Consider the following 70,946-nt stretch of genomic DNA (forward strand, 5'->3'; position numbering starts at 1 on the left):
GCACAGGGAACGATATTGAATATCCTGTGATAAACCATAATGGAAAAGAATATTAAAAAAGAATGTAGGGCTTCCCTGGTGGTGCAGTGGTTAAGAATCCGCCTGTCAATGCAGGGGAAACAGGTTCGGGCCCTGGTCCAGGAAGATCCCACGTGCTGTGGAGCAAATAAGCCCATGCGCCACAACTACTGAGCCTGTGCTCTAGAGCCTGCAAGCCACAACTACTGAAGCCCACATACCACAACTACTGAAGCCCGTGTGCCTAGAGCCCATGCTCCACAACAGGAGAAGCTACTGCAATTAGAAGCCTGCGCACCGCAACAAAGACTAGCCCCCGCTCGCCGCAGCTAGAGAAAGCCTGCCTCAGAAATGGAAATAAAAACAAAAAGAAACAAATGGGGCCTAATGAAACTTAAAAGCTTTTGCACAGCAAAGGAAACCATAAACAAGACAGAAAGACAACACTCAGAATGGGAGAAAATATTTGCAAATGAAGCAACTGACAAAGGATTAATCTCCAAAATATACAAGCAGCTCATGCAGCTCAATGTCAAAAAAACAAACAACCCAATCCAAAAATGGGCAGAAGACCTAAATAGATGTTTCTCCAAAGAAGATATACAGATTGCCAACAAACACATGAAAGGACGCTCAACTTCACTAATCAGTAGAGAAATGCAAATCAAAACTACAAGGAGGTATCACCTCACGCCAGTCAGAACGTCCATCATCAAAAAATCTACAAACAATAAATACTGGAGAAGGTGTGGAGAAAAGGAAACCCTCTTGCACTGTTGGTGGGAATGTAAATTGATACAGCCACTATGGAGAACAGTATGGAGGTTCCTCAAAAAACTAAAAATAGAACTACCATATGACCCAGCAATCCCACTACTGGGCATATACCCTGAGAAAACCATAATTCAAAAAGAGTCATGTACCAAAATGTTCATTGCAGCTCTGTTTACAATAGCCAGGACATGGAAACAACCTAGGCGTCCATCGACAGATGAATGGATAAAGAAGATGTGGCACATATATACAATAGAATATTACTCAGCCATAAAAAGAAATGAAGTTGAGTTATTTGTAGTGAGGTGGATGGACCTAGAGACTATCACACAGAGTGAAGTAAGTCAGAAAGAGAAAAACAAATACCGTATGCTAACACATATATATGGAATATTAAAAAAAATGGTTCTGAAGAACCTAGGGGCAGGACAGGAATAAAGAAGCAGATCTAGAGAATGGACTTGAGGACACGGGGAGGGGGAAGGGTAAGCTGGGATGAAGTGAGAGAGTGGCATGGACATATATATACTACCAAATGTAAGCTAGATAGCTAGTGGGAAGCAGTCGCATAGCACAGGGAGATGAGCTCGGTGCTTTGTGACCACCTAGAGGGGTGGGAGGCAGGGTGGGAGGGAGGGAGAGGCAAGAGGGAGGAGATATGGGGATATATGTATATGTATAGCTGATGCACTTTGTTATAAAGCAGAAAGTAACACACCATTGTAAAGCAATGATACTCCAATAAAGACCTTTAAAAAAAAAAGACCCAACTCAGCCAAAAATAAAAATAAATGAATAAAAATTTTTTAAAAAAGAATGCCTGTATGTGTATAACGGAGTCACTTTGCTGTAGAGCAGAGATTGGCACAACATTGTAAATCAACTACACTTCAACAAAAAAAATTTTTTGATAAAATAAAATAAATTTGGGGTCATCAATATACAGATAATATCTAAAGCCACGAAGCTGGAGGAAGTCATCAGGAAGGGACTGTAGATACAAAATAGAAGAGGTTTCAAAAGTGAGTCATGGGAGCCTCCAAAATTATAAGGTCAAGAAGAGGAGAAGAGAGCAGCAGAGGAGACTGAGAAGGAGTGTGATAGGAGAAAAACCAGGAGAGTGTGGACTTCTGCTGAGTCAAGTGAAGAAAGCGCTTCAAAAAAGGAATGATCAAAAGTGTCAAGTACTGGGACTTCCCTGGTGGTCCAGTGGTTAAGACTTTGCGCTTCCACTGCAGGGGGCACGGGTTCGATCCGGGGCTGGGAAACTAAGATCCCACGTGCCACGTGGCCAAAAAAAAAAAAAGCGTCAAGTACTGCTAAGAAGGTAAGTAAGAAGAGGATGAGAAGTGTCCATGGTACTTACCAGCCTGGAAGTCATTGGAGATGTTGACTACAGACGTTTTGTTATGATATTGACATGATGATTTCAGTGGGGGATAAGAGAGAGAATTTAAGGACAGTATATATAGGAAATGAAACGAAATGAACTGCAAAGTCAATTAATTTTGCTTTTTAAAAAATCCACAAATTTGGCCAGAATAAGCTCATTACTAACTTAAAAGAGTTTTGCTGAGAGGTACCAGGTGGCTAGAGGTACGGAGGAAATGAGTAACCAACATGGATCCTTCAGTTAGAGGGTTCGCTAATTAAAGAAGGAGGTGGTAAATGCATGGTAATTTCCAAGAGCTAAGGGGAAAAGCAAATGTGATTGTTTTAATCTGTTAAATCTGTTAAGTCTGTGAGGTTAAAAACAGAGAAGAGACTGAAGGGGGTTCTTGAAGAGTCGATGGCAATAAAAAAAGCAAAGGTGAAGGAACTGACTTTAGAAGTGAGTAATTTCTTCCTGAGACATATTAGGGACAGATGAGAAGGGAACTGCACACCAGGCTTTCTCAATCTCAGCACGATTGACGTTTTGACCTGGATAATTCTTTGTTATGGGACAGCCTCTCTGTGCATTATTGGACACTTAGCAACCCTGATCTCTACCAACTAGATGCCAGCAGCACTCTTCACCTGTCATGACAGCCCCAAATTGTCTCCAGACATTGCCAATGTCCCCTCAGGGCGAAATCACCTTGGTTGAGAACCACTGATAGATAAATTGAAGGGCAGAGATTGCACTGTGGGCGTTCTGAGTACTATGAGAAATTGGAATGGTAACTGCATACAAGGTATTAGAATGAGCTGAGTGATTAAGAGAATTTCTGGGAAGAATTCTTAATAACAACAGATACTATGGTGGCTTTGTTTTGTGTCAACTCGGCTCACTGGAACTGTGTCTGCCAGAATGCCCTTCCCTATATAGTTCTAGACTCATGTGGGCCACAAGAGACATTTTACATGAGATTTGAAGGTGGAAGGAAACAGCCACTACATTCGTTTCATAGTCAGAAGGCTACTGTAAGGCACCAGGCACGACTGCAGCTCACACACATTGTCACTAATCTGCTGGCTCACCTTGGAATGAAGCAACAACCAGGCCACGGCTCCTCCAGCCCCTCCCACTCCTGTACTAGGTGCCTCTTTAGCTCTGTGCTGAAGGGTGCCAGCTGCCCCAGCAAGTCATCCATCTCATCGAAGTGGGAGGCCTGGAAGCAGTGAGACACCCCTGTGGGTTCCATTTCATCTCTGAGGGCTCCAGGCCATCCCTCTAGTTTCCAGTTTGTGCTTACTCTCCCCTACTTCTTGTCCATCTTTCTTCCCAATTGCCAGTCCTGCTGACTTGAAGCGTCCCACACAGAAGCAATAGCTGTATATAAACTCTTCAATGCAATCTCTCAATTGTCTAAGGTCAAATCTCTACAACAAATCCCACATTCCATACCATTTATTTACTGCTGCCTGTATGTCAAGTATAACAACACCATAAACTACGTTGTAGTATCCTTATTTTATAGGTGAGGAAACAGGAGTCAGAAAGACTAACTCTATCAAGGTCCCACATTTAGTAAGCAGTAGACATGGAGTCTGAACAGCATCTACCTTCCTTTAAAATCCTCTCTCTTTCCATTCTCCCAGTCTACAGTGCTGGCAGTTAGCGATTTTAAGAAATAAGGAGGCGTAGAACTTTTTAAAATTAATGACCTTGGCCTATTGGTAAATGATTGTACACTGTATTCTAATAATGGTGGGAAATAAATAAAAGCCCTTTTCGAGATAGCACTTAATGACGTTTTAGAGGTAGGAGGCACAAAAGTTAAAGATAAAATCTACTTGCTCTTCCCGGATATGAAATAAGAAGAGTTTCAGTTTTCCATTTTCTATTACTGTATAATGCCTCTGAGACACTAACATTTGGCGGCAGCAGATGTCCTGAAAGTTTAGAAGGAACCTGAATCACTCTATCAACACTCAGTTTAATCAAAACTAGCAGAGGGTGATCAGGGAGTTTATGACTATTACTTGTGCCACGGCCAATGTCCTGGCTTCTCCTTTCCTGTCTCTCACCTCCAAGGCAGAGCGTCTAGGCCTTCCCATACCAGCTGACACTGACAGTAACAACAGCAGCCATGTTCGCAGTACACATGGACTGTGGCAACAGACCAAGATAGAATAAGTCTTGCTTTTTACTTGCTGGTATTTTTAAAAGCAGCATCATAACCACAAAGGCATTGATGAAAATGTATTAGGTTCGCTGGGTGAACAATCTTATGTGTACATATCTCCGTGTCTACTATAGCATATAAAGTCCTGAGGTACCGGGATCAAATCTATGAATTACTTTCCAAAAAGGCTAGAATGATAGAATATCAACATTGGAAGGGATTTTTTTTCTTCAAGTCACCTAATCCATTCCCCTTCCAAGTGGATGAATCCATTCTAAAACTAACCAAGTAGTCATCCATGCTCTTCTTTCACTCTCCAAATACCATGCCACTAACCAGTTCAAAAGGGAGCCCATGTTATCCTCTGATAGTTAAAAGCTAGACTATGCCTGCCTGTGATTATGACCCAAGGGTGTTGGAAGAGTCATTTTGCATCATCCAGAGAATGTCTCCTCCACCTATCATGTGCCATATTTATTAGTTAATGCATGTTCTATTGTTATAATAATGGCAATAATAATGAGATTGATATTAAAGCAGCTACTTTCTAAATCATTTTGTTCCATTAGTAAAATCTTTGTTAGATCGATTATTGGAAGCACAAATGATTATTGCTTTTGCCACAATTTTTTTTCATTTTATACCATAGTAGCACTATGATTATATTAGCTCAAAAGGTAATAATTATTTTAGTAGTCATTTTGAAAAGCCTCTTTTTCGTGATTTCCACAGAAAATTATTCACTTGAACAAAGTTTTATTTTTAAAGTTATATTAAATGTAGGCTATGTGGGAGTTTATCTTATAAAAATAAGCTTTGTATTGAAGCTCACTTTAAGATCACAGTTTTATTATCTGAGAAAAGGATAAAATTTTGAAATAGAATATCTTCATCAAAACTTGGGAACAATTTCTACAGAAATTGTCAATTAACTCTTGCATATTGTCTGCAGGTTTCTATCAGCACAAGATGGATCTTGATACATGTTATACCCGTTTTAAGAGCTGGAGAAATCAAGTCACAGGTAGTTCTTACTGTTTATGAGATCTCACAGCCATCTGCCAAAAATAGAAGGAAGGGCTTGCGGTGACCATTCTTCTGCTTTGTAACTAGAGCGTAGTCTCTCCAGGAACACCTTATATTTCACCTCATCAGAGTCTATCTCCACTAAGAGAAAACAGATAGCGCAGATATTGACAATATGAATGACCTCAAGAAAAAAAATTACAGACACTGCCGACATGTGTTAAAGAGTTTATCAGGATTAAAAACTGATTCATCAGGGAGTTCCCCGGTGGTCCATGGTTAGAACTCCACACTCTCATTGCCGAGGGCCCTAGTCAGGCAACTAAGATCCCACAAGATGCGCAGTGCAGCCAAAAAAATACTGATTCAACAGTTTAATTTCTCAGTAACTGGATTAGTATCTGTCCTCTAAATAAATCTGCTTCTAGGGTGACTGTGCTCTGATCAGTTATAGGTAAAATATGTTCAATAAAAAAATTGAGGTGGGATTGTTTCTTTCAGATAAAAGAGTGGAAAAGTCCTAGAGGCAAAAGGCTAGATATAATAGGAAGCTAAGTTTGATAATTCAACTTTATATGGCAGTACTCTATGGGAAAAAATACAATTTAGTAGGATTCAATAAATAGTTTTCTTAAATTAAATTATTTGTTAGAATTAAGCTGTGTTCTGGGTTTTTAAATCAAAGTGAATATGCTGTAGTAATTGGGGATATGAGAAAAAATACATTAACACTACTTGGAACATAGTTAACGTGTCTGAATTTGTGCCAATACCTGTTTGTAAGAGAGAACAATTTCTAGTAGATGAAAGTTGCCAATTATGTTTTAATAGGTTCATATACAATGATAGTAGAATTGTAATACTGATTTTCTTCTGAATACTCCAATTTGCACTGTTTTCCTCCAACAATTTCTGCTTCAATGACTGTATATTGATCTCCACTATGTATTATTTTTCCTTAAATTAAATACTCTGTTTCTAAGTTGCAGGGGAGGGGGAGTACACACACGGAGACTAATCCAAATTCTGGTGAAACCACCTGATCTTTCATCAGTTTGCCACTTCATTTTCAAACTAATTCCCATGACTTTTTTGCCTCGAATGTTCAAGAATTGGCTATCCAATGTATTTGTATTTATTCACCTTGCTTTCCTTCATATTTGATCTTTGTTTCTTGCTTTGAGTCATTTCACGACTAATGAATTCCTCTACCTTCTATGTGAGACAAAGAAAGACAAAATAACATAAGCTACTGTAGTAGTGTCAAAGGAGAAAAAAATAGAAAGGTACTAAACTGTTGCTCCAAAGGTCAGTGCCAGCTAACCCCAGGTCCGTCGACTTCCTTCAGCACTGCCCCGGGTATGAAGAACCCTTGACACGCAGCTCTACCCCTGCCCGACTCAGAGATGGAGCCACTTCTGCCAAGCCTGGCTGTGTATATGTGGAAATAAACGCAGGCGCACCATGCCTGTGAGGTTGCAGGTACTCTTGCTTCCCCAGGACAGGAAAGCCTTGGACACAGCCTGATTACTGAGCATTCCCTTCATTCCCTCCAAATCAACTTCTTCTAAGAAATACAGCTCTGCCTTCTTTTCCTGACTGATAATCTGTCCCAAGAGGGTCTAGATTCTTCCTCCCTTCCTGCTCTCAAATGGATAGATTTCCAACAACATACCCAGCCAGCTCCCACTACCACTCTTGCCTGCTCCCGTCTCCCAGGGCCTAGAATTTACACGTGTACCATCAGGCACTGTTTCAGAGAAGACATACCGGTGGGAAATCTGCACCATCCACTCACTACAACTATTTCCACCACCTAGAAATCCCGAGAAGGCACCCTGTGGAACGCCATCGCTGGCTGGTGTTACCAAACCAGGTTTGCTTGCCCTGCTCGCAGCAAGCTGAGTGCTGAGATGCCGAGCTTTGCAGCAGAGAAAAGGTTTTCTCACAAGGCAGCCAAGCGAGTAGATGGGAGAACAAATCTCAAATCTGCCCCCGCCAAGGTGAGGGGCTCAGGATATTTATGGGATATAGCTGAGGTGTGAAGAATGTGGGGAAAGGTGATTGGAGATAAGAAAAAGATGAGGTACTCCTGTGCAGGCACAACTAAGCTACATGTTTCTTCATGGGACACGTGTTCAGAAAATAGCAGAGTTAGCACGCTCTGAGGGTGGAGTTTTGGGCCCTCTGATGTCAAAAGGTCACCAATCAGACACTCACGAATGCCCAGTTGGAGGGTTGGTGGTCCCAACTAGTCTTAACCATCTCGAGCTCAAACTGGACACAGCTGACTCCAAGTTCCCAAAAAACAACTGGGGCAAGCATCTTATTATTTAAGCTACATGAGGCTTGGAGGACATGCAAGCTTTTTGTGGCAACGATTAAAGCCAGCTTGATCAGTGACGGCAGCTTACACGTTTAGTGGATCTAACTGATGACTATCCTCAGTTTCACTAGAATACTCTTCTCTTCAGTCGTTCCCTCAAGGACAATATTCTGGAGACGTAGCCACTTCATTGAAGGCAACACAGCCTTGGGTTTGTCCTACTAATTACCCCCTGCCCATTCCTGGTGCTCTCTGCACCCCTCAGCAGCCAACTTTCACAGTCCCGTAACAGCTTATACATTTTAGGTTGATTTAATTTCACCTTTTTTGTTCTGTTTCTTATTATTCCAGATAATCAAAATGTGTCAGCAATTATAGTAGTCGCTGAGAACTGATGTTAGGTTTCTCTACAGTAAGTTTCTTTTTAGCAAGGTTGATAAAATATGCAATAAAACTGTGTACAAAATATTGATCCAGCCTCTCTATGGGTCTACGAATGCTTTGATGAATATGAAGAAGGCCTGGAGGGATTGCAACTATCAGAAAGAATTAACCATGCATTGATGTCTTACTTGGTCCTGTGATAAGGAAACTGGGGATCCAAAAAGAATGCATAAGGTCACTCTGTCTTAATCGTTGCTGCATCCCAAGTACCTGTCACAGTACCTTGCCATAGTGGGTTTCCATAAACATTAGTTGAATAAAAAGTGAATGGATAAATACAGGATCTCATGCCTGAATTGAAATTATCAAAAATAACTGAATAAACATCAGTTATGGGAGAATAATGAAAAAATAGTGAGGTGCTACCTAAACAAGTACTATAAAAGTGAAAAGAGAGAATACGGTATAGTGAAGAAGTTAGAAAAGAGTACATTGAGAATTTAGACCTAATTCAGCCTTAAATTTGGGACAAGGTTTAGCATCAGGTAGAGACAAAGGCATTCCTGGCACAGGGAAGAGAATACATGAATATGTGCAGGTGCATAGGAGCATGGATCAATGAGAAGAAATGCTCTGTCGGAGTAGAAAATGTGTGGGAAATACAGATAGATGGGTGGATTGAAGCCAGAACATGGAGATCATTAAAACTCAGTCTGAGGAGGACTTGGAAAAGCACCAGAGAAGTCTGAGTCTGGTCAAGCAAGATGTTTTTTGTATGTCAGGACATTAACTTCCTCTCTATTTCACTAAGTCCATTTTTCCAAAAGACGCGTATTTCTTTCTCATGCTCTGAGTTTGACAGAAGACCCCATGATAGGTGGGGCAGAGCAGGGGGTAAAGAGCTCATGGTAAACCGGGAAAAGAGAGGCACAATCAAGTAGAAGACACGGTAACTTGGACAATGATGTTGTCAAATCCTGGTTCCCCAAACTATCACCAAAGCATCTACTAACAAAACAAAGCACAGTTAATTTCTTACCATGGTAAGGGAGGACACTAGGTCAGCAGGGTCTTAATAATGTCCTCGAGAGGGAAGGACAAAGTCGGTATATTTATTGAAATTTTGAAGTCTGGTTTAAAGCGGGTCTTACAATGTGGAGGCTTGATTACGACTGGGCAGGAATCATGACATAAGAGTTTAGGATTAGTAATAGTTAAGGACATAGCAATGCAAGACTTTCGAGGCAGGGATTCAAAGAGTCTAGTGTAAACTGTCCATGGATGCTTTCTATTAATGAGTTGATAGAACTCTCTGGGAGTCCTTGGAATGAAAAGTAAACTTATTTACAGCTTGTATCCTCCAGGGAAAGAGTCTCTTGAAATACTGAAGTTAAGTCAAAGACAGTGGGATAATAAAGTCATGTTAATGTACATGGTAAGGTGCATAGATGGCTTCTATTCTGAGTGTACATGCATGCAAAGAACACAGGAAGCAGAACCAAGGGAAGAGGGCTGAGACCTGCTCAGTAGATTAAGAAGAGTCTTCAAAGAAGAGGTGGCCTCTGTGCCATGAGCTAAAAAATGAGCAGAGTTTGATCTGTGTACAGAAGGGAGAAGGGATTCAAGGAAAGGGCATAATGTAGTGTAAGAAAAGGGGTGAAAGAATGTGTCCGGTCTGAGGGACTATCTATAGATTCCACAAGCAGAACCCTTCACTATTGTTCTAAGTTAGAAATTGATGCACTTCTACTGTGTTCATTTTAACGATTCAGAGTATTTTGTTGGGAAAGAACTTTTTGCATAAGTTAAGGATGTTTTAAATTTTCCTGAAACTACTCTTGTGTTTTGAGATGAGCTTAAAAACAAATAATGATTTGGGGATGTAAACTTAAAATCATGTGGGATTTTTTAAATATACTTTTTTAATAAACAAATTGTTGAAACACATAGAAACTCATTCCTATCTAGAGAGAATGAAAAAGAAAGGAAGCACGGAGCTTCCAGCAGTGTTTGTAGTTTCTCTGAGGTAGTGTAATAGCATTCAAATCCTCCAGGAAAAGAAAGGAAATTTTCTATACTACCAAAAGCCAGAGTCGAGACCATTTAGCTCTCTCTTGCATGTCAGGGAACTTCTGGTAAATTAACCTAGAAATAAATCCAAAGGGATTATGATTGCTGTGCTTTATAATAAAAGAGATGGCCTTAAGGAGATTTAATCAGAAAATAAATTTCAAAATCTAAAGCATGCTTTGATGCAAGAACACCGGGAAACCAATCAGCATTTGATGCTGTTGTGTAGCCTTTCCTAGAAAGCACCTTATCCCTTTGGTGCCTTTGTCTGATAAAGGTCAGGACACCCCTATGTGGCCCTTTCGTGAGTTGGTCAGACCCAGGTCCCCCAGTCAGTGATGAGCACAGCTCAGATTCAACAAGCTGCAAGCCTGCTAACCCCACACCTGAGAGCCCAGACAGATTCAAAACAACCAGCTAATTAAACCTGGAGCACCAAGCTATCATCATCCAAGATTCATGGGCATCCAACAAGCAGAAGAACTAGCAACACGGCATTCGGCAACAGCTGTCACCTGCTATAATATTCTTTAATTATCTTCAAATCTCTAAGAACTGACAAATGGGTGACAAAATGCAATTTTCTGTGTCAGGAAGCGAGAGACAAGCCTGTGTTACTTTGATGAGAGGAAATACTGTAAAATCATCACTCTCAGCTCTTCTTATTGGGGAGAAGGGGACTGTTGTCACTCAATTCTTGTCTGTAAACACGCTCATTACAGGACGCCTGGAGGGACACTTTCCTTCTTTACAAAGATTGAAGAAGAGGAGCCAGAATGGGTTCTGGGCTATGCTGAGCTGTCCCCCATAGGTTTAGCACGTCTTTCAAATTCAGCCCCAGCTCCAGCGCTAGCCCCACCATGGTGCTTATGTCCTGTGGACATGCATTCCTAGTGTGGACCCCTAGCAAAGCCAATCCAAGTTCCCTGGAATCAAGTCATGCCTCTTTCCACAGATTCCTCCCGGTGCCTGTCCAAATTGTGACCTAATCCCTCTACATTGCAGTGATGTTTATTTCCATTAGTCACTAACTTCTGGTCATTACATTCTACTAAATGTTTGTGATAACATCCTTTGTCCCCTTGAGGCAAGTTTGCTTCTATCACCTACACAGCTTTGCCAGCCTTTGTGTGTCAAAAATGTCCATGAGGACACAAAATAAATTGCAGAAAGAAGGTCACTATGGAGTAAATAGCTCTTAACAACATCAGCTAGAAAAACTATATCATCTGTATAGAGTAGTAGGGCACTCATATGCTAAGAGCACTGTACCACTCATGGTTCTAGAACATAAAAATAGAGAAAAATATGGGCTAGCTCACATTGGCTGAAAGTATAAGACAGCCCCTAAAGTTTGAGGAAAACATACATTAACAGTGTGCTACAACAAACTGTTATATACAATTAAAACTGATACATATATATAGGTTTTTTTTTAGTATTTGAGAGACAAATGACCACTCAACATGATGTTACCAGGTGCTGACAATCTAAAAGGATAATAATTCTCAAAACATAAAGTGTTTGTGACTTGTTCTTAAAATGTGCATAAATATATTAACACAGGGAGAAATGATTGAAAGCTCTGGTTACATTTCTGAACCATCCAAACAAAATTTTTATATTAAGATTTAAATTAGAGTGTCAAAAGCTGATCAGTGAACGTTCCTGTCTACTAGTTATAGTATAATCATTTAAATTTTGTATTTAAAATTATTTTATGCAATTAGCATATTATTTTAAATGTCAATTAATACAATAGTTAAATTAGTCTGTTTTTATGATCTCTGAGATGTAAGTTCTCTGGGGATAAGGACAAGATCTGTTAGGTGATCTTGTTCATGGTACTCTGATAACCAACATTTGGTATTTGATCATTTTAATAATAAAGTCAAGTGTTTTCTCCAAGGCCATGAAGTCAAATTAATTTTTTTCTTCTTTATTTTCAATCTTATTATCCACACCATCAATGCTTCTCACCTTATCACTTCAGAGCCCACAGGTCAAGGAATCTTAGTGTCCAGTACATGATTAAACCCATTAACTGAAATGGCACCTGAAATGGACATGCCACTAACCTAAAGAGATAACAGGGGGCTTCCCTGGTGGTTCAGTGGTTAGGAATCTGACTGCCAATGCAGGGGACATGGGTTCGAGCCCTGGTCTGGAAAGATCCCACATCTTCGTTGCCATGGAGCAACGAAGCCCTTGTGCCACAACTACTGAGCCCACTTGCCACAGCTACTGAAGCCCGCGCACCTAGAGTCCATGCTCTGCAACGAGAGGCCACCACAGTGGGAGGCCCGCGCACCGCAACGAAGAGTAGCCCCCGCTCGCCACAACTGGAGAAAGCCCACGCACAGCAACGAAGACCCAAGGCAGCCAAAAAGAAATAAATAATTTTTTAAAAAAAAAAAAGAGATAAAAGGAGATCATTATTTTCTCCAATCAACTTCCACTGAAAATGCAGGGCAAGGCAGGAAGTCGATCTAGAAGAAGGTACAACATCAGAATGCTGCCCAAGCTACCACCCAAAAAACATCTATATTCCCAATTTACCTATTTTACTTAAGGCAGAAAAAACTTCTGGGGATTAACATACCCATTTTATACATTTAATGTAATTGGAGAATATTAAAGCTAGAAGAAACCATCGTTTCATCTCTAAAAACAAGAGCAAAAGTACAAGAACCCTGATTCCCAAAGAAACAAATTGCAGCTTCTAAAACATGGACATTTAAATTACATATCACAGCCCCTTTGGTTCCTTTCAAAATAGAATAGATAAGAGGAATGTGACAAGGGTCATATACCTCCCCTTTCCCCATCTCTGCAAGGGTGGCCTTCAGTGGAACTTGGCCATAGACAGGGAGCCCAGACAATGCTGATAATCTAACAAGACTGAAGAAAGATTAGGGACTTCCCTGGCAGTCTAGTGGTTAAGACTCCACACTTCCACTGCAGGGGGCATGGGTTCAATCCCTGGTTGGGCAAATGAGAACCCACATGCCCCATGGCTCAGAAAAAAAAAAAAAGAAGAAGAAGAAGAAGAAGAAGGATTAGATGGTACAAAAGATATTCTTTCACCATGTGTCAAGTCAGTCTCAATAAATTTATTTTGTTTTCCATTGTAATTCATTTATATTTGTGAAATAACAATGTCAAATATTGAAAACAACTTCACAATTTACTAAACATTTCCATAGACATTCTTTAGCACTGACAGCAATTGAACAGAGGTAATGGGCTGACTAACAGAGATCCGCGTTCCTCGTTCATAGTGCAAAGTTGATGGAAAGAGGTGGCCCAGCTAGGGACCGTGTGATGGAATGTGAGCCAAAGTGATGTGTGCCATTTCTGGGCTCAGATGTTAAGTACTAGGTGCTCAATCCTCTACACTCTCACTCTTCACTACCTAGCCAACTAAATGCAAAGGATCCAGTAAAAGACACCAAGGAGGTCTTAAGAGATAGAAAGAGTCACAGCTTAAGAGGAGATTCACAGATCTGGGATGTGAGCAGGAAGTTACAGAGATTTGAAGATTTTTTGTTTTATTAGCTAGTGAAAACAACAGTGCAAAAAGAAGTGACAATGCAGGTACCAGTCAGTGCCTAACTCACATCAGGCACTCAACAAATGTTGGGTGGACGGATGGATGGATGGATGGACAGGTGGATGGACAAATGGCAGAAGCATTATATTCTAACCTATTAAATCTGAAAATCATAAAGTCCTGCCACAAATATAACACTAGGTAGTGATGTTAATTTCTAACGCATGTGAACTGGGCCAATGATTATTTTTAAAGAAATATGGATGACCTCTAAAATAGTAATGTACTTTCCAGAGGAATATCAGAAAAATTGTAAATGGCACTAATTAGAGACTAAACTAAATAATGTGATTGTCTCAAATCATCTGAAGACTAGTAACCATGACTTTGCCAAATAATTCAGAATAAATGGGGATTGGAGTACTATTACATAGGTTTAAGAGCATTGGGCTTTGAGATTAGGGAGATGTTAATTCAGATGAAGGTCACAGCGCATACTAGCTGTGTAACTCGAAATGAGCAGTATCCTCCCTAAGCTTCACTTCCCACATCTGTAAAATGTGAAAATGGAAGTAGAAACCTTAGCACAGTGGCTGGCACATAGAAGACGCTCAATACATGCTAGGCTATTATTCTTGAGAGTGAATCTACATGCTGTTTTTGTTAATTAAAATATATTCAAGTTACTCTGCCACATGGCATGTAATTTCAAAGATACTAAACCATAGAAATCTTTAAAAGATTCCTCCAATTTTCAAGCATGGTTAAAAGACAGTCAATAACTAACTCTCATATTGCAGAACTGGAAGCTTTTCAAGGGTGGCTATCAGTGGCTGCAGTATGATTTTATAACTGCTGGGCTATTCTTTCTAAAATACAAATTTAACTTGTCCATCCAGTGGTTGCTAGCCTCTACTGGATATCAAGGTCCATATTCATGACATTTTCATTCTCACTCATTTGTTTCTTTTCTCTCCAAATGTGCTTCCCAGTGCTCCTACCACCATCTTCCAAACAAGCCACAATTTCTGCTTTTGAGCCTCCCCAGTTCTGTGAACCACTTTCCTCCTATTCTTTAATCTCCTGAGCAAATATCAGACTCAAGGTCACACTGATAAAGCCTCTTGCAAACTTTATATACTCAGCAAATGTCAAGGCTCTTGGCTCTCTCCATCTACTTCTACCACAATGGATCTCTCCTCTCTTTGGATTCCTAGAGCATATATAATCCACATAAAATAGAGTATTGGATCCTATACTCTTGTATACTCATATTTAATTATTTCAAGTTTTTTTTTAGTCCTCTTAAATAAATAAGATTGTCAATTTCTTGGGGGCCTTAGTATCCTCATCTATGAAATGAGGGTATTGTATTAAAGATGTCTTGGCTTCTTCTTACTCTCAAATTCTTATGATCTCTCGGGTCATCTTGTCTGTGAAGCCCAAAGCACTGAGCACAAATATGGGTACATCTTAGCTCAGTCACTACAAAAAGAGTTAAGAGAAAAGATAAGCCGTACTTAACAAAATTCAATCAAGGTCAGATCTAAAGTGAACCTTTTTTTGTATACATCAGCATATAGAATAACATTCACAAAGATTTTCTCTTGACAGGTTTAGCTCTAAGGTAAGAAAATTCATGGGATTTCTTTTCTTTATTTTTGCGAAATTGAGAGGCAACACAGGGCCAGGCAGCCTGGTAGAAACTTCCTTGTGCCTCCGGAGGAAGTACCCTATTTTCAAAGCCTTCCTCGAATGGTCCGGGATTTCTGCTGCCCTCACAAAAACTGACTCAGACAGAATTCCGCTTTCTTCTACTTTCCTCATGCTCAAAATTGATTTACCGCGAAACGAATAAGACTGAGCTTTCAGGGGCCCTTATTTGAGAGAATTTTAGCAATGTGTCCACGTGGTCCAATGTTGTACAATTTGCAAATGTAAGATATTTTATTATAATTAAATGACTGCTGTCTCTTTCTACCCTGATTTTCCCCCTTTTAATTCCCTTTGCTGAAGTAGTAGTGTTGTGCCCGTGGGCACATATGAAGTCCAGGTAAAAAGATGTAAGTTTGTGATAGGTAGTTGGGAACACCGTCAACTTTTGTTTAGTCAAATGTTTTCACGTGGTTCACCATCACTTCCATAAAGTTAAGCTATAGCTTGTCCAGTAAGTGGCAAAGCTAAGATTCAAACCTAAGTTTGTCTGATTCTAACGCTACCATATCATATTATTTACTCCTTTCATATTCTTTGGGATGTATTAACAAGTCTTTGATTCCGTAATTTAAGATATGATGCTCTATGCTGAGCAACTTAGCAGCATCTGGCACTTCCTCCCATCTCTCAACCTGGCGCCAACAGACTTTCCTAGCCCTAACATCCACCACTGTCCTACCTGTACAAACAATTCTATCCACGTGGGATTCTTCGTTTACAGACCGTGCTTTTGTTCATGATCTTTCCTTAGGCTAAAATGGTCTTGACCAATCGCATTTATGTAAATTCTTATTAATTTTTCCCTAAATTGACATAAACCACTGACATCAATGAAAAGAATATATAACTCATATTATGCCACTACTATAAAGGCATCAATGAAAAACTGGGTCATGATTGTTGTCAAATTTAAGAGCTGTCCATTGAAAAAATCTGGAGACAAAGATCAAGCCGGTAGTACTAAACACCTCTAGCACCCAGGTTTTGCTCTCTAAATGTAAGTAAATGTTATTTTTTAATTTAAAAATTAAAGCACCTTGGAAAAAATTACTAATTACAGGTCAGGGCAGGAAATATACAAAACTAGATAATCTTTTGTCATAGCTGCAAGCAAAAAAGATTTCTAACACTGCAGTTGTCCCCCCTTATCCAAGGTGTCACTTTCTGTGATTTCAGTTACTCCCATGGTCAACCACAGTCCAAAAATATTAAATGGAAAATTCCAGAAATAAACAATTCATAAGTTTTAAATTGTGCAACGTTCTGAGTAGCATGATGAAATATCGCACCATCCCGCTCCATCCTACCTGGAATGTGAATCCACCCCCATTGTCCAGCATATTCTCCCCTATGCTGGTCACTTAGTAGCCATCTGGGTTATCAGATCGACTGCCCCAGTATTGCTTGTATTCAAATAACCCGTATTTTACTTAATAATGGCCCAAAAGCACAATAGGTAGTGGTGCTGGCAATTCAGATATGCCAAAGAGATGCTGCAAAGTGCTTCCTTTAAGTGAAAATGTGTCTCAAGTTAATGAGGAAAGAAAAAAATCCTATGCTGAGGTTGCTAAGATCTACGGTAAGAATGAATCTTGTATCTGTGAAACTGTGAAGAGGAAAAAGAAATTCGTGCTAGTTTTGCAGTCGCACCTCAAACTGCAAAAGTTATGGCCACAGTGTGTGATAAGTGCTTAGTTAAGATGGAAAAGGCATTAAATTTGTACAATAAGATATTCTGAGGGACTTCCCTGGCAGCGCAGTGGTTAAGAATCCGCCTGCCGGGCTTCCCTGGTAGCGCAGTGGTTGAGAGTCCGCCTGCCCATACAGGGGACGCGGGTTCGTGCCCCAGTCCGGGAAGATCCCACATGCCGCGGAGCGGCTGGGCCCGTGAGCCATGGCCGCTGAGCCTGCGCGTCCGGAGCCTGTGCTCCGCAACGGGAGAGGCCACAACAGTGAGAGGTCCGCGTACCGGAAAAAAAAAAAAAAAAAAAAAAAGAATTCGCCTGCCAATGCAGGGGACACGAGTTCGAGCCCTGGTCCGGGAAGATCCCACATGCTGCAGAGCAAATAAGTCCGTGCACCACAACTACCGAACCTGCGCTCTAGAGCCCGCGAACAACAACTACTGAGGCTGCATGTCACAACTACTGAAGCCTGTGCACATGCTACAGCCCATGCTCTGCAATAAAAGAAGCCACTGCAATGAGAAGTCCATGAACCGCAATGAAGAGTAACCCCCACTCCCCGCACCTAGAGAAAGCCGGCGTGCAGCAACGAAGACCCAACACAGCCATAAATAAATAAATAATAGAAAGGAAAAAAAGATATTTTGAGAGAGAAACCATATTCACATAACTTTATTACACTATATTGTGGTAATTGTTCTATTTGTTATTGTTGTTAATCTCTTACTGTGCCTAATCAATCAATTAAACTTTATCATAGGTATGTATGTATAGGAAAAAACATAGTATAATATATGTGACCAAAAGTGGGGGTCTGACCAAAAGTCACATATAATATATGTGACTCAAAAGCCAATAAAGAGGCAAGTTTGGTGGAAAGGAAAGTTTGCTTTATTTTGGATGCCAGCAACTGGTGGGGGAAGGGCAGATCCCTGTCCAAAGGCCAATTCCCCCCAACTACAACCAGTGGGCAAGAGCATTTATAGGTTGAGGGAGGGGGCTACATGCAGAAACATCACAGTCAGCTCTGACAATCATCTTGAAATTGGTCATGCAGGGGTCTGACCAGCATCATCCTGATTGTTTTAAGTATTGATACTATTAATCTTCAGTTCCAGGGTCGGTTTGTTCCCATTTTCTTGAGGCCAATTCTCAGAATTGTGGCAGCTTATGTCATGGCTACAGTCTGGTCATCATGTAGTTAACCTCTTCCACCTGGTGGGGGTGTCAGTATCTACAGGACAGGTCCCAGGATGTGGCTCAGAATATTATCTATAGCCCTTGAGGAGGAACTAAAGGTCCTTAAATGTGCTTAATGACTAAAGTATTATTATTTAGTTTTGTTGGACTGTTTTCTTTTGTTTCTGCATTTTCCCACTTCTCTGATTAAACTTATTCTTTGGCTAAAGTTTTTCCACAGACAAAAGGCAAGCGGAGCACATGGGGGTGGGGGGAAGGACCATAGGGTCCTGCTCCATTTCATATATATACAGAGAGTTTGGTACTATTCGTGTTTTCAAGTAAACACTGGCGGCCTTGGAATGTATTCCCCATGGATGAGGAGGGATTTCTGTATTGAAGTTATATCACAAGAACAGAGGAGTCAATTTGAAGAGGCTCCAATTGACCAAACAAAGTACTGATAAAAATAAAAATACGTCAGATATGTTAAACTGCAAAGAATAAAAACACTCCAAAAATGTTAAAAATTCATGAGTTTGAAATGTTACTAAAACAGAAAAAAGTAAAACCTTCATTAGTCACCTTTAAAAAATGCTAAGGAATCAACTCTTTTTTCTGAAAACTGGTAAATAAAGCAAATAAATTAAATATTGAATCTGCTTTTCTTTTTTTTTCTTTTTTTAACTTTTTATTTTATATTGGAGTATAGTTGATTAACAATGTTGTGATTGTTTCAGGTGTACAGCAAAGTGATTCAGTTTTACATATACATGTATCTATTCTTTTTCACATTCTTTTCCCATTTAGGTTGTTATATAATATTGAGCAGAGTTCCCTGTGCTATACAGTAGGTCCTTGCTGGTTATCTTCTTTTTATTTTGGCTGTGTTGGGTCTTCGTTGCTGCACACGAGCTTTATCTAGGTATGGCGAGCGGGAGCTACTCTTCATTGCGGTGCGTGGGCTTCTCATTGTGGTTGCTTCTCTTGTTGCGGAGCACGGGCTCTAGGCACACAGGCTCCAGTAGTTGTGGCATGCAGGCTCAGTAGTTGTGGCTCCCAGGCTCTACAGCGCAGGTTCAGTAATTGTGGCGCATGGGCTTAGTTGCTCCGCAGCATGTGGGATCTCCCCGGACCAGAGATCGAACCCGTGTCCCCTGCATTGGCAGGTGGACTCTCAACCACTGCGCCACCAGGGAAGCCCACCAGATACTTTATTAGGAAATTTTTCTCTCTATGGAATCACTCTAAGTGCTATAGGAAGAGGAAATGATTGAATAGGAACATTTGCAAACTCCTAACGAAGACAGGCAATGGTCATGAATGACTTCAAGCAGTCCCAAAGAGAAGACAACCAGACACCTTGTACCTGATGACAAAAATACATAACACCATTTACGAAATACTTTTGCCAATAATATCAAACCTAAATCAAATCAAGCTTCTCAATATAATTATAAATATTCTGGAAAAAGAGTAGACAGAAGAAGACACTGTGTGACATCATTAAAATGCAATTTGTAAAATCCAAACAATAATAAGGACAATAGATAAGTGTATTTTTACACCATTTTTTTACACTTGTATAACCAACAAAAAATAAAGATGTTTTGAAAATATAAAAAGGCAATATAACAAAAAAGAACCTTGGTTTACTTGTGATATTATTATCACCTTAACAAAGAGATTCTCTCCTTGAAAGATTATTCACCAAAAAATATCTTGAAGAATGAATTGTATTGGTGCATTTATACTTAGTCACAGATTATAGGCTCCTTGACTTAGGGTCCTACGAACAGAGAAATTCAAGAATGAAGTCTTAAAGGCTATTGTCAATGGAAGACCTGATAGTAATAAGTAAAAAGTGTCTTTAAATTTATATCTGAAAATGTTACACACGGAAAAAAACTTATAAATTTGCAAAACTCTCATTTAAATTTGATATATACATGTTTAAAATCAGGTCCAAATGTATTTGTGCTAGCCCAGCTTCCTGCAGGTCCCTATGGCGTGCAAGTCACTGCTGTGCATTGTCAGGGCAAATTCACCTTCGTATACAGCAAGGAAGCAGCACCAAAGAGCAAAGGCAATGGATCTGAGTCCTAAAGCAGGAGGCTGAAAGTCGTTGGCAAGATGTAAATAAGTGTCATGCATGCTGACTCATGTTAGGACCTTCTGGTTTTTTATTCTATTAATTCTATTTCATTATTTAACTCTCTTTTGCATAACCAAAAAAAGATATCTTTGTAAGTCTTTGGCACCATCTTTTGGACAACGTGATTATTTCAAAACTGAAATTTGTTTCAATGAAAAGGATTTCTGAGTACTTTATAGGCAAATTGAAATCAGACATATTTTTATGTATTTTTGGGTTTTTTTATAATTAATAGGCTTTACTTTTAGAGCAGTTTTAGATTTGCAGAAAAATCCACCAGATAATACAAAGTCCCCATATACTCCCCTCCCACACTTAGGTGGTGCAGTGGTTAAAAATCCGCCTGCCAATGCAGGGGGACACGGGTTCAATCCCTGGTCCAGGAAGATCCCACATGCCACAGAGCAACTAAGCCCGTGTGCCACAACTACTGAGCCTGCACTCTACAGCCCACAAGCCACAACTACTGAGCCCATGCACCACAGCTACTGAAACCCACGCACCTAGAGCCCGTGCTCCACAACAAGAGAAGCCATCGCAATGAGAAACCTGTGCACCACAACGAAGAGCAGCCCCTGCTCGCCTCAACTAGAGAAAGCCTGCGCACAGCAACGAAGACCCAATGCAACCAAAAATAAATAAATTTTTAAAAATCCCTTGTGCTTCATCCTTCCTCCCTTCCCCCCAACCCCTGTAACCACTAATCTTTCTACTGTCTCTATAGTTTTTTGTGTCTCTGTAGTTTTCCACAGTGACAAATAGTGGATAATAAAATATGTATCCTTTTCAGACTGCCTTCTTTCACATAGCAATATGCATTTAAGAGTCTTCCGTAACTTTTTGCAGTTTAATAGTTCATTTCTTCTTGTCACAGAATAATACGGATTCCATTGTATGGATGTGCCAACGTTTATCCCTTTCCTATTGGTGAACATCTTGATTGCCTCCAGCTTTGGTAATTATGAATAAAACTACCATAAACATTTCTGTGCAGGTTTTGTGTGTGTGTTTATGGAGTTTTCATTCGGGTAAATGCCAAGGAGTTTGATTGCTGGATTATATGGTAAGATAACGTTTAACTTTGTAAGAAACTGTCAAATTGTCTTCCAAAGTGATTGTACCATTTTGCATTCATACTAGTAATGAATGAGAGTTTCTGTTGTCTTCATTCTCACCAGCTTTTGTATTGTAAATTTTTGGGATTTTAACCATGCATATTTGGGACAAATCCTACTTGGTCATGATGTATAATTTTTTATTCATTGTTGGATTCAATTTGTTAATATTTTGTTGAGGACTTTTGCATGTTTGTTCAGAAGTGATACTGGTCTCTGGTTTTCCTTTCTTATAATGTTGTTACCTGGTTTGGGGGATTAGTGTAATGTTACCTTCACAGGATATGTTAGAAAGTATTCCCTCTGCTTCTATTTCCTGGATGAGGTTGCAGAGAATTGGTGTCATTTCTTCTTTAAATGTTTGGTAAAATTCACCAGTGAAATCATTTAGAACTATTGCTTTCATTTTTGGAATTTTATTTATTAGTAATTCAAAATCCTTAATATATATAGTCCTATTCAGACTATCTATTTCCTTTTGAGTTTCAGTAGTTTCTGTCCAATTGGTCCATTTTATCTAAGTTATCAAATTTGTGGGCATAGAGTTATATATAATATTCCTTTATTATCCTTTTATTGTCCATGAGATCAGTAGTGATCAGTTTTATCCATTTTTTACTTCATGTATTCAGATGCTCTATTGTTAGGAACATGCATATTAAGGATTGTTAATGACTTCTTGGAGAATCAACCCTGTTTTAATTATGTAATACCTCTTTTTATCCCAGATAACTTTCCTTGTTCTGAAGTCTGCTTGGTTTAAAAGTAACACAGTTATTCCAGTTTTGTTTTGATTGATGTTAAGATGGTATAACTTTCTATACCCCTTTACTCTTCATTTATCTGTACCTTTATATTTTAAAGGGCTTACTTATAGACAATAGGTAGATGGGCCTTGTTTTTTTATCCACTTTGACAATTCCTGTTATTTTAATTGGTATATGTAGACCATTCACATTTAAAGTGATTATTGATATAGGTGGATTAAAATCTACCATATTTCTATTTGTTGCACTTTTTATTGCTCCTTTGTTTTAATCTTCCCCTCTTTTTCTGCCCCTCTTGTTTTTTGGGGGGTTTTTTAATTTATTTACTTATTTTATTTACTTATTTTTGGCTGTGTTGGGTCTTCACTGCTGCACGCAGGCTTTCTCTAGTTACGGCAAGCAGGGGCTACTCTGTTGCAATGCGCAGGCTTCTCACTGCGGTGGCTTCTCATTGCGGAGCATGGGCTCTAGGTGCGCAGGCTTCAGTAGTTGCGGTACACAGGCTCGGTAGTTGTGGTGCGCAGGCTTAGTTGCTCCACAGCATGTGGGATCTTCCCGGACCAGGGATCAAACCCGTGTCCCCTGCATTGGCAGGCGGATTCTCAACCACTGCACCACCAGGGAAGCCCCTGCCTCTCTGGTTTTAATTGAGCATTTTATATGATTCCATTTTCTCTGCCCTCCTAACATATTATACTTCTTTTTAAAATTTTTTTTCTGGTTGTCATAAAATTTACAGTATTCATTTACAACTAATCCAAATCCACTTTCAAGTAACACTATACCACTTCATGAGTACTGCAGGTATCTTGTAATAGAATATTCTCAATTCCCCCTCCCGTCCCTTATAACACTGCTATCACTTCACCCTATCTACAATCGCCCAATATGTTGCTATTACTTGAACAGCTATTTATCTATTGGATCAATTAAGAATAAAAAAATAAAAGATCCTATTTCACCCTCATATATTCCTTCCCTGATCCAATTCCTTTCCTTATGTACATCTGAGTGCCTGACCTACATCATTTTCCTTCTCAGAACTTCTCTTTAACATTTCTTGTAAGGCAGGTCTACTGTCAACAATTTTCATCAGCTTTCTTTATCTGAGAAAGTCTATATTTCTCTTTCACTTTTGAAGGATGATTTAGGTTGGTGGATTTTTTTTTAACACTTTAAACAATTTCACTACATTCTCTTCTTGTGTGCATGGTTTCTGAACAAGGAGTCCGATGTAATCCTTATACAGCTTCCTCTATAGATTAGTCCCCCATCCTCCTGACTTTGATTTTCTGTCGTTTGAATATGATATGAACAGGTATAAACTTTTTGATATTTATCCTGCTTGGTGATTCTGTGATTTGGTGATTCTGGGCTTGTTGATTCTGTCATTTGGTGCCTGTCATTAATTTGAAATATTGTCAGCATTATTACTTCAAATATTTCTTCTACTCCTTTCTCATTTTCTTTTCTATCCATTACTCCCATTGCATATGTGCAGCTGTCCCCACAGTCCTTGGATATTCTGATCCATTTTTTTCCTTTTTTTTTTTTTTTTTTTGGTTTTTTCAGTTTAAGAATGGTGAGTATGTTGTTTGCTAGTATCCTATTCTTTTTTTTTTTGAAAAGAAAATGATTCATAGATTTCAAATTCATAGTCCTAATCCCCAGTATCTCAGAAGGTGACTCTATTTGGAGATAGGGTTTTTAAAGAGATAATTAAGTTGAAGTCATTATGGTGGTCCCTAATCCAATGTGATGGGTGTCCTTATTATAATAAGAAGTTACAGAGGGAAAGCAAAGTGAAGACACAGGGAGAAGAAAGTCATGTACAAGTCAAGGAGAGAAGTCTTGGAAGAAACCAATCTTGCAGACACACTGATCTCAGATTTTTAGCCTCCAAGACTGTGAGAAAATAAATTTCTATTGCTTAAGCCACCCAGTCTGTGGTACGTTGTATGGCCAACCTAGCAAACTAATATAAACACCAATCAGTATTAAGGCTTTAAGGACCTTAAAAACAAGTGCTTTCAATGTACATTCATATATCTACACTTCAGCCCAAAACTTTTATTTTGAAACCAGTGTTTTCTCTTTGACTATACAGAAGCCATTCTTGAGGTTATTTGATGCAGTAATGAACAGGGAAATTTAGACAGAAATGTATCCCCTATCACACAGGTTTCACATAGCTCAAACTGCTGGCTGCTTCTTGGTGACTAAGAATTTTTATAATCCCCAAATAATACCAAGGTTAAAACCAAGTCCATGAGAATAGCTGTGGGGCTATGCATGGGCCTTATGGTATCTCATTATTTTCAAAGTCTCCCAGGGACTGGGCCGAATGCCCACACAAAAGGGAAATAATGTAGAGAAGACTGGGTGATAAGACTCAGGAGAATTGCAAACAAGGATTTTACTGAGTATTTCTGTTATAGCTCTATCCTGCAGTTTAAAGACTTCAGTTCTCCTCTAGACTTAACTACCAACTAGAGGAAGAAGCCAGGCAATTCCCTTCTCTTTACAAGGGGTGCTCATGTGTTTTCTCGTGTGTGAAACAAAAGGATCAATCCACTAGCCAATCTCTAAGGCTGTTTATAGCTCCCAAAATTTATAAATCATAAAAGTTTAAGAGGATGATATTCAACGAGGAGTTCCATGGTGATGGACTTAGAAGAAGCCTGAGTCAATCTTTCCATGGCATCCATATGACTGGACAAGTGTGTATGAAAAAACCAAAGGCAAAGCAGTCATCCCACTGTAATACAAGTCATGCAATTGAGGTGATATCAGTGAAAATGTCAGAATGAGAGCCTCTGAAAATGTATCCCTTTGTAAAAGTAATGAAAAAAACTGGAAAAATTTGTCAGAATCAACTTTTTCAGACCTATGGATACTAACCAAAGAATTGTAGTAACCCAAAGAGCATTTGTTCAAGAAAAATGGCTAAGGACTTCCCTGGTGGCACAGTGGTTAAGAATCCACTCGCGGGCTTCCCTGGTGGCGCAGTGGTTGAGAGTCCGCCTGCCGATGCAGGGGACACGGGTTCGTGCCCCGGTCCGGGAAGATCCCACATGTTGCGGAGCGGTTGGGCCCGTGAGCCATGGTCGCTGGGCCTGCGCGTCCGGAGCCTGTGCTCTGCAATGGGAGAGGCCACAGCAGTGAGACGCCAGTGGACCGCAAAAAAAAAAAAAGAAAAAAAGAATCCGCTCGCCAATGCAGGGGACACGGGTTCAAGCCCTGGTCCAGGAAGATTCCACATGTCACGGAGCAACTAAGCCTGTGTGCCACAACTACTGAGCCTGTGCTCTAGAGCCCATGAGCCACAACTACTGAAGCCCACACACCTAGAGCCTGTGCTCCGCAACAAGAGAAGTTACTGCAGTTAGAAGTCCATGCACTGCAATGAGAAGCCCATGCACTGTAATGAAGACCCAACACAGCCAAAAATAAAAATAAATAAATCTATAAAAAAAAAAGAAAAATGGCTAAATAGTCATGAAAGCAGTCATGAAAGCTTATTTTGTGGTGTTTTAACTTGCCCTAGTACCATCCTCCACTGCCCATCTCAACAGTAGCCTTGGAAACCAACAGTCTGCATTCCTATTGCCAGATGCAGCAAAAGACACCATCATGAAATACAACCCACAGTAGAAAATATCCACAAATCATATATCTAATAAGGATATAGTATCCAGAATATATAAAGAACTCTTATAATTCATAATGAAGGACAAATAAACCAAACAAAAAATGGGAAAATGTTCAAATAGACATTTCTCTAGATAGATACATAGGTAGGATGGATAGATAGATAAATAGATAAGCAGATAGATAGATAGGGCAAATAAGCATGAGTGCTCATCATTCATTAGAGAAATAAAAATCAAAACCATAATGAAATACCACTTCATACCCATTAAAATGGATATATATATTTTTTTTAATGGGAAATCACAAGTGTTGACAAGGATGTGGGGAAATTGGATCCTTATATATTGCTGATGGGGATGAAAAATTGCACAGCTGTTGTGGGAAACAGTTTGTCTATTCCTCAGAAGGTTACCTGAAGCTACCATATGACAGCAATTCCACTCCTAGGAGAATATACTCAAGAGAAATGAAAACAAATGTTCACACAAAAACTTGTGCACAAATGTTCACAGCAGCATTATTCATAATAGCCAAGAAACGGAAACAAAGCAAATGGTCATCAACTTATGGATAAATAAAATGTGGTATAACTACCTATACAGTGGAATACAATTCAATGAAAGGGATTGAAGTACTGATGCTTGCTGCTGAATCTTGAAAAGTTTTTGCTAAATGAAAGTAGTCAGACACAAAAGAGCACACATTATATATCATTTTATGTGAAATATCCAGAATAAGCAAATCCATAGAGACAGAAAGTACATTAGTAGTTTCATCTTTTCTGGATTAATGAAATATTCTGGAGTTAGTCATGATAGTGGCACAACCTTATCAATGTACTCAAAACCACTGAAATGTACACTTTAAAATGATAAATTGTGGAACTTCCCTGGTGGTGCAGTAGTTAAGACTCCACACTCTCAATGCAGAGGGCCCGGGTTCCATCCCTGGTCAGGGAACTAGATCCCACATGCATGCTGCAACTAAGAGTTCACATGCCACAACTAAGGAGGCTGAGTGCCACAACTAAGAGGCCTGAAAGCTGCAACTAAGGAGCCCGCCTGCCACAGCTAAGGAGCCAATGAGCCGCAACTAAGGAGCCCACGTGCCACAACTAAGGAGCCAGCAAGCTGCAGCTAAGGAACCCATGAGCTGCAACTAAGGAGCCCATGAGCCACAACAACTAAGACCCGGTGCAACCAAATAAATAAATAAATAAATTTTTTTAAAAGATAAATTTTATGGTATGTTAATTACATATCAACAACAACAATGAAACAAGACACACAATTAAACCAAATATTGCTACTGATTCCAAAAGATTGGCCTTAAACATGGGGCAAACAAGCTACATCAATAAGAATGAATAAGGACACCAGCACTGTGGCTTCTCTGGTTTTGACACATATTCCCAATCTTTCCAAAGTCCAATAGTGTTGCCAATAAAGCATTTTCATTTTAAGCTTCATAATAAGCTGGTCCGTTGTTATCATTATTCCTTTCCTGACATGTGATTTTATTTTATTTCCAAAACATATTAACTTTTGATACATCACAGTAATTTCAATCCATGAGGATCTTTCAATGTAGGAGTGAATTAGAAAGATATTTTTTGTCTATTTGAGATAACAGGTCCTGGCACCATGCTTTGGGCAAAATACATCAAAAGAATGAACTGAAGTTTAAGGTTCCTTTTAGATCACAATTTTTATAACATCAGAAAAATTCTTGCCTAAAAACAATCCGAATTATTCAACGGTAAGATATTCTATATTCACCTCATTCAGCCTGAGGGAAAGAACAAAGTCAGCAGCTGGAGAAACTTCTAAGTTTGAGGCACATTCATCTTCTCATTATGCCCTTCTAAGTCACCAACGCCTGAATTCAACATCAACACACTCAGAGAGAAAACGCAAGTAAAAGGTTTCTGAAAACCTTTCTATTATGTCGTATTTGCAAAGGTAATTCTCACGTGGAAAGAAGCCATAAGAAATTCAAGTCATGAAATTTAAATACCGTGTCCAATAATTACTACCATTCTATCCTACCCGTATCAGTCAATTAAATTTAACTAACTCTCCAAATTAGCGTTAGATAACACTTAATCCCAATTTGATAAAAAAAAATTTTACTTTGTGTATATCCTTGTTTCTATGAAAAAAAAGTTTCTTACTCTGATTATGAATCTTAGAGAATCGAAAGATTCAAAGCTCTTTGCCTCCAAAGATGTTTATTATAGAGCAAGGTTTGTATTCAGTTTAAGGCGGCTCCATGGGAGTATTTACCCAAAGGGGTTTATTTACTGAACTATCCAGAGATTTTCATTATGAGATGACTTCAAATATGGAGGAAACCACTGACATTATCCATGAGCAACGTTGGTAACAAGTTTATATTTAATCAGGTCTTTCTTGGCTTCAGCCTCTTTTGTGCAAGGCCTGACCCTTGACACACACACAGAGCCCACTGGGATTTTGCAACACTGTGGTCCTGCTTAATAAATGATTCTTTTCTTAGTCTTTATTGAGATATAATTAATATACAAAAAAATCACTTCATTAATATTTATATCTTGATAAGCTCAGACATATACTTACACCTGTGATACTCACTGCAACCAAGGCTTTAAACATATCTTTCACCTTCCAAATTTTCTTTGTGTTCTTTTGTGAGTTTCTTGTTTATTTGTTTGTTATCAATTTAGGGGGTTAGGAGATCTACCCTCTTAACATATTTTAACGTACATGCACAATAATGTATTGTTAACCATAGGTACTACTTGAATAAATGCTTTTTTATATTGATGATGACAATGTACATGACATCAGGTACTATTACCCACATTCATGCATTCACATAACCAATGGTTTTGTATCGATCACTCAATTTGTGCCAGGCCCTGTCTTGGCACTGGTGACAGGATGATAAAGAAGGAAAACACAGCCCCTGACCTCATGCAGTTTTTTGTTTGTTTGTTTGTTTTCTCATGCAGTTTTATACTTTAGTGAGAGGAGAGAGAAAATACACATAGCTTGAGTGAGTAAGATGACTTCAAATACTGCTAAGTGCTATGGAGAAAATACAGTTGAATAATGAGACAGGAAGTGACAGGGCAGGACAATTCACAAAGGTTCACTGAAGTGAAGAGAGAATGCTCAGCTCATCAGGCCATCCTGCCCCTGCAAAAACCAGTGGAGCTCCTACACGGAGAACACTGTGGGAACATGAAATACTCAAGTAGCAGAGGCCTGAAGACCAAGTAAGGAATCAGTGCCCCAATAAAAACATTCAACTCACATCAGGTTTACTCCGGGATCTGCTTCCAAAAGTCTCCCGTTAGATTTGGTACACACGTAGCTCTATCCTGTTTCAGCTTTCAGAAGGTATCCGCCTAAAGACTAGCCCCTATTCTGATATCTCACACTGAGAAAAACCACACTTGCGATTTTATCTGGAAGACAGAATTCAAGAACTGTGAATTCTGAAGTATCCCACTGAACTGTTGAGATCACCATCATACTCAGAAGTAAAAAGTGGAATGCAATTTTTTTTTGGTAGAAATTTATTTATTTTAGGGGCTTCCCTGGTGGCACAGCGATTAAGAATCCGCCTACCAATGCAGAGGACACAGGTTCAAGCCCTGGTCCGGGAAGATCCCACATGCTGTGGAGCAACTAGGCCCGAGCGCCACAACTACTGAGCCTGTGCTCCAGAGCCCGTGAGCCACAACTACTGAGGCCCGCACGTCTAGAGCCTGTGCTCTGCAACAAGAGAAGCCACCATAATGAGAAGCCCGCGCACCACAACGAAGAGTGGCCCTCGCTCACTGCAACTAGAGAAAGCCTGCACGCAGCAACAAAGACCCAACTCAGCCAAAAATAAATAAATTAAATAAATAAATTTTTTTAAAAGAAATTTATTTATTTTTTATTTATTTACTTTTGGCTTTTTTTTTAACATCTTTATTGGAGTGTAGTTGCTTTACAATGTTGTGTTAGTTTCTGCTATATAACAAAGTGAATCAGCTATATGTATACAAATATCCCCATATTCCCTCCCTCTTGCGTCTGCCTCCCACCCTCCCTATCCCACCCCTCTAGGTGCACACAAAGCACCGAGCTGATCTTCCTGTGCTATGTAGCTTCTTCCCACCAGCTATCTATTTTACATTTGGTAGTGTATATATGTCAATGCTATTCTCTCACTTTGTCCCAGTTTACCCTTCCCCCTCCCCCATGTCCTCAAGTCCATTCTCTACATCTGCATCTTTATTCCTGTCCTGCCCCTAGGTTCATCAGAACCTCTTTTTTATTTTTAATTTCATATATATGTGTTAGCATACGGTATTCGTTTTTCTCTTTCTGACTTACTTCACTCTGTACGACAGACTCTAGGTCCATCCACCTCACTACAAATAACTCAATTTCGTTTCTTTTTATGGCTGAGTAATATTCTGTTGTATATATGTGCCACATCTTCTTTATCCATTCATCCGTCAATGGACACCTAGGGTGCTTCCATGTCCTGGTTATTGTGAATAGTGCTGCAATGAACATTGTGGTACATCACTCTTTCTGCATTATGGTTTTCTCAAGGTATATGCCCAGTAGTGGGATTGCTGGGTGAGATGGTAGTTCCATTTTTAGTTTTTTAAAGACACTCCATACTGTTCTCCATAGTGGCTGTAAGAATTTACATTCCCACCAACAGTGCGAGAGGGTTCCCTTCTCTCCACAACCTCTCCAGCATTTATTATTTGTACTTTTTTTTTTTTTTTTTTTTTGCGGTACGTGGGCCTCTCACTGTTGTGGCCTCTCCCGTTGCGGAGCACAGGCTCCGGACACGCAGGCTCAGCGGCCATGGCTCACGGGCCTAGCCACTCCGCAGCATGTGGGATCTTCCCAGACCAGGGTACGAACCCGTGTCCCCTGAAACAGCAGGCGGACTCTCAACCACTGCGCCACCAGGGAAGCCCTGTACATTTTTTGATGATGGCCATTCTGACCAGTGTGAGGTGATACGTCATTGTAGTTTTGATTTGCATTTCTCTAATGATTAGTGATGTTGAGCATCCTTTCATGGGTTTGTTGGCAATCTGTATATCTTCTTTGGAGAAATGTCTATTGAGATCTTCTGCCCATTTTTGGATTGGGTTGTTTGTTTTTTTTGATATTGAGCTGCATGAGCTGCTTGTATATTTTGGAGATTAATCCTTTGTCAGTTGCTTCACTTGCAAATATTTTCTCCCCTTCTGAGGGTTGTCTTTTCGTCTTGTTTATGGTTTCCTTTGCTGTGCAAAAGTTGTTAAGTTTCATTAGGTCCCATTTGTTTATTTTTGTTTTTATTTCCATTTCTCTAGGGGGTGGGTCAAAAAGGATCTTGCTGTGATTTATGTCATAGAGTGTTGCAATTTTCCAATCAACAAATTAACAAGGTCAAAATGCAATTTGGAAGGGGAAAATTAGCTGCAAATTGTCTAGGTATAAATTATTTATAATCATTACTTTAAAGACATCTATTTTAATACTTCACATGATATTGAGATGAAACTTCTCTGAATTTATGTAATATCTTCCATGTAGTTGATGCAATTTACCAACAGCAGTTTATAAATTCATACAAGAAAGGTATCTGCAGAAATGGAGCAGAGGATTTCCCTGGTGGTGCAGTGGTTAAGAGTCTGCCTGCCAATGCAGGGGGACACAGATTCGATCCCTGATCCAGGAAGATCCCACGTGCCGCAGAGCAACTAAGCCCATGCACTACAACTACTGAGCATGCACTCTAGAGCCCATGAGCCACAACTACTGAGTCCGCGTGCCACAACTACTGAAGCCCACGTGCCTAAAGCCCATGCTCCACAACAAGAGAAGCCACCACAATTAGAAGCCCGCACACCGCAACAAAGAGTAGCCCCCACTTTCCACAACTAGAGAAAGCCCATGCACAGCAATGAAGACCCAACACAGCCAAATAAATAAATAAATAAAACCTTCATTAAAAAAGAAAAAAGTGAAGCAGAACGTGTGATACTCCTTGCTACACTTGGAAAACTCAGTATCTTGAGTTAAGAAGCCACATTCACCTGAAGGACTAGTGGATGGCAAAGAAATGGAGAGACGGGTGCCAACTCAAGTCTTCTCAGGCATCTTCTACAACGCAGTGGCAGATAACACAGGTCAAATACTCCAGTTTATCTTTGTTCTTTGTCCTACTCCTTTTGAGCTGCTACAACAACAATACCACAGACTGAGTGGCTTATCGATAACAGAAATTCATTTCCCACAGTTCTAGAAGCTGGAAGTCTAAGATCAGGGTGCCCCAGTGGTTGGGTTCTGGTAAAGGCCCTCTTCTGGGTTGAAGACTGCCAACTTCTAGCTGTGTCCTCATAGCTAAAGCACCTTGTCCTTTCTCAGGTGTTGGCCTGAGAATCAGTCCCAAAGTTTTCTTTCTGAGATAATTCTAATCCATCTTCACTTGTGATACCAGAACTGTTTAGAACATAATTGCTCTTTTTTTAAAAAAAAGATTGATCCATTGATTGACTGATTTGGCTGCGCCGGGTCTTGCAGCACGTGGGATCTGCGTTGCAGCGTGCGGGATCTAGTTCCCTGACCAGGGATGGAACTCGGGCCCCCTGCATTGGCAGCGTGGTGTCTTAACCACTGGACCACCAGGGAAGTCCCCATAATTGCTCTTTTTAATGTCTTTGCTTTGTTCATTTACAAGAGGTCGAAATGAAATACATATATTTTTTTAACTGGACTGTAACTATTTATCTCAGTCTTAATTGAGTCTAATTCATTATCAACAGACAAGGTCAGGTATGGTGTCTGTGTGCTGGGCTCCTGCCTACACTCTGTTATCTCTTCATGCTGCAGTCTTAGCCACCCAACCCAGAATGCCTATGAAAGGGCACATGAATCCCAGCGTGCATAGAATGGTCCATGGGGAGCAAATAAAATAGTATATCTCCATTAGCATTTGTTTTATACTAATAAATAAGACAGAAATTAGACCTTTAATATTTACTTGGGAGAGTAATCTTGCTCAGTTTATATATAAGATGGTCGTGCTGCATGTGCAGTGTGCCAGGCTCAAAGAAATAGTGGACGTTCACCAAGATGTTCGCATTTTCTGAAGTGAACAAGAGAACGCCAAGACTAAAATGTCTTCAATTCCACTTAAATTAGCCTCATTATGGCAGAAAACAGTGATCTAATCAGACCTGACATTATCTGCAAAAATTTCTAAGTTGCCAATGCAATTTCATTATTAGCACAAGTGTCACAGTTTTGTGTATATTTTGTAATCTATACAATTGCATGGAATGTATGACATAGGTATAATTCATAAATAACTAGATATAAATATATTGGATGTTTACTAAACCAATATTTTATTATAAAGTCTGTTCATTCAAAAGAGTTTGGAGACTCTAGTCTAAAACACCCTTTTAATCATATCAATCACTTAATCGAAAATTGTCATTTAATCTCCACCGGCTAAAAGGTATAGTCCAAATTCTTATTGTAGTAAATTTAGCGCTTCACAAAGTGGCCCCAAGCCCATTTTTCTTTTTTTTTTTTTTTTTTTTTTTTTTGCGGTACGCGGGCCTCTCACTGTTGTGGCCTCTCCCGCCGCGGAGCACAGGCTCCGGACGCGCAGGCTCAGCAGCCATGGCTCACGGGCCCAGCCGCTCCGCGGCATGTGGGATTTTCCCGGACCGGGGCACGAACCCGTGTCCCCTGCATCGGCAGGCGGACTCTCAACCACTGCGCCACCAGGGAAGCCCCCAAGCCCATTTTTAATTCTTGCTTCCTGCCACTCTTCTCATGGATTCACTCAGTGTTCCCTGGTCTTGTCATGATATTCTGAGCACCTGTCTCCTTCTACTTTACGTCACATTTGCACTGTTGGGGATAGACAGTTATTTGCCCCTTTCTCAAGTGGAAAGCTTACACATCTTTTGAACACTGATGGATGGTCAGCTACTCTGTGAAGCTTCTCAGACTCCCCCTGACAGGGTTACAAAGCACGTTGCCTTGTGCTGTCATTAGGGGTCCACATCTGTGTCTCCCACCCCTGCAAAGACAGGAGCCCTCTGAGGTAGAGTATAGTTGCTTTACAATGTTGTGTTAGCTTCTACTGCACAGCAAAATGAATCAGCCATACCTATACATATATCCCCTCCATTTAGGACACTACAGTGCATTAAATAGAGTTCCCTGTGCTATACCGTATTAAAAGAACCTAGAAATGCTTTGGGCTCTGCTGATTCTGAAAAGCATCTCAGCTGTATAACATTGCCACCTAGTGGTAGACTTCAAAACATTAACTCAAAATAATTCTGTTTCACTGTTTCAAAGCTAAGTACAGTAAGTCCCTTACATGCGAACGCGTTCTGTTCCAAGAGCGCGTTCATAAGTCCAATTTGTTTGGAAGTCCAACAAAGTTAGCCTAGGTATCCAACTAACATTGGGTATATAGTACTGCACTGCAATAGGTTTAAAACACTTTTCACACAAATAATACATCTTAAAAAATACAAAAAGGGCTTCCCTGGTGGCGCAGTGGTTGGGAGTCCGCCTGCTGATGCAGGGGACGCGGGTTCGTGCCCCGGTCCGGGAGGATCCCGCGTGCCGCGGAGCGGCTGGGCCCGTGAGCCATGGCCGCTGGGCCTGTGCATCCGGAGCCAGTGCATCCAGAGCCTGTGCTCCACAACAGGAGAGGCCACAGCAGTGGGAGGCCTGCATACCGCAAAAAAAAAAAAAGGAAAGAAAACATTTTTTGTCTCATAGTAATCTTACAGACACATGAACTAACTTACGTGGTTGGACATGCGAACACAGGTTAGCATCTTTGGAAGTTTGCAACGTGAAGGTTCGTATGTAGGGGATTTACTGTACATAAATAGGAGGTTAGCTTCTGGCCACGATGGAATAATAGGGAACATATTTTCCCTTCTACCAAGAAAAAAAAGAAGACAAAATATAGCACATAATGGTTTGCAAGACACTGAACAACAGGCAATAGAGGAGAGTGGCTCTGTGAAACCAGAGACAAGGTCAGCCCTACAATCTCCCCAGATTGCTGCCTTGAAAGAGATCGCAGACCACAGAGCAAGTATGGGGTGGGGGTGGGTAGTGGACTCATTACTTCTTCTTTTTAAGTTAACCATTTTATTTATTGATTTATTTTTGGCTGTGTTGGGTCTTTGTTGCTGCACGCGGGCTTCCTCCAGTTGCGGCGAGCAGGGGCTATGCTTTGTTGCAGTGTGCAGGCTTCTCATTGCGGTGGCTTCTCTTGTTGCGGAGCACAGGCTCTAGGCACGCGGGCTTCAGTAGTTGCGGCATGCGGGCTCAGTAGTTGTGGCACACGGGCTCTAGAGCGCAGGCTCAGTAGTTGTGGTGCACGGGCTTAGTTACTCCATGGCACATGGGATCTTCCCGGACCAGGGATCGAACACGTGTCCCCTCCATTGGCAGGCAGATTCTTAACCACTGCGCCACCAGGGAAGTCCCTGGACTCATTATTGATCATGTATCAATATTTGTTCATCAATTGTAGGAAACGTGCAGCACTAACGCAAGATGTTAATTATAGAAGAAACTATATGTTATAAATTGCATCTTTATAAGAACTCTTTGTGCTCAATTTTTCTGTAAACCTGAAACTGCTCTTCAGAGTGTGTGTGGGCAAGGCACGCAGAGCGCTGGGGGTGCCATGGGCCAGTTGGGGGTATCCGCAGGTGAGGCGTTCACAGCAGCTCATGAGCTGTCTTCTTGACGGAGTCTGCGATGCAGTTGGTACGATCCGCATCCCTTAATGCCCTCTGAGAGTCCTCTCTGCCGCTCTCGCAGCCTCTTCCACCCCCAGTCACGTAGCCCATATTCAGCCTTCTTGATGAGGTGAAAGAGGACCCTTCGGCAGTGTCCTGTGTTCCTCCGCGGGAGATCACAGGCCAAGAAACTTTCTCGTGGCCCTAAGCTGTGCTGTTCTGGGGAAGGAAAGATGTAGGCAGAGTCAAGCTATTCCTCTTATCCACTCCAAGGCATCCAAACTTGTTTCCCCTCCAACCGTGTGCTGGAACTTCTCCTCTGGAAACTCAGACTTCCACAAAGGCTCTCTTTTCAATGTCTTTTAGAGGCTCCCTGGTCTGAATCACAGAAGGGCTGGAGCTGGTTCACAGGCCACTGCAGGGTCCATGACCAGACTAAGGTGTGTGTGCCTATTACCCAATGCACAGGTGGGTGAGACGCCTCCTGGGTCACTTGGCATATGGTGCTGGATCCCACAGATCCCACAAAGGCAAGTTGTCTGTGGATGAATGCCAAATCTTTGTTGTTGGGGGGGAGGCGGTGACAAAAACGAGTGACATCTTACTCTGCCATGATGCTGACATCCTGGAGACATGTTGATTGTCATGGTGGGGAAGGATGCCACTGACATCCAGTGGGTAGAGAAACCGCTAAACATCCTACACTGTCTAAGACGCCTCCCACAGAGAATGATCCTATATAAAAATGCCAATAGAGACAAGGTTAGAAATGCCGATGAATAATATCCAGTTTTGAAGAGGAAGAACAAAGTCAGAGGACTTAAACCACATGATTTCAAGACGTAATATAAAGCCACAGTGACCAAAACCATGCAATTGGTGCACAGATAGACAAACAGATCAATGGGACAGATTAGTGAGTGCAGAAATAGACTCATACATATCAACTGATTTTCCACCAAGGTCCCAAGGCCATTTGATGGGGAAAGGATAATCTTTCAACAAATGGTATTGAAATAATAAAATATATGTGTAAACCTCTACCCTTAATCTCACACCACATACAAAAATTATGTTGCGTCATAGACCAACTTTACGAGCTTAATCTATAAAATTCTAGGAGAAAACATAAGCAGGGCTTCCCTGGTGGCACAGTGGTTAAGAATCCGCCTGTCAATGCAGAGGACACAGGCTCGAGCCCTGGTCCGGGAGGATCCCACATGCCGCGGAGCAACTAAGCCCAAGCGCCACACCTACTGAGCCTGCGCTCTAGAGCCCGCGAGCCACAACTACTGAGCCCACATGTTACAACTACTCAAGCCCGCATGCCTAGAGCCCATGCTCCTCAACAAGAGAAGCCACCGCAGGGAGAAGCCCGTGCACTGCAACGAAGAGTAGCCCCCGCTCGCCGCAACTAGAGAAAGCCCGTGCGCAGCAATGCAGACCCACTGCAGCCAAAAATAAATGAATAAATAAATTTATCTTTAAAAAAATAAGCAAAAATCTTAGTGATCCTGGGGTTGGCAAGGTTGCTTAAATACAATACAAAGAGTACAAAGGTTTTTTTTAATGTAAAAAATTGGACTTCATCTATATATATTTTGCCTTGCTAGGAAAAGGTCTCCAGGAAAATGTTATATGCATTGTCTGAAGTCAGGATACCCAGTGAGGGGAGAAGCCAGGGGCTGGCAGGTAGGTCCCCACCAGCCCAGGACCCTGAAAGCCCCACATTCAGACTGCACAGGGGCAGCCGCACTCTGCCACCAGCATCCCCCCCGTGCAGCAGAGGGTAGAGTCCACGCTGCCATCTCCCACAACCAGGGCCTGCCTGTGTTTGCTCATCTTTGGAATAGGGGGGAGTGTGAGCCAGGCTAGTGTCCACGGCACTCTCATTCACGGTGTGATGGTGCAGCTGTGTCCTTGGTGCAGGGTCACTCACCCTTGGCTAAGCTGTTGGGTGCACGTGGATTTCCACCTCCCCTGCCTGGAACCAGCTCAGTCCAAGCAGCCAGATCAGGCTCCTGGCTTGAGTGCTGTGACCAGCCCTGGCTCCAAACAAAGCCATGTCCCATGTAAAGACAAAGCATATTTCTGCGTGGAGATGGCGAGTGTGGAAACAACGGGCACTAGGGGATGGCAAGAGAGCTTGAGTTTGTGATCTGTCCTGGGCCAGGTCCTGACTGTGCTCCCACCTCCCTCATTCCCACCTCAGCCTGAAGCCCCCTCTCCCAAGGAGGGACAGGATCAGAAATGAAAGGAGGGGCTTCCCTGATGGTGCAGTGGTTAAGAATCCACCTGCCAGGGCCTTCCCTGGTGGCACAGTGGTTAAGAATCCGCCTGCCGGGCTTCCCTGGTGGCACAGTGGTTGAGAGTCCGCCTACCGATGCAGGGGACACGGGTTCGTGTCCTGGTCCGGAAAGATCCCACATGCCGCGGAGCGGCTGGGCCCGTGAGCCATGGCCACTGAGCCTGTGCATCTGGAGCCTGTGCTCCGCAGAGGGAGAGGCCACAACAGTGAGAGGCCCGCGTACCACAAAAAAAAAAAAAGGATCCGCCTGCCAGTTAAGGGACAGGGGTTCGAGCCCTGCTCCAGGAAGATCCCATGTGCCGCGGAGCAACTAAGCCCGTGCGCCACAACTACTGAGCCTGAGCTCTAGAGCCTGCAAGCCACAACTACTGAAGCCCGCGCACCTAGAGCCCGTGCTCCATAACAAGAGAAGCCACCGCAATGAGAAACCCGCACACCACAAGGAAGAGTAGCCCCCACTCGCCGCAACTAGAGAAAGCCCGCGCACAGCCACAAAGACCCAACACAGCCAAAATAAATAAATAAATAAATAAATTTATTTTAAAAAAAAAAGAATCCGCCTGCCAATGCAGGGCACACGGGTTCGAGCCCTGGTCCAGGAAGATCCTACATGCTGCAGAGCAACTAAGTCCGTGCACCACAACTACTAAGCCTGTGCTCTAGAGCCCACAAGCCACAACTACTGAGCCCATGCACCACAACTACTGAAGCCCACGTGCCTAGAGCCCGTGCTCCACAAGAGAAGCCACCGCAATGAGAAGCCTGCTCACCGCAACAAAGAGTAGCCCCCACTTGCCGCAACTAGAGAAAGCTCACATGCAGCAACGAAGACCCAACGCAGCCAATAAATTAATTAATTAATTTTTTTAAAAAAGAAATGAAAGGAGATGAAGAACAAGTGTCAGGAAATATTGGACATGAGGGTTCTTAGTGCAGTGATTGAAAGGTTCTAAAGCATATTAATGCTGATTGTCGCACCAGTCAGTAAATTTACTTAAATCATTGAATCATACATTTGGTAGGGGCAAATTTCTTATCTGTAAAATGTACCTAAATAAAGCTGTTTGAAAAAAGAGCATTGGCCAGGGATTACTGTATTTGTCCCTCTCCCTCAGCTCAGCTGAGGTCTGCCTGGTTGCCAGGCACTGGTGTGGTTCCAGACACAATGCTCTCAACATTCTCTGAAGTCTGTTGTGAGCAGCAGCGTTCTGGACATGAGGTAGTGCTGCAGTATCTGTGATGCTGTGTGTCCTGCTGGTCCAGGAGATGTGGAGCTGGGCAGTGGCGACACTATCAGGGGACCTCAGACCAGGCCTAGCTCTCCGCTCATTGCTGTATTTGATGGCAGTCGAGATGGTCATGGTCGGAATTATCAAGGTCTGACTTCTTCATTCAAATAGAGACAAACTAGACACTGGAGACTCTGCCCCTCTGGAGGAAAGACAACATATCTTTACGCTTTGCCTAATTGAAAATGAATTTGAAGGGCATGAGTCAACTTCGGAGGAACCCCTTTGGGAGACCACAGTATCAGTAATAAGAAAATTAGAAGCCATGAATAAAGACCTAGAAACATCTAACCCTTTTCTTAGGTGTAAAGTGGACATTCCAAAAACTACCAAAAGAGGACAAATCTCAAAATGTAAAACAAGTTGAGCTAATGGCTGGCATTACCAGAAAAATCTGGTCCTTAACAAGGCACAGCAGAGGACACACAAAATGCAAGTCGTTGCTCCTGTTACATCCTTCAAAATCCATCAGGCAAATGAAGAAGAAATTCAGGCATCTCTATAAGGAAAAGTCTCATCTTCAAGGAAGCCTAACACTGTTTTCAAGAGAAGCTGAATGAGTGAAAAGAGTGAGCACATTTACTATACAGAATAAAAAGATATTACAAAACTTTTTTTAAAAAGCCAGATCAAGCTTCTGGGTGAACTTCAGGGAAGAAGGAGGATTGGGCTTCTGCTCCTGGAAAAGATACATGGATGGTGGGAGCTTGCAGTTGGATGTAACAAGTTCACCAGAAAACAGAGACCACATGGATGACAAATCAAAGGGAGTTTTGAAGACTATGACTGTTGTGACTGAGTTAAATACTTACTTAAAAACTCTTGAAGAAAAAAGAAACCAACTGCATACTAACTGAACTGAGGAATATGAAATAATTGATGCCCTTAAATTTCATATGAAATGTCTCCAAACTGGGAAAGCTTCACTGCAGTCAGAAAAACAGACCTGATAGGTTTATAATGTTTAGGATTGTGTTGTACCTGATGTGAAAGTGAATCACATTTAACACTGAAGCCACAGCTGCTTTAACCTCCACAACCTAAACTCCTTAGGGTGTTGACTACAAGCAACCTTAACCTTGACCCTGAAAGCTGCCCTCGGGGGGAAAGGGAGGGCTGACTGAGTTCACAGGTCAAACCCAGCCACTCTTCACCCAGCCCTGCCCCAGACAAAATTATGAAGGTGACAAGGTTTTTTTGGGACCCCTGATTCCCTTGCCTGTCCCTGTCCTGTGTGCTATACCACTCTGCCCCATCATAAGCCTGGATTTGGGATTGGGAAGGACCTCAGAAGCCAGAGTCAACCCTCACCACTCCCTCCCTGAGCTTTCTCACCTTCACAACTGTGCAGTCAGTGGAACATTTAGACACCCTAAATGAGGGCTTCCCTGGTGGCACAGTGCTTAAGAACCCGCCCACCAATGCAGGGGACACTGGTTCAAGCCCTGGTCCAGGAAGATCCCACATGCCGTGGAGCAACTAAGCCCATGTGCCACAACTACTGAGCCTGCACTCTAGAGCCCACGAGCCACAACTACTGAGGCCACATGCCACAACTACTGAAGCCCACATGCCTAGAGCCTGGGCTCCACAACAAGAGAAGCCACCACAGTGAGAAGCCTGCATACCACAATGAAGACCCAATACAGCCAAAAATAAATAAATAAAATAAATAAATAAATAAAACCCTAAATGAGACCATGAGACCACCCTGCTGAAAGCCCATCAATGCCTCCAAGTCACACTGAGACTCAAATCCATGCTTCCATGACCCCCCCCCCCCGCAAGGTGGTGCATGGCCTGCTCCAGGCATGTACATGCCCAAGCCCCTCCTAACAGCCACTGGCCATCCTTCTGTTCCATTAGCATCTCAAGCTCACTTGTGTCATTCCCTCTGTCAGAAGCACCTTTCCACTGATAGGTGGGTGCTCCATCTTTCATTTAGGTACCAATTCTGATCCTGTCTTCTTAAGGTGGCCTTTCCCAGCCACTGTAGCTTAGTGATGGCATTTCATCTGCCCCCTCTATTCCTTTGCCCTATTTACTGCCTCCTAGCAGTCATCCTTCCTGAAATCATTTTATTTCCATGTTTATTCACATCTACTTTCTGCATCACCCTCTGCACTATAAACAGCCAATAGGACAGAGAGATTATCTTACTTCCGCTGAGTCCTCTCCTGTCTGGCACATGACAGGAGCTCATTAAGGATCTGAGAAACTGAGCAAGAAATTAATGAGTCCAGTGGGAAGACCCATGAGATCTCAGACCTGCCCAAACATCAGAGTAAGGCCATTCTGGGCCTCCAGTACAGAACCTCCTTGGAGCCTGACCTGGGACCCAGCTGCTCCCACTACCTGAATGTTCCCAGAGGAACAAAGCTTATGTCCCAGAAACTGCTCCTCTCTCACGAGTGGGTTTCAGGCCAAAGACTGTGCATTCACACGGTCCATGTGGAGGGCAGGGGAAGCTCCAGGTTGCAGGGAAACAGGGAGGTGGTATTAAGGAAAGAGACATGGTGGGGTGGCCACTGCCTCCTGTACCGCAGGGTTGAGCAGGAAAGAGCTGGGGTGCCTTTGTGGTAAAGGAAAAGCCACTGGGCCTCAGGGGCCCAGATTACTTCACTGGTTCGGACAGTCAGTCCCTAGCGAGGAGGGACCTGCAAGCGTTTAACACCCAGGTCCTCCTGGGAGTCATGACTAATATCTGCGAGGCGAGAAGTCACAAAGCACAGACCATCATCAGAGCTCCATGCTGTCTTCTACTTCATCACCTGTAAGCCCCCCTGATGGCTCCCCTCTAGTGCAAGGGTTACATACAGAGATGAGGAAACAGGTTCAAACAAGCTCCAAATTATGAAACACTGAGAGGTGGTTATCAGCTCAGAAACTTAAACCCGCTCCCTGGAATCCCTCAACTCTAACACAGAGACATGCAGGTTAAATGAGATGAATTTAGGCAAAACTCTTAGCACATGGTAAAATAAGTTGCTACTTTTATCATCACATTCATAACTGGCATTGAATCTGGGACTTCCATCCCCAAATCCCATTCATCTTCCACTCTCTGAAAAGCTGTTTTGCCTCTGTTTACGCTTTTTTTTTCCCCAATTATTTTTTTTTAATTGAAGTACAGCTGATTTACAATGTCGTGTTAGTTTCCAGTGTATAACAAGGTGATTCAGATATAGATATATATTCTCTTCAGATTCTTTTCCATTATAGGTTATTACGAGATATTGAGTACGGTTCCCTGTGCTATACAGTAGGACCTTGTTGTTTATGTATTTTATATATAGTAGTGTGTATCTGTTAATCCCAAACTCCTAATTTATCCCTCCCCCTCCTTTCTCTTTTGGTAACCATAAGTTTGTTTTCTGTGTCTGTGAGTCTATTTCTGTTCTGTAAATAAGTTCATTTGTATCATTTTTTTAGATTCCACATATAAGTGATGTTATATGATATTTGTCTTTGTCTGGCTTACTTCACTTAGTATGATCATCTCTAGATCCATCCATGTTGCTGCAAATAGCATTATTTCATTCTTTTCTATGGCTCAATAATATTCCACTGTATATAGGTACCACATCTTCTTTACCCATTCATCTGTCAATGGACATTTACATTGTTTCCATGTCGGCTATTGTGAATAGTGCTGCTATAAACATAGGGGCGCATGTATCTTTTTGAATTACAGTTTTGTCTGGATATATGCCCAGGAGTGGGATTGCTGGATCATATGGCAACTCTATTTTTAGTTTTTTGAGAAACCTCCATACTGTTTTCCATAGTGGCTGCACCAACTTACATTCCCACCAACAGTGTAAGAGGGCTCACTTTTCTCCACATCCTCTCCAGGATTTATTATTTGTAAACATTTTATGATGGCCATTCTGACCAGTGTGAGGTGATAGCTCAAAGTAGTTTTGATTTGTATTTCTCTAACAATGAGCGATGTTGAGCATCTTTTCACGTGCCTGTTGGCCATCTGGATGTCTTCTTTGGAGAAATGTCTATTTAGAGCTTATGCCCATTTTTTGATTGGGTTGTTTGTTTGATATTGAGCTGTATGAGCTGTTTATGTACTTTGGAAATTAAGCCCTTGTCAGTCACATCATTTGCAAATATTTTCTCCAATTCCATAGGTTGTCTTATTTTGGTTTTGGTTTCCTATGCTGTGCAAAAGCTTGTAAGTTTGATTAAGTCCCATTTGCTTATCGTTTAAACTTTTACGGGCTGGCGAACTGCATCAAAATGTTTAGGGTGAGAGGACCTCTCATGGAGGGAAATGGTCATTTACTCAGGAGGAGGGCCCCCAGAGATTGTGAGCATGCGCATGCTTGGGCCAGGTCTGTGCAGCTTGGAAGCGTAAGAGCACACCTTTCCAGAGGCAGATCCAAACATCAGTGGGCGCAGGTGGGAAAGGGGTTCAGCCTTGAGTTCAGATCACAAGAACAAGGGAAACCAAGGGTAAAGGGGGTCATTTCAGGCTCACTATGAGTGGGGAAGAAACAATGGGAGCAGAATTAGCAAATACAATCCTAATTAGAACCACAGTGGGGATTCTTTCTGGAACTGGGCAAAACCTTTTGGAGGTAACTATGGGAATAAATGTGAGAGGGTAGTAAAGTCAGTAGTATGACACTGGAAATAAACGTGTGTGCTTCTCTGCAACATAACAGCTGAAGCCTAGTGAGTGCTCGCTCTGCCTCGCTCCGAGCCCTGACATCCACCAACCCGTGTCACCATCTGGTATCACCATCATTTGAGTATGTGCCTCTTTTCAAGTTCAGAGTGTGGAGTTGTTCCTGCCTCATTCTCGGCCATCGGTGACCTGCAGAGCTTTCCACAGACCACTAACTGCTTCATGTGGGAACTTAATAGGATTGTAATTCTTAGATAATGCTCCATAACTGTAGATTATTTCCATGTGACTCTGGGATGTCCTTCCTTGTTATTCTATTTGTAGGTGGTATAATGACAGTATTTTGTGGCTACCAAAAGACCACTAAAATCATCAGAAACACAGAATTTTCTTTTTTCTAAAATGATTTAGCTCTTTTTCTCTTCTATTTTTATTGCTAGTATTTAAGTAAGGGCAAAATTTTGGTTGTTTCTGTTTAACAGGGCCCCGTAACGTGAACACTGAGGGAGGATTTTACATGAGTGGACTCACAACTAGAAAGATGTAGAAGGCAAAGTTTATTTCAATGTAACAAGAGCCGAGTTACTCTAGTTACAGCACTAATATGTTTAACAAAACTGATTTTTGATTTAAGAAAAAGTAGGTCGTGAAACATTTTATATGGCCCAGCATCCCTTTCTTCAGCATTTATCACATGTAGTTTTGTTTGGGTTTTTTTACTTTTTATTGGGGTAGAGCTGATCCACCATGTTGTCATCATGTATAGTTTTGTACTAATGGCCCCTGTGAGCTGTGCCACCTTCCCCCTTCCGCCTCAGAATGGAGCTCTGGCCCTGGATTAGCAGCCCAGAGTGGGTGCTTTCCTCCAGAGGCAGCCCAGTTTCTCACTCTCAGGAGGCAATGCTCTCCACCCACCCCCTAGCAGCACCATAACCCTGATTAACATCCCCAACCAGCCTTTCAAAAAACACGTTTCAGTTAAGTTTGGTGTAGAAGAAATAGCGTTATCCAAATACGTAAGAGGGACACTGAACTTAGATTTAATCCTAAGGCTCAAGCTAAACTCCCCAGGACGATCCTTAAGACATAACCTTAATCCTAACTCTGAAATGTGCCCCAGTTGGGCCCCTACCCAGTTCACAGGTCAAACCCAGCACTTTTCAGCCAGGCCAGCCCATGGTAAGAATATGACTGTAACAAAGATTTTTTTCAGGACCCTGATCCCCTTCTCTTTTCTTTGTCCTTCACCACCTGTCCTCACCACAAGTCTGGACCTGGGGTTGGAAAGGACCTCAGAGGTCAAGGTGCCAATCCTGCTACTCCAGGGTTGTCACCTGCATCCTCTCAGTGGCTGCCTAGCCAACCCAGTGACAGTTAGAACCGATGTCCATGGACAGTTTACAACTGTGCCTTCCATCAGGGGAGGGCTTCCTAATGTTCCGTTAATACGTCAAGGTCAATTTTTTCTCAGAGCCTTGCACTGGCTATTTCCTCTGCCAAGAACGCCCTTCCCCAGACAGGTGGGTGGCTGCCTCCTCCATATAGAAACCAGTTCTGCTCCTGTCTTCTTAAGGTGCCATTTCCCAACCACCAAGGGCTAGTGACTGTGCTTACTGCATCCCTCTCTACTCCTCTGCCCTAGACATGGCCTCATAGCACTCATCCTCCCTGAAATCATTTTACTTCCATGTTTGTTCCTTGTCTGCATTTTCCTCTGAATTGTAAAGGTTGTTAAGACAGATATCTTACTCCTGCTGAGCCCTCTCTCCTGTCTGGCACATGTGAGGCATTCATTAAGGCCCTGGGGAATTGAGTAAGAAATGAAAAAAGTGAATCCAGTGAGAAGACCTGAGACCTCAAATCTGTCTAAACTTCAGAGTAAGGCCGTTCTGGGCCTCCCAGTGCAGGACCCACACACCTGCAGATGCCTCCTTAGAGCCTTACCTGGGACCCTGCTGTTCCCCGCTGCCCACACATCCCCTGAGGAACCCTGGCTTTGTCTTACAGACTGCCCCACCTTCATGTACAGGTGATGGGCCAGCCTCTTTGAGGTCCACCCCTAACAGTGAGTTCTATGACTCCACATTAATGTAGGTCATGGAGATGGCTGGGAATCCCAAGGTTGTGGGAAAAGAGGACAGAGATGCTAAGGAAAAAGTCATGGTGGGGTGGCCACTGGACTCCTAAACCACAGTTGAGCAGCAAAGAGCTTGGGTGCTTTTGTGGTAAAGGAAAAATCACAGGACCTTGGGGACCTAGACGGTTTCACTGGCTTGGAGAGTCCCTAGCGAGGAGGCAGGAAAGTACCAGCAGTCACCAGGTCTTCCCTGAGTGTGGTAACTAATGTTTGTGGGCGAACAACTCAACGAAGCACAGAGCGCCATATAACCCCTCATGGCTATCTTCGAGAAAGGGAATTGTATTGTACGCAGAGGTGAGGAAACCGAGGTTCAAACAAGCTCCAGATCACACAGTATTCACAGTTGGTGTACAGCTCAGGCTCTAAAACCAGACTGGGGACCAGTCTCACCTCTGCACCTTCCTAGCTGGGTACTCAGGACATATTCTTGTTACTCTTCATCCCCTCGACTTCCTTAACTCTTAGCTTAGCTGAGGGTTGTTGTACAGGTTAAATAAAATGAAGTTACGTAAAACTCTTGGCACATGGTAAACCCTCGTGTAAGCTGCTCTTTTTATCATCACAAACTAAGCTAATGACATACCTGGCATTGAATCTGGGACCTCTACCACCAAATCCTATTCACTTCCCACACTCAAAAACATTTTGCCTGTGTCTAAACTGTGTTTGCCTTATAGACTGCTTCAAAGTGTTGAGAGTATGAGGATCTTTCCTGGAGGGAAATGGTAAGCATCATTCACTCAGGAGGAGGGACTGAGAATAAATCAGCTGGGGCCAGGTGTGTGCAGGTGGGAAGCACAGGAGCGCACTCTTCAGGGGCAGATTCAGCCATCAATGGGGACATGGTAGGAGAGAGGTTCAGCAGAAAGCTTTGAGTGCAGATGGCAAGAACTGCCCCTGGGGTGAGGGATACCAGGGGTGGAGGGGGCATTTCTGGCTCAGCATGAGAGGTAGAGAAATGTTGGGAAATTCACTAACACATGTGATCCCAACTAGTCCCCTAGGAGATACTTTCTGTACATGGACAAAACTAGTCCCCTAGGAGATACTTTCTGTACATGTGATCCCAACTAGTCCCCTAGGAGATACTTTCTGTACGTGGACAAAACTAGTCCCCTAGGAGATACTTTCTGTACATGGACAAAACTAGTCCCCTAGGAGATACTTTCTGTATACTGATCCCAACTAGTCCCCTAGGAGATACTTTCTGTACATTTGAAGCTTACTATTGAAATAAATGTGAGTGGATGCCTTAGGTAGTATTAGAATAAAACACTTGGGGACTTCTCTAAAATGATAGCAGATAAATGTCAGTGAGTGATTCCCCCACCACTGCGCTGCCCTGAACACTCACATTCACTAATTTGTGGCACCATCTGATGTCACCACATTTGAGTTTGAGCCTCTTTTCAAGTTCAGAGTGTGGAGATGTTTCTGTCTCACTTCCAGCCATTGGTGACCTGCAGAACACCCACTGCTCCATGTGGGAACTTGATAGGATTGTGATCCTCAGTACTCTAAAACCATAGATTACTCAACATGAGTCTCAAAATTAAGTGTTCTCTTGGCACTCTATTTGTAGGTGGTATAATGACAGTATCTTTGTTCTTGTTAACAAGGCCACTGAAGTAATCAGAAACACAGCAAGAACTTTGTCTTTCTTCTGAAATAATTTTTCTTTGCTTTCCTGCTATTATTTAAGTGATCACACAACGTCTCAAATGGAGAATTAATACGATTATAACGTATAGGGTAGAGTTTTGTAAATGTTCATTATATAAAATATGAATTATACGGGTAATTTGTCCTCATATTATCTGCTTTCTGGGCAGCACAGAGAGAATATTTTTGTCAGTACTATTTAGTCTAGAGACACATTTTTTTCTCTCTTTTGATGCAATTTTGGACTTTCTTACCATTGTTTTCACCACTGTTGCTAAGTAACTGTACATTTGCTCAAGTTGAAGCTTGAGAGAATTATAATTTCTAAGATGGTGCTTCAAAAATGGATTTCATTAGGGAGTAAATTTGGTGAGTGCCTTGTTTTCTTTTCCTCTATAGCTAGACTGTGTAAGGACAGTATTTTGCTGATGGATATTTATTAATGTCCCGTAACTAGTGAGAGTTTATCGTGAGTGGCCTTACGACGACTAGAGAGATTTGAAAGACAATGTTTACTTCTGTGTCCCAAGAACTGGATTGACTCTAGTTATAAGACTAATATAGTTAACTAAGTTATTTTTGGTTGAAAAAGAAAGTAGTCTGTGAAAACTTTTAGAGGCCAAGCCTTACTTCCTTCTGTACCCATCTATCCATCCTGTGTTTAGTGTATAAACAGCATCGAGGAGACCTGCTCTGTGGATTCAGCCACCTTCAGCCTCAGAATCCAGCTCTGCACAAAGATTACCAATATGGAATGGGAGGTTTCACCCAGTTTCACAACTTTTTCCCTACGTCACCCTATTCCATGCCCCCCACCCACTGCTGACCCACCGTAACCCTGATGAACATCTCTCAAAACCAGCCTTTCAGGGTGCACACTTTAGTGAATGAGAATGTAGGTGAAACAGAGTCACTGTGATGCATAAGAAGGACTCTGAACTCAGATTCAACCTTGAGATTCTTCACCCTCCAAACCCAGCCAGCCCAAGGCCAAATTATGATGATGAAAATATTTTTTTAGGCCCGCTGATTCCCATCTCTGTTCTAATGCCCTTCACCTCTCCCTCGCCACCCCAAGTCTTGTCTTGGGAATGGAAAGGACCTCAGCCAAGCTGTCGACGCTCCCCCACTTCCCAGTACCATCTCCATCCTCAGCCACTGATTGGCCAACCCAGTGACAGTTGGAGCTGATGTTCACAGACAGTTTAGAACTCTGCCTTCCACCAGGACAGAGCAAGGGCACATGGTCCAGGAGGCACAAGCCCCCGCTGAGGACCAGCCTGCCATGACTGGGCCTTGGGAACCCCTACCTCTCTCGGGATCATTTTCCACTCGCCACTGCAGACTGCCATGAGACGTAAGCAAGGTTGTGTGCAGCCAGCTGCCCTTCAAACCTCACAGCACTGTCGGTGCCCAGGTCATCCATGTCACAGGCAGAGACAACCATCTACACCAGCTGGGCTATAGTAGGCCCCCTTCCCAACGACCTGAGGTCCTTCAGAATGGCTGATCTGAATGAGGTGGTGGAAACTAGGAATAAATGTATTTTGTTGTTCAAATTAACAGAATACAGACCACTTCCTGGTCTTGTGGCGAACAGCATAAAGCATGCAGTAGTGCATGTCTCTGACCTTGGCCACGGGTGAGTGAGACTACTATCAATCCTACTTTAAAAAATAAAATTTCAAAGTGTCTCTTATTTGGTTTTGATGGAAAAAAATTTTCACATATTGAGGTATGGGGAAGTCATTCTGTCTTTCACATGATTTAACTTGAACTTTATGCTAACTAGAGTAGCTTGTTTTGTGGCCCATCGAACATGTACAGTACATCTGCTTTAACCATTAAAGAAAAGAATGCATTCAAAAATCAGAATGGAGTAAGTGTGGTTCAGGCGTCCAAACTAGAGCCAGGTGGCCATTGTGGATGTAGTTTCAGACAAGTTCCTGCATCACTGAGAACTCGAAATTTCTGAACTGGATGAAATCAAGGACACCACCAGCCATTCTCAAAACAATATCTGCTAGCAGCTGCCGGCTGCAACCTTGTGGTCTCAAGGTCTTCACTTGTACGTATACAACTATTTCAGACCCCAACCAATCCTTACTTGACAAGCACCCTTACTTCTTGCCAGCTTCAGTCCTAATTCTTGACAAACAACTTATGTAGTTTTGTGAGTTTTGCCTTTATAAGCCTCCCCCATTCTGTAGTCCAGCAGAGCACAATTCAAGTGCTTCTGGAATCTGTATCTCCCAGATTATAGTCCTCAGTTTGGCTCAAATAAAACTCTTTTCTATTCCCTTTATAGATTGTTTGTTGATTATTTCAGTCAACAATTTATTATTTTTTGTCACACGGTTATTATTTGGGGTGGGGGTGGGAATAGTAGACCAAAGAAAGCACCCTCCCCCCACAGCCAAAGAAGCATTGTTAGTTTTTAGTTGTACCATGACATTTTGCCTGATCATACAACTGAAGTTTTTCTTTGATCACACTGAATCATGAATGCTTTTGAGTTTGGCAGATATGTCCCCAACTAACCCAAGTATATGGGGTCTCCATCAGTTGATGCATTTTCATCCTAGGTGATGTTCTAGGATGTCTCTGCCTAGAGGCTTCCTGATGCAGCCCGCACCTAAACGGGTTTCCCATATAGGCTGGCCCTGGCCCTCTGCTCCCCTGACATGACCCAAGATGAGATCTGACCCCTGGACACATCGCTGAGTATTGATTTACCTGAAGTGTCCCTCAATGTCGAATGTGTCTGGGTGACTTCATGGTGTCCAGGACAAGCCCAACTCGGGTCCAGGCAAATTACCTCCCAGCAAAGATCTGTCTCTCAGCACACTGTTCTGGGCACCATGTCCACCATTCTCTTTTTTATCCTATTTGCAATTTTGTCTTTCCTTATAACTGTGGTTTTTAATCCCTCTTGATGTAATAGGCATAAGTTTATGAATTTTGAATTATGGTTGACTCCAACTTAGGGATGTCTTAGAATTGGATCTTGTGGGGGAAAGGCATGTAGCAAATGAATATACATTCCATAGTAAATTGAAAGCTATTCAGCATGATTTCATGGTTTGTTCTAAAAACGCACAAAAAAACCTTTTTTCTGTTAAATAAATAATTGTACTAACCATGGAACCTTAAAACAAAATCTGGAATCTGAGTTTCAGCGACAGCCTTTTTTTTTTTTTTTTTTTTTGGCTGTGCCGAGCGGCTTGTGGGATCTTAGTTCCCTGACTAAGGATTGAACGTGCCACGGCAGTGGAAGCACTGAGTCCTAATCACTGGATTGCCAGGGAATTCTCCAGACAGACTTCTCTTTAATGACACTTTTGTACTTCCTCAGTAAAATGGAAGATGTGTGAATAATTAAGAAAAATAAAATTAGAAAAGAGGAGAGAGTTTAGAATCGAAGGTTGATTATTTGGATAGACTATTTGTTTTGTATTCCTTCCAACTGATAGAATATTTAGGACACATCAGGTTTCAGAAAGGCAAGTGGTATTTTTCTTAGACAAAATAACAAGAATATTATCAGGATATATAAGTGTTCTGTAAATAAATATACATGCATCTATATTCATATTCATATACATAATGTGTTATATCCTTAGGAATATTAAGAAAGTGCTACACTTGATTATTTCTCAATGTGAAGTGTGTGCTATAATGAATACAAGGTTAGAGATAAGAATATGTGATCTGACATAAAAGTTGGTAGTAAAGGAAATCTTAAGGTCTAAATACCATTACAAAGGTTTTGGCTACATATGTCAAGTTTTCTAGGTTTTAGCCTAAAGTAATATTACCCAAGGATCTGAAATTGTCTCCCAGGTCATTAGCATCCCAGCCATGGCAGCTTAACCAATTATTCCTGGGAAAATGTTGCTAGTGTGTCATGATTGTATGCATATGAAACAGTTCTGAAAAGGACCCCAGGACTGAATAAGAAGAAATATATTTCACGTGTACTCAGTTTCATTGTATTAAAGTCTCTATTCTTGGGGATTTCACATTTTATTTGAACTTCTTAATTTGAATGTTAGAAATAAAATATAGGGAAGGATAAATTAGGAGTTTGGTATTAACATATACACATTCCTATATATAAAATGGGTAACCAACAAGGACCTACTGCATAGCACAGGGAACTATACTCAGTATTTTGCAATAACCTATAAGGGAAAACAATCTGAAAAAATATATATATAATATATATATAAAATATATATAACCTACTGTAACCCTGATGAACATCTACATTCTCATTCCCTACATTTACATATATAAAATATATATATAAAACTGAATCACTGTGCTGCACACCTGAAACTAACACAACATTGTAAATCAACTATAATTCAATTTTTTAAAGTAATAATTTTTTGAATAAAATATAATTAATATATTAAAACCTACTTACATGTCTTCCTGAAGCACCCAGACAGCAAGAGGCCTCAGATTTTAGAACAGCAGAATTCAGTGGTATGTTGATTTTTATCAAGAGGAAAGTAGCATGAAGATCTTGGAAAACCAGAATGATGTTAAAGCATTAGAAGAATAGAAGGGTAGATTTAAATGATATAATAATTATAATTTTAATGAGTAAATAATTAACAAAAGTTAAACATGAATTATAATTTAATGTTCTAATGGTAAACATACAGTAAATTTCAATTTTCTTAACATTATATCCTCTGGGCTTATAATATTGATACTGGATTATGAAATAATTATTATTTCTCTAATCATAAAATCTATTTTATAAATATAATAAATATGTAGTACTATTAAAATATTAATAGAAACTTAATTTGGAATTTAAAATGTTTTATTAACACCAATATTACATTAGTGATTGATAAAATATTATATTTTCATATTCTTTTAGGGCAATACTTTCCAAGTTTATAATTAATACTTATATAGAATCATATATAGTATCTGTTGGCCAATAAATAAAGTGATGTTCCTTATACTGATGTCATTTTCCATTTGACTGAACAAAGAAAGTGAATGTACTCCCTCTGGTGAGAACACCAAAATCACAACTAACTGCTGAACAATCATCCACAGGAAGACGCTGGAACTCACCAAAAAAGATACCCCACATCCAAAGACAAAGGAGAAGCCACAATGAGACAGTAGGAGGGGCGCAATCACAATAAAATCATATCCCATAACTGCCGGGTGGGTGACTCACGGACTGGAGAACACTTACACCACAGAAGTCCACCCACTGGAGTGAAGGTTCTGAGCCCCACGTCAGGCTTCCCAACCTGGGGGTCAGGCAATGGGAGGAGGAATTCCTAGAGAATCAGACTTAGAAGGCTAGTAGGATTTGATGGCAGGACTTTGACAGGACTGGGAGAAACAGAGACTCCACTCTTGGAGGGCACACACAAAGTAGTGTGCGCATCAGGACCCAGGGGAAGGAGCAGTGACCCCACAGGAGACTGAACCAGACCTCACTGCTGGTGTTGGAGGGTCTCCTGCAGAGGCGGGGAGTGGCTGTGTCTCACTGTGAGGACGGGGACACTGGTGGGAGAGGTTCTGGGAAGTACTCCTTGGTGTGAGCCATCCCAGAGTCTGCCATTGGTCCCACGAAAGAGCCTGGGGAGGCTCCACTGTTGGGTCACCTCAGGTCAAACAACCAACAGGAGGGAACCCAGCCCCACCCATCAGCAGACAACTGGATTAAAGTTTTACTGAGCTCTGCCAACCAGAGCAACAGCCACCTCTATCCACCACCAGTCCCTCCCATCAGGAAACTTGCACAAGTCTCTTAGATAGCCTCATCCATCAGAGTGCAGACAGCAAAAGCAAGAAGAACTACAATTCTGCAGCCTGTGGAAGGAAAACCACATTCACAGAAAGACAGACAAAATGAAAAGGCAAAGGACTTTGTACCAGATGAAGGAGCAAGATGAAACCCCAGAAAAACAACTAAATGAACAACCTTCATAGTCAACCTTCCAGAAAAATAATTCAGAATAATCATAGTGAAGATGATCCAGGACCTCGGAAAAAGAATGGAGGCAAAGATCGAGAAGATGCAAGAAATGTTTAACAAACACCTACAAGAATTAAAGAACAAACAAACAGAGATGAATAATACAATAACTGAAATGAAAAATGCACTAGAAGGAATCAATAGGAGAATAACTGAGGCATAAGAATGGATAAGTGACCTGGAAGACAGAATGGTGGAATTCACTGTGGCAGAACAGAATAAAGAAAAAAGAATGAAAAGAAATGAAGACAGCCTAAGAGACCTCTGGGACAACATTAAACACAACAACATTCACATTATAGGGGTCCACAAGGAGAAGAGAGAAAGGACCCGAGAAAATATTTGAAGAGATTATAGTCGAAAAGTTACCTAACATGGGAAAGGAAACAGCCACCCAAGTCCAGGAAGCACAGAGAGTCCCATACAGGATAAACCCAAGGAGAAATACAACGAGACACATGGTAATCAAATTGACAAAAATTAAACACAAAGGAAAAATTGAAAGCAGCAAGGGAAAAACGACAAATAACACAGAAGGGAACTCCCATAAGGTTAACAGCTGATTTCTCAGCAGAAACTCTACAAGCCAGAAGGGAGTGCCATGACATATTTAAAGTGATGAAAGGGAAGAACCTACAACCAAGATTACTCTACGCTGCAAGGATCTCACTCACATTTGATAGAGAAATCAAGAGCTTTACAGACAAGCAAAAGCTAAGAGAATTCACCACCACCAAACCAGCTCTAAAATAAATGCTAAAGGAACTTCTCTAAGTGGGAAACACAAGGGAAGTAAAAGACCTACAAAAACAAACACAAAACAATTAAGAAAATGGTAATAGGAACATACGTATCAATAATTACCTTAAACATAAATGGATTAAATACTCCAACCAAAAAACACAGGCTCACTGAATGGATACAAAAACAAGACCCATACATATGCTGTCTAAAAGAGACCCACTTCAGACCTAGGGACACATACAGACTGAAAGTGAGGGGATGTAAAAAGATATTCAATGCAAATGCAAATCAAAAGAAAGCTGCAGGGGCTTCCCTGGTGGCACAGTGATTGAGAGTCTGCCTGCCAATGCAGGGGACACAGGTTCGTTCCCTGGTCTGGGAAGACCCCACATGCCGTGGAGCGGCTGGGCCTGTGAGCCATGGCCGCTGAGCCTGCGCGTCCGGAGCCTGTGCTCTGCAACAGGAGAGGCCACAACAGTAAGAGGCTCGCGTACCAGAAAAAAAGAAAGCTGGAGTAGCAATACTCATACCAGATAAAATAGACTTTAAAATAAAGAATGTTAGAAGAGACGAGGAGGGACACTACATAATGATCAAAGGATCAATCCAAGAAGAAGATATAACAATTATAAATATATATGTACCCAACATAGGAGCACCTCAATACCTAAGGCAACTGCTAACAGCTATAAAAGAGGAAATTGACAGTAACACAATAATAGTGGGGGATTTTAACACCTCACTTACACCAATGGACAGATCATCCAAACAGAAAATTAATAAGGAAACACAAGCTTTAAATGACACAATAGACCAGATAGATTTCATTGATATTTATAGGACATTCCACCCAAAAACAGCAGATTACACTTTCTTCTCAAGTGCCCATGGAACATTCTCCAGAATTGAACACATCACGGGTCACAAATCAAGTAGCTTCAAGATGGTGAAAGAGGGCTTCCCTGGTGGTGCAGTGGTTGAGAGTCCTCCTGCCGATGCAGGGGACACAGGTTCGTGCCCTGGTCCAGGAAGGTCCCACATGCTGCGGAGTGGCTAGGCCCGTGAGCCATGGGCGCTGAGCCTGCACATCCAGAGACTGTGCTCCGCAATGGGAGAGGCCACAACAGTGAGAGGCCCGCGTACTGAAAAAAAAAAAAAAAAAAAAAACCTATGGGATGCAGCAAAAGCAGTTCTAAGAGGGAAGTTTATAGCAATACAATCCTATCTTAAGAAACAAGAAACATCTCAAATAAACAACCTAACCTTGCACCTAAAGCAATTAGAGAAAGAAGAACAAAAAAAACTCAAACTTAACAGAAGGAAAGAAATCATAAAGATCAGATCAGAAATAAATGAAAAAGAAATGAAGGAAACAATAGCAAAGATCAATAAAAATATTTGCAAATGAAGCAACTGACAAAGGATTAATCTCCAAAATTTACAAGCAGCTCATGCAGCTCAATATCAAAAAAAACAAACAACCCAATCCAAAAATGGGCAGAAGACCTAAACAGACATTTCTCCAAAGAAGATATACAGATTGCCAACATGAAAGAAGCTCAACATCATTAATCATTAGAGAAATGCAAATCAAAACTACAATGAGATATCATCTCGCACCGGTCATAATGGCCATCATCAAAAAATGTACAAACAATAAATGCTGGAGAAGGTGTGGAGAAAAGGGAACCCTCCTGCACTGTTGGAGGGAATGTAAATTGATACAGCCACTATGGAGAATGGTATGGAGGGTCCTCAAGAAACTACACATAGAGCTACCATATGACCCAGCAATCCCGCTATTGGGTATATACCCTGAGAAAACCATAATTCAAAAAGAGTCATATACCACAATGTTCACTGTGGCTCTATTTACAATAGCCAGGAGATGGAAGCAACTTAAGGGTCCATCGACAGATGAATGGATAAAGAAGATGTGGCACATATATACAATGCAATATTACTTAGCCATAAAAAGAAATGAAATTGAGTTATTTGTAGTGAGGTGGTTGGACCTAGAGTCTGTCATACAGAGTGAAGTAAGTCAGAAAGAGAAAAACAAATACCGTATGCTAACACATATATATGGAATCTAAAAAAAAAAAAAAAAAAAAAAAGTGGTCATGAAGAACCTAGGGGTAAGAGGGAATAAAGACACAGACCTACTAGAAAATGACTTGAGGATATGGGAAGGGGGAAGGGTAAGCTGTGACAAAGTGAGAGAGTGGCATGGACATATATACACTACCAAATGTAAAATAGATAGCTAGTAGGAAGCAGCCGCATAGCACAGGGAGATCAGCTTGGTGCATTCTGACCACTAGAGGGGTGGGCTAGGGAGGGTGGGAGGTAGGGAGACGCAAGAGGGAAGAGATATGGGGACATTTGTATATGTATAACTGATTCATTTTGTTATACAGCAGAAACTAACACACCATTGTAAAGCAATTATACTCCAATAAAGATGTTAAAAAAAAAAAAAAACAACGGAGCTGGAGGAATCAGGCTCCCTGACTTCAGACTATACTACAAAGCTACAGTAATCAAGACAATATGGTACTGGCACAAAAACAGAAATATAGATCAATGGAACAGGATAGAAAGCCCAGAGATAAACCCACGCACCTGTGGCCAACTAATCTATGAAAAAGGAGGCAAGGATATACAATGGAGAAAAGAAAGTCTCTTCAATAAGTGGTGCTGGGAGAACTGGACAGCTACATGTAAAAGAATGAAATTAGAACACTCCCTAACACCATACACAAAAATAAACTCAAAATGGATTAGAGACCTAAATGTAAGACTGGACACTATAAAACTCTTAGAGGAAAACATAGGAAGAACACTCTTAGACATAAATCACAGCAAGATCTTTTTTGACCCACCCCCTAGAGAAATGGAAATAAAAACAAAAATAAACAATGGGACCTAATGAAACTTAAAAGTTTTTGCACAGTAAGGGAAACTACAAACAAGATGAAAAGACAACCCTCCGAATGGGAGAAAATATTTGCAAACTAATCAACGGACAAAGGACTAATCTCCAAAATATATAAACAACTCATGCAGCTCGATATTAAAAAAACAAACAACCCAATCCAAAAATGGGCAGAAGACCTGAATAGACATTTCTCCAAAGAAGACATACAGATAGCCAAGAAGCACATGAAAAGCTGCTCAACATCACTAATTATTAGAGAAATGCAAATCAAAACTACAATGAGGTATCACCTCACACCAGTTAGAATGGGCATCATCAGAAAATCTACAAACAACAAATGCTGGAGAGGGTATGGAGAAAAGGGAACCCTCTTGCACTGTTGGTGGGAATGTAAATTGATACAGCCACTATGGAGAACAGTATGGAGGTTCCTTAAAAAACTAAAAATAGAATTACCATATGATCCAGCAATCCAACTACTGGGCATATACCCAGAGAAAACCATAATTCAAAAAGACACATGCACCCCAATGTTCACTGCAGCACTATTTACAATAGCCAGGACATGGAAGCAACCTAAGTGCCCATCGACAGATGAATGGATAAAGAAGATGCAGTAAATATATACAATGGAATATCACTCAGCCATAAAAAGGAACGAAATTGGGTCATTTGTAGAGACGTGGATGGATATAGAGACTGCCATACAGAATGAAGTAAGTCAGAAAGAGAAAAACAAATACCGTATATTAACACATATATGTGGAACCTAGAAAAATGGTACAGATGAACCAGTGTGCAGGGCAGAAATTGAGACACAGATGCAGAGAACAAATGTATGGACACCTAGCGGGGAAAGTGGCGGAGGGGGGAGAGTGTGATGAATTGGGAGATTGGGATTGACATATATATACCAATATGTATAAAATGGATAACTAATAAGAACCTGCTGTTTTTTAAAAATTAAATAAAATAAAATTCAAAAAAAGAAAAGAAAGTGAATAACTTCGAAATGAATGGATGTTTTTGAGATATTTTTTGTTTTCTTTTGTTTTTTGTTTTTGCGGGACGCGGGCCTCTCACTGCTGTGGCCTCTCCCGCCGCGGAGCACAGGCCCCGGACGCGCAGGCCCAGCGGCCATGGCCCACGGGCCCAGCCGCTCCGCGGCATGCAGGATCCTCCCGGACTGGGGCACAAACCCGCGTCCCCTGTGCTGGCAGGCGGACTCCCTACCACTGCGCCACCAGGGAAGCCCTGGTCTTCACTTTTTAATAAACAAATAGATTAGAATCTAGGTAACTAAATCCAGAAAGGTCATTGTTTTACTTTCTTCCTAAAGTACAAATAAACATCTTCTCCAGGATTAAGGAAACACTTGGACAGATTCACTCTTTTCTCCCACACGTAGGCAACATCCCAAGTCTCTATCCCCTAAATCCAAGAGATTCCTTCATTTTCTGCACATCAGATGACCACATGAGCAAACAGCTTCCCATGATTTTCATCATGGTGGGTCCTGTCCTATGTACGGTACCTCCTTAGGCTTCACACCTGACACAAGGACAAGTCCCTTGGAATTCTTCATTTAGAAAATGGATTTCATGCCCCTCTAAATTTCACAAAAATTTACTGCAGTTGAAAAAAACAGGGTTGGGGGAGGCTATTAAACAAAGTTATAACAAATGGGTTTCTGGAAATGTTCAGATAATTGTTTTTTAAAAAAAAAGACAACTCTGGTCATAGAACTTAAAGATACAAAAAGCAAATTTGTATATCCATCACCTTAGTCTCAATTATGTCATTGTAATACGTGACCTTAAACACTAATGACTCACCTATTTCTCACTCATCCTTCTGGGATTCAGGTTAATGGTATCATTATCTAGGACCAAGAAGGCGCATGGTAGTGAGAAGAGAATGATGGCCCCAAAGATGGAGGATTCTGCTCAGAGATGGCACAGGCTGCCTCATTAAATCCATTCATATTTCACTGGCTGAAAGAAATCACAAGGCAAAGACTGAAATCAACAATTTGGAAAGTATAAGCCTTTTGGAAGACATGGCCTGATTGGGCTGGTGCCATGAAATATTCAGTCCCTATAAAATATATTGCACGGGGGCTTCCCTGGTGGCGCAGTGGTTAAGAATCCGCCTGCCAATGCAGGGGACATGGGTTCAAGCCCTGGTCCGGGAAGATCCCACATGCCGCGGGGCAACTAAGCCCGTGAGCCACAACTACTGAGCTGGCGTGCCTGGAGCCCGTGCTCCACAACAAGAGAAGCCACCGCAGTGGGAAGCCCCTGCTCCCGCAACTATAGAAAGCCCGTGGGCAGCAACGAGGATCCAACGCAGCCAAAATAAATAAATAAAATTTATTTAAATAAATAAAATATATTGCACGGGACTTTCCTGGTGGCACACTGGTTAAGAATCCACCTGCCAATGCAGGGGACACGGGTTCGATCCCTGGTCCAGGAAGATTCCACATGCCGCGGAGCAACTAAGCCCATGAGCCACAAATACTGAGCCTGCACTCTAGAGCCTGTGAGCCACAGCTACTGAGCCCACATGCTGCAATTACTGAAGCCCATGTGCCTAGAGCCCGTGCTCTGCAGCAAGAGAAGCCACAGTAATAAGAAGCCCACGCACCGCAACAAAGTGTAGCCCCCGCTCACCGCAACTAGAGAAGGCCCGCACAGAGCAACGAAGACCCAACACAGCCAAAAATCAATCAATAAATAAATAAAATTTTAAAAAAAAGAAATGACTTTTTAGATTTTTATTTATTTATTTATTTATTTATTTATATTGCAGTCCATCTATTTGGTCAAAATTATTGGCTTCTACCCCTAAAGTACACAGAATAATCTTACCCTTCTCCACCAGGCACAGTATGAAAGATTTTTCCAAACACAGTTAGGACTCAAAGCCCAACACCTCCATTCACACTCAAAGCAGCTGAAAGATCCAGATATAACTCTTCCTCATCAAAATATTAAAGAACAAAAGCCCATGCTATGAGCTAGTTGGAACATGGACTGGATCAATGTAATATCCTGCCATGATATGGAAGAAGAGGAGGGACACTGCACCCATTGAAACGAAGCAACAGCAAGATTCAGATGGGGGGATGTTTTGAGGAAGAGCTCCCTTTAGCTGAGAATGCTTTTCCCCCTAGTTAGGTCAATGTCTGATCCTAGATGAAGTCCTTACACCAGATACTTGGATGTCTTCTATGTTGCTTGGCCTCATTTGTAGGGCTATAGAGGCTATACCTCTTTGAGGGTTTTACCATCTGGATATAATATGAGGGGGTGCAGTTCACAAAATATTGTTTTTATCCAAGCTAAGTTTCTTTTAGTTAAAGCATGTGAATTTTCTGGTAATCCCACACATATATGTCAACAAAGAAAAACACACACAATTAAAGATGAATTAACCTATCTAATTATATCTATTTCCAGGTGCAATTAGCCCATCCCCCAATTCATTGTGCCTAATATTTCTGTTTCTCATCTTAAATATCTTGAGTTTATCAGTGTCTGTGGCAAAAGCACATACCATTTTTTTTCTGGTGGCAGTTTATAGTAATGCTGTCTTAAATAATAGAAGAATGATTGGTAGAAGTTATAATGCAATCACTGCTTTAAACCAAAGGTTTTAAGCCACAACCCAGGTTTTATTTTTGCTTTTTTTTAACTGTGTAAACTTTTTGTTAGAAAATATGTCTCCAAGTTCGTATTTCCTCATATAAATGATACAAAGTCTGCCTGTACACGTTATCTTGCAGTTCATACAATCTTTCTATCCCCTTCCATTTTTCCTGTTAAGGAACACATTTCTTTCTGAGCTCATTTCTCTCTAGCTGTTCCCAAGGCAATAGTAGCCAAGAGCACATGAGTCTTGACAGGGATATTCTGTTGTCCTTAAGTCAAGGCATAGAATATTTGTCGCATTTCCTGCCTTCCAGTTTTTCACAGCTGACGTTTACCAGAAAAAATTTACAGCAGCAAAATTTACAGTTGCCATCTTTTCAGGATTCAATAAATTTTTCCATCACCCATGGTCTAGCCCCATGACAAATCCACATATATATTTTTTTCTTGTTAAAGTCATCACTTCAAAGTAAATAATTTAATAATTGTATCAGATGATTGTATTCAACCAGAGAAGCAGAATCAGTGTGTATGTGGAGATTTATTGCAAGGAACTGGCTTACCTGACTGCAGAGAAGCCTTGGCAAGTCTAAAATCCGTAAGGCAGATTAGAACTCTTGGGCAAGAGCTGATGCATCTATCAACAGGCAGAATTTCTTCCTCTCAGTGAAGCCTTCACTCAGTCCTTCTGGCCTCTCAGATGATTGACTTAGGCCCACCCAGATTATATAGGATAATCTCCCTTAGTCAAGTGATTATGAACTTTAATCACATCTACAAAATACCTTCACAGAAACTCCGAGTAGGTGAGTGTTTGAATTACTAGGGTCTGTAGCCTAGCCATACTGACACAAAACTGACCAGCTCTGTCCATACCTTGTCAACCTGGAAACCATACACATCTCCTGAAACCATAAATAATTTCCAAATAAAGATAATAACAAAGTGGTATTTCTGCCTAATATGGTGCAACTATCATGCCTACAAGAGAAACATGCTAATCCTTTCCCCAAAGAGGATGCAACATCCTTGGCTGACGTGAATACTTCTCTTTTGATGCCCCTTAAATACGGTGATTTAATGTTAACTATTATTAACACATCTTATATTGGATCATCAGGGAATAAGAGCAGGAAGAAAGCAAAATATTTTGTTAATATTTATACAAACATATTCATAATGCAATCCTCATAATTAGTATAACCTCATTTATGCAAATGGTCACATGGTAATAGCTGGTATTTGTAACTTTTCTTCTGTTAGGGAACCGTTGACCAAAACTGCCCGCCTTGGCCAGGTATGATAACCGCTTACCTGAGTTGTCTCACAATAGGAGGTCCTGATAAAGAATGAAGTGCAACTAACCAGAATTCAGGCGGGGCCAAAAGGAGGAGGGAGGAGACGATGTGTCCTGCCAACCTCCCAGAAGCCCTCACGCTGAAATCCATCTTGACTGAGAGATGGGTGCGCCACCAGGAAGGATCCTGAGTCAGACGAAACATGGGCCAATCAAGATGACTGGCCAGAGACAACCTGGAAACTAACCCCATTACCATAAAACCTGAGACAGTGAGCCCCACAGGGTCCTGTTCAGTTTCAGTACCAACATCTGTATCATTTAGTGTTCAATCAGAGAAACAGAATCAGTAGCATTCTGAACTCAAGTCACACAGGGAACTTGTGAAATTATATACATACTTGTGTGTGTACATACATACATACACATACACAAATAAAGACATTTATTAAATGGAAATGGCTTATACAATTGTGGGGACTGGCTAGGCAAGAATGAGATTTCTAGGGTAGGCCCTTTGGAAGGGCAGGCTGAAAGTCTCTGGCAGGAGATGAAGCTGCTGTCCATAGGCGTGATTTCTTTTCCTTTAGGAATGCACCCAGATTTGCTCTTAAGACTTTTCGCTGATTGCATCAGCCCCACCCAGATTATCAAGGATAATCTCCTTTACTTAAATCCAACTGATTATATAATTCAATTTATAGAATACCTTCACAGCAACACCTAGATCAGTGTTTTTTTTTAATAACTGTGGAATATAGAATAGCCAAGGTAACACATAAACCCTACTAACAATAATGGAAAGAAATTTGTTTCAGTAAGGGCTAAGGAAAACAGGGAGCCTACAAAGTGAAGAGGAATATCGATCTAATATTAAAATAATATCATCAAGCCAAAATAACTAAGAAACAGGAGTACTAAAAATTATAGAGAACAAAGCATATATTATAATATATATTGATACATACATATGTACTATGTAAAGTAGAAAGCACAGATTCTAAGTCATATTTGGGGAGATATTATAATAGATGCAAAATTAGAATCTGGTAGAATCTGTATTTCCTCTTAACCTGATTACTTCAACTCTCTTCTGAAAAGTGTTAAATATTTAATGAAGGGATTAAATAGGAGGGTATTTAAGAAATGGGTGGGTCACTCTGGGTGTTTTATAAATCCTGTGTCTTGCTTAGTTGTCCACTCATCTCTGCAGAATCTGGATACCTCTTCCCAAGATGGATTTGAACAGCACTGCAAGTGGTAAATTCCCATCTGTGTTTTGCTCTCTTCTTTGATAATGCCACATGCTTTGTTTATTTTCCAGAGTTTATAAAAAGTAAAATCCCAATTATGATTAGAGGAATAGGTTATTAAAGCAGGGGCTGTTTTGCAGTGATAAGTTGTATCAGGGGATTGATGGGTGCTTTGAAGTGAGAGAATGCAATTTCAAATTTAAGAGACAGCCGTGAGTCCCATATGTGGGTTTTCAAAAGTCTTAAAGTTAACACTTTAAATGGAGAAAAATATATATGGAATACATAATATTTTATGTTTAGTTTATATCTAATAATTTAACATTTTATATTTATTTAAATGTATTTTATCATAAAGTATCAGTTTTGTGTATTGTATTTAATTTATCCTTTTAATGTTTTTCTTGTTTTTGTTTTAATGTTTTACTTGTTTCATTTATTTCCATTTATTTTCCTAACTCCTATTTTCTTTGCATGTAATTTTGTGGATTTCTAGTAACTTCTTCCTTTGGTAACTCAGAGATGACAGACTGTCATTTTTTCTATTATATATATATTTGACCTGTATGTCTCCAATTTTTTCTTTTGGCCACGCCGGGCTGCTTGTGGGATCTTAGTTCCCCAACCAAGAATTGAACCCAGGCCCTTGGCAGTGAGAGCATGGAGTCCAAACCACTGGACCACTAGGGAATTTCCATGTCTCCAATTTAGAATGACTTTAGGTATATCCCTAAAGTAAAAATACAGAATAATCATTGGATTTACAGACTTTCAACCTGAAGTAAGATACATGCTCACCCAGTTTTTAATCCATAAACATATCCTTCATAATTCTCCCCATTTTCTCTTCATCAGACATACTATTACAAAAAGAAACCTGGCAAGGCAAGATTATTTACAACCAGAGTCAAAAGAATATCCTCCAAGCATGGTTTGAACATGACCCTTACCCTGAAAAAGCTAACAGGAAACAACTGGCCAAGGAAATTGGCATTCCAGAATCTAAAATTCAGGATAGTATCAGGTTTCTATTTCATTATCTGTCAGGTTCAAGGTAAAGAGAAAGGCCAAGCTTAGCACTGGCAGGTGATTCTCTTATGTTGGGTATGTTTCCTAAAGGTTTTTCCTGTTAAATAATATTTTAAAAAAAATAAAAACAAGAATTACCTCTTTTACCAATGGTAGAAAACTGTTACTTCTTTTACCAATTGGTTGGGGGCATTCACTCTTGGAGAAAAGAATATACTGGTTGAGGCTCTCCAATAGGAGATAATTAAATCAACTTCTGAGATTTAGAGATTATAGGAAATTGGATCACTATGATAATGATATGGTATCAAGTACTGGAATATATACTGCAGAATAATGATTAATGTATAATTATGAGGAAACTGTGGGGTAAGCACTCATGTAAATTCCCAATTCTCAAGCTAGTTTTTTTTTCACTAATATCTGAAATGTGATTCATACACCAGAGTGTATGAAATAAAATCCCATATTGTATCATTTTGAATAGAACTACTGATGTAAAAATAAAAATAAACTGGATTTCTTCAGTCAGCAAAAAGATAGCTGTAAATAATACAATTATACCAACTGAAACAGTATTGAAATCAATAAAGGTCAATAAAAAAGGTGCTTTCAGAGGAGAATAATGAGTTCAGATTTTTGTTATCAAAAATAGTCTCCAGGGGCTTCCCTGGTGGCGCAGTGGTTGAGAGTCCGTCTGCCGATGCAGGGGACACAGGTTCGTACCCCGGTCCGGGAGGATCCCACATGCCGCGCAGCGGCTGGGCTCGTGTGCCATGGCCGCTGAGCCTGCGCGTCCGGAGCCTGTGCTCGGCAATGGGAGAGGCCACAACAGTGAGAGGCCCGCGTACCGCAAAAAAAAAAAAAAAAAAGTCTCCAATAAGTCAATATATATAAGGGCATCAGTCTGAGGGGACGCTGGGGAGAAGAAAAGTTCCCCTTTTCTTAATGCATTTGTTTTAGGTGTAGGAAAGAGTTTTTCCAAATCCCAGAATAAAGTGCACTTTGGGGGACTATCTAGTGATTAGCTGCATGAGAGGTACTAGGCCCATTTGAACTGAGGTGGAGGATGGCAAGTCCAGGAAACAATGTAGGATGAGGTTAGTTCTGCAACTGTGTTCAGTAACTTACTCATTAGTTTCCAGTTTCCACTTGGGCTTAAGACTTCTTATTGGAAAATATTTTTATTAATTAATTTAAAGAATAGATATAACCTTTTAGCACAATGCCTGGGATATGAGTGCTACATCAGATATTGGTTATAACTGACACCCTAATCTTACCATGAATTATCAAATTATCAAAATAAAACACTCAGAAATACTTAGAAAGCACCTTGCAATGTCAACTCCAGTAATGAGGAAACAAGCAGAATACAACTGGCTATGTTAGTGATGATAGTTTTAAAGCAAGCTATATGGGGTCCCTAGGAGTTTCATTATCTATTGCTGACTATGGAATGAAATAAGTAAAAGTGTAGGTGAGTTAGCCCTGCTCTTGACTGTGGCTAATTCTACTGCCCTACATAAAGAAATTCTTTTCTAAGATCAATCCCATATGTATTGTGTATTATGAAATGGTATTCTAATGAAAAGTTGATACAACACAAGGGGGAGAGAGAGAGAGAGAGAGAGAGAGAGAGAGAGAGAGAGAGAGAGGGAGAGAGGGAGAGAGATTGATTGACTTCCTTTGAGAGAACTACACTGTTTTTCTTAAATCAGGGAAATTTATTTTGGATACCCTGAGGATGACCATACAAGAAATGCTAACTTGAGTTGAGAGCAGATTGTATACCATCCTGAATTGTATGCTAATAATAGCATCAATCCCAGGATAACACATTGTCTTTCTCTTAGGGATATTATCCCAAGAGCAGTTGATCAATTCGTTTTGTTTAACTGCATTGATATTTGGAATGACACAGAATGAATTACATGACTTTCACGTCGTCTTTTCCCACTCAGATTTGGTTTAAAAACCACAGAGCAAGACAGAGCCCATTGGGGTTCAGCTCCTCCTAGGAGAAGACCAAACCCATGGACAGAACCAGCCTCAGCCTTATACTCAAGGTAAGAACCCACCAGTCCAAATGCAGTTCATCAGTGGGTCCCATTGAGAGGGGAATCAATTCTGCATGTTGTGCCCAAATTCTCCACAAAGAATCCTTAGTTTTGGAGCCAGTTACAGCTTGTTCTGAGTAACCTAAGGTCATCAATATAAGCATGGTCCCACAGTGGCTGGGACAGACAGGTTCTGAGCAACAAAGGCTTTGGACTTTTTGGTCCTGCTGCTCTGAGCAGGGCAACATCCTCCTCTTCTGTCATCTCAGGGGGATTCAGAGGGAGTAAGAGGTCAGCACTATCTTCCCAAGTTTGAGTTTCCAGCTTGAATGCAAAAATGTCCTAAAAACCCTATTGTCCCTGCGTTCTCTTTTAGAATACTTACCAAAAGGAGCCACACAAGACCACACATCGGTTCCAAGATCTCAATCAAACATTCTAGCTCAAGCCTTCAAGAGGAACCAATTCTTTGATATTGCAAACAGGAAAACACTAGCCAAACAGGCATTCCAGAATCGAGAATTCAAGTAAGTTTTATGTCTATGGCAGCAAATATCCCTAACCCATTAAACGATGTTACCCCGAGTGGTTGCTGGAAAACCTTGACTAACCTAGATTACCACAGCAATCAAGGACAAAGGCCTGGGATAGTAAACACCTGGCGTTGCAAGTCACATTCCTGCAAAAGGAAGAATTTTCTAATCAAATTGTCAGTGGTGCATCTATTCAGAATCACCAGCAGCAAAACTGTGGGAAAATGTGAAAATTAATGCCTATTTTGAGAACACTCTCGTTAGGTTTTCTAAAGCTTGGCACTGCTGTCATTTTGGGCCAGACAATTCTTTCTTGGGAGGGGCAGTCCATGCCAGGTATAGTGTTTTTCAGCATTCCTGGCCTCTACCAACTAGATATCCTGCCCATCTCTCCTTCCCCCACTTTTAACACCCCAAAAAAATCTACAAGCATAATCAAATAGGGGAACAAAAGCACCCTCATTAGTACCTTCTTCTACCTAAGCTATGGGGATAGTGGTTCCGTATACATTCAACGCTCATGACTAGGAAGCATGTTCATAGGTCTATCAGCACAATGACCCTCATAAACACTTATCTGTGTTTATTAATCCTTATTCAGATTTATACACGTTTACAAGGTATGTATTCCTGTGCAAACACTGATTAATAGGAGGAAAATGTCAACCTCGTCAAGAGACCTTGTTCCCTGATCCATCGTTGAAATTGAAGGGTGGATCCTAAAGCATATGCCTTTTTAGCCAGTTTCAATTCATCTATAGTTGATTGCTGAATGTGCTATGACCTAAATCTATGTGTTTGTATGTAGGTATATGTATACATATACACACATAAACACACATATATATACACACATACTTATGCATATGCACATATATACGTGTCCACACACATATGTATATATATACACATACTGAACACATGAACAAGGGCAATTAATTTCATATATATGTATATATATATACGTATAGACACACACACACACACACACACCTCTTGAGATTTGGGCCTATATAATAGGCCCTTTGCTTTACACAGTTTGAGAACAGCCAGAATCGCTTGTCTTATGATATCCATGTCTCTGTTTTTCTCACGGAGATGTGGTTTCAGGACCCAAGATCTCTGTACCCTGGGCAGAGCACAAGTGAGCCTGTGAATTCCTTGGTATATGGCCCAAATGGGAGACCTGGTATGACAGCTCAGCAGCACGAAATTGACCTATGTACTCTCCCAGGCAGATCTCATCATTTTGCTTCCTCCAGTTCTTTCAGCAGGAACCAACCATTTCTACCTGTTCTTCTCCCATCCCACGTATTCTGTCCCTTGTGCGATCCAAGGACAAAGTGTCATGATGCAGCCCATGCAGGCTGTGCAGAGAGGAGAGAACTCTCCCTCTATTCTAACACTTGGGAATTATGTGCCAGCACTGCTGACTATGGGAGGAGACCCAGATACTCAGTACCCCTTCTGGCCCCAATACCAAGAACGCCAGGATCACCAAGAACAGACTGACATGGGAGTACTGCAGTTGGAAGACTATTCTCAGCCTCAAGCTGAGCACAAAAAACCACCACCACAGGATCTGAGCCAGGTGGACATATCTTACTTTCTGCAGTGATGGGATGAGTGCTGCCAGGCTCTGACTGCAGAGCGGGATCCTCAAAAAGGGACCCACTGAGACAGACTGGTGGCCACACCACACAGAGTCAGCTGGAGAACCATCTCATGCCCTCAGCCAACCGCACCAGCAATATATAGAAACCTCAAGAAGCGTTTAGGTCAACTCCTGCCATCCACAGATTGTCAGTAAAAGGTACAAACTTTTTTGAATCCTGATCCACAGGAAGAGGACCCTCCAGGATTTTCAGGTTCTTCTGAACATTTTGCAAAGCTCACCAGGGCTTGAGCTTCAGGAGGAAGAAGATAGCATTCTGAACCTGATCCAGTCCTCCTTTCTTTTGATGCAGATCACAGCAATTTAAAGAACAATGAATAAGGAGGTCATCCTGTCAGAGGCAAAACTAAAGCAGGGGGAAGGAAAAACCACTTGGAAACCCACATGGAGGTTGTTTTTCTTGTGGGCAGTGGTTATCTTCTATACTCCACTAAGTGAAGGATTGTTTCCAAGCTCCACACTGCCTATGGAAGCACCATGGGCACTAGGTGGTGGACATGTCTACTGAATTCTTCCAGAAAAAAAGTATTTTACTCAAGAATATGACCTTCTCTCTGTAATCACCATGTCCTCCACGGTCTGGAAAACCCACAAACTGTAACCTAACTCAGGTGAGAATAGATCTCTGAGGGACATATTAGAACTTCTTTCCCTCCTGGCATCATGAGAGGGCAAACTTGAAATTAGTTGACTGTGTAGAAAACGAAGGGATGCTGTACTTCTTGATGATGTGAGCTCATAAAAGTGAGCTTTTCCCCAAAGCTCCGAGGGTTTAAACTGGGAACTAGATACTACCTCAGCATCCATCATTACGGGAATGATTAAATGGATTTGGACAAATCCATAATACTGAGTAATCTTCACTTAGAAGTGTATTTCTACTTTGACTATTTAAAACATACAAAAAATTACAAGGAAATTATAATAGCAATACCATATCATCACTGAACATAGTCTAATGATGCTAATATTTCCACTTTTTTAGTTTTTTGTATATATTTGCATATATGTATATATATATGTCCATAATATTTCTCCTCTTATTATAAATACATTATACGTTCATCTAAAACCTGGGATAACCATTCTCATTCTCAGTCTTCCCCCCTCTTTTGAAAAGGTAAATTCTGAAAACAGATTTTGGTATATGTGGGTTTACCTTGGCAATAAAAATGTCTTTAAAAAATATCACTTCTGGGCTTCCCTGGTGGCACAGTGGTTGAAAGTCTGCCTGCCGATGCAGGGGACACGAGTTCGTGCCCCAGTCTGGGAAGATCCCACATGCCGCGGAGCGGCTGGGCCCGTGAGCCATGGCCACTGAGCCTGCGCGTCCAGAGCCTGTGCTCCACAACGGGAGAGGCCACAACAGCGAGAGGCCCGCATACCGCAAAAAAAAAAAGAAAAAAAAATCACTTCTTTGTTCATTTTATCAATTTGCTTTCTGTTTTGTCATATTTGCTTTGTTTACTTTCCATATGAAGGTGTTGAAAGAAGATCAGTACGCATACCATCTAGTTCTACAAAGATACCAGTTTTGCACAAATATAGTCGTGAGGTGGACATCCTTCTGGTATCCGGGTGCGTTACATGCAGGAGTTCTCTAGATGTTTATACACTGAAGCACAAGTGCCAGAATATTCCAACATCAGTATTTATGGCCAAATAACACTCAGCACAAGTTATTTTTCCTAATATGAGCTGTATCTTCATTAACCACTTAGGGAAATAAAAGTCACATGCGTATGTGCAGGTATTAGTGGCACAAATCTACAAAAAGAATCTGATATATTTAACAGTGTTGATACCATGCCTAGTTTGATTTTTAAATTTCTCCCCCACATGATTCTCATGTGGTCAGAGATGAGAGGTCCTAGTATCTTTCCTGTACTTCAAACACATACGTGGACAGAGTTCTCCAACTTATGAAAACAAGTCTGATTA

The 70,946-nt window shown here is 41.2% G+C and overlaps 1 protein-coding gene and 1 long non-coding RNA gene across 2 annotated transcripts; one reads left to right on the plus strand and one right to left on the minus strand.

The window, feature by feature from the left end:
• Positions 1–5,384: 5,384 nt before the first annotated feature.
• On the minus strand, positions 5,385–59,620 carry LOC117309106 (uncharacterized). The gene is made up of 3 exons (XR_012328265.1): positions 59,338–59,620; positions 52,228–52,328; positions 5,385–5,510 (listed from the first exon to the last, which is right to left on the minus strand). It is a non-coding gene; the product is annotated as an uncharacterized lncRNA (long non-coding RNA).
• A 4,070-nt stretch (positions 59,621–63,690) lies between these two features.
• DUXB (double homeobox B) lies at positions 63,691–69,008 on the plus strand. Its single transcript, XM_073796781.1, is given in 7 exon segments — positions 63,691–63,715; positions 64,564–64,714; positions 66,695–66,732; positions 67,174–67,290; positions 67,293–67,324; positions 68,429–68,648; positions 68,755–69,008. Coding segments are annotated over 7 exon segments (837 nt in total).
• Positions 69,009–70,946: the final 1,938 nt, after the last annotated feature.

The sequence above is a fragment of the Tursiops truncatus genome, chromosome 19 (assembly GCF_011762595.2).
Source record: "Tursiops truncatus isolate mTurTru1 chromosome 19, mTurTru1.mat.Y, whole genome shotgun sequence".
NCBI classification, from domain to species: domain Eukaryota; kingdom Metazoa; phylum Chordata; class Mammalia; order Artiodactyla; family Delphinidae; genus Tursiops; species Tursiops truncatus.